The sequence below is a fragment of the Hyperolius riggenbachi genome, chromosome 1, assembly GCF_040937935.1.
Source record: "Hyperolius riggenbachi isolate aHypRig1 chromosome 1, aHypRig1.pri, whole genome shotgun sequence".
Taxonomy (NCBI): domain Eukaryota; kingdom Metazoa; phylum Chordata; class Amphibia; order Anura; family Hyperoliidae; genus Hyperolius; species Hyperolius riggenbachi.
Genome location: NC_090646.1, coordinates 409,575,876 through 409,636,823, shown reverse-complemented (window position 1 = coordinate 409,636,823; position 60,948 = coordinate 409,575,876). Strand labels below are relative to the sequence as shown.

At 42.7% G+C, this 60,948-nt stretch overlaps 2 protein-coding genes across 2 annotated transcripts in view; one reads left to right on the top strand and one right to left on the bottom strand.

Moving 5' to 3' along the window:
• The first annotated feature begins 15,812 nt into the window (after positions 1–15,812).
• On the top strand, positions 15,813–33,475 carry KCNV2 (potassium voltage-gated channel modifier subfamily V member 2). Its single transcript, XM_068235763.1, has 2 exons — positions 15,813–17,356; positions 31,128–33,475. Exons 1-2 carry the CDS (start codon positions 15,962–15,964, stop codon positions 31,407–31,409), a joined length of 1,677 nt encoding a protein of 558 aa, XP_068091864.1. The 5' UTR covers positions 15,813–15,961; the 3' UTR covers positions 31,410–33,475.
• A 12,763-nt stretch (positions 33,476–46,238) lies between these two features.
• PUM3 (pumilio RNA binding family member 3) overlaps positions 46,239–60,948 on the bottom strand; it is a 124,384-nt gene continuing 109,674 nt past the window's right edge. The window contains exons 15-18 of the mRNA XM_068235746.1: positions 54,645–54,867; positions 53,766–53,853; positions 52,083–52,173; positions 46,239–46,502 (exon numbers count right to left, since the gene is read on the bottom strand). Coding sequence (XP_068091847.1) covers positions 46,370–46,502; positions 52,083–52,173; positions 53,766–53,853; positions 54,645–54,867 — 535 coding nt within the window. The 3' untranslated portion in view covers positions 46,239–46,369. The remainder of the gene's footprint in view (positions 46,503–52,082; positions 52,174–53,765; positions 53,854–54,644; positions 54,868–60,948) is intronic.

The window sequence follows — 60,948 nt, the reverse complement described above, 5'->3', positions numbered from 1 at the left end:
AACGTGCCTGCAGGCTTCAATATTTTAGGCCATGACTAACTTGTGCACCCACATCTGGCTGGTCTAACGTATGTTACTTACAATGAATAGCTAGTGTATGCTTTAGTACCAACTTAGACTCTGAAGTGAGTTTAAATTCCCATTTTTAACTAGCATTTATGTAAAGCACTATAGGTAATGCTAAACTTTTGCATCCCTGCGGCAAAACGAGGGGTTTATACCCCCAAATCCCCTCTGCTCTGTCCGGGGAGTGCTTCCTCATAGAGGCAGAGTTTATGGCTGTGGATCCGCCTCTTGGCGCGTCAATCCCCGCTGATCACCACCTCTCCTTCCACCCCTCTCAATCTTCCATCACTGAGAGGGGCGGGGGAGAGGTGGAGATCAGTGGTGGATTGACGCGAATGGAGGCAGAGCTGCAGCTCAAAGCTCTACCTCCATGAGCCGCAAAATCCACGACCAAGAAAGTCGTGGATTTTGCAGAGGGGATGCAGCGGTTTAGCATTACCTATAGTGCTTTACATGAATACTAGTTAAAAACGGGAATTTTAGACTCCCTTCAGAGTTTCTTTAACAACCATTATACATAGTGTACACAGCAGATGGAAATGGCAGTGCATTGTAAAACCTGGCCGCATCTGAGTGACTACCAGCCCAGGTGTGCCTTTTATAGGAAAACTGCACACCTTGCATTCCAAACAGATGCTACAAATTAAGACTAATGGAGGATTTTGGCTTCCAAAACAGTTTGCATGTAAAGTATTCCGTACTAGACCATTCCACCACAGTGAGGTCATCCTATCGGAAGGGACCCTAACCTCTAATTAAAATATCAAGCGAGCAGATGTATAACCTGAGAGCAGCTAGCCATAAAGTAAACATACATTTTTGTAGACAAGAGGCCCATATGCAATTAACGTTTTGTCCTGGGAGATATTTTTTCGTCTTATGTTTGAAATAATTTTTCAGCACTTTGCAATTGAAAAAGTAGCAAAAAGTAGGTGAAAATGTACTATCAAAATTATTTTGAGTATTTTCTTGCATTTTATTGACCATTTTAAAAATATCGCTTAGGAGAAAACTCAGTTAATTGCATTTGGGCCAGAGTCATTCAGATGTAGTCTGATCATTTCTATCAGCATGTGTGTAGAGCCTCTTACAGTCAAACTGCATCCAAAAACAGATGCTACAATTTGTAGCATCTGTCTTTGGATGCAATGGGTGCAGTTTCTCTATAAGAGGTTCTACACACACAAGCTGGTAGTCATTCAGATGTTACTTTGCCTAATCTACGATGTGCTGACATTTCTCCCTGTTGTCTACAAACGTCATACTTAATTTCTCTTGTTATACATTTACATTAATGCATACATATTTTTATTTGTGAATTTAATTTGCCATAAGGGGAGGATGCCCATACTTGGAGGTTCTTGGTGCAGTTCATGAGCAACAAATTCACTAATATCGTAGTAAGCATGGCGTTTGTTTGCCAATTTTGTACACAAGGCTCATAAACACCTAATGTCAAGCTGCACAGAGGTTTCATTTTTTGCAACAATTAAATGTAAGCCCAGAGTGGAGACCTTGGAACAGATTTTCTATTTCCTTCAATGTAGTTTCCTGAACCACACTCCACAATTTCCTTCTGTACTGTAAATTTAACAGATACTGATTAGAGAGATCCCTAGGGTCTGCTTCTGTGTAATAAGATCAAAAGAAACAGAACTACTGTGCAATATGTCACCTTTAGCAGTAGCAGCAGATTATGTCTCTGATCATTATAAAGACAGCATGCTGACTGCTGGTGCTACTGTCATAATGATTGAGTGCACAGACATTCATGTTTAGCTTTCAGAGAGATGAGCTTAAATAGGTAAAATAGATTTCTGGTCTGTCTTAACGTGGCCACACACCATACAATTTTCATGCAATCAAACCGTACAATTTTTATACAATCTTATCAACATCCATGTAGTATAAATTAACAGCACTTGGTGATTGATTGTACAGCCAGATTGCATGAAAATTGTATGGTGCGTGGCCACCTGTAGGCCTGGAACCCACTGAAATCCGCAAACGCAAAACGCAACCGCTAGCGTTTTGTCTGAGCGGTTGGCAAGTGGATTCATGCGTGTTTTCGGTCGCATTTTGCAACAGTGTATTTTTTTGCTCAGCGGTTGTGTAGCGTTTTGCGTTTTTATCCTGATTGGTCCTGTAAATTATTTTTAATTTTGTTAGTGTGCTGAACCGCAAAACGCTAGCAAAACCGCTCAGTTTAGGTTTTGCTGAGCGTTTCTGCTAGCGTTTCAATACTTTACATTGAAGCGCTAACGCTCCCAAAATGCTGCAGGTCCTGCGATTTGCGTTTCTGGGAAACGCAAACGCTCCTGTGGAAGTTGCCCCATCCATTAACATCAGCTGAGCGTTTTGGCAAAACGCTAGCGTTTCGCAGCGCTGCCAAAATGCTCAAAAAAACGCTCTTGTGGGTTCCAGCCCTTAGATCTTTTTGTTGTAAGAAGTTTAAGACTGGGTTTGCAGTGGGAGTTCCGTTGTGTTCCCTGTAACAGCAGGATTGGAACGGGGAATTAGTGCGCCCGTTACTTGTACATACCACACAGTTCATGAAAAGTATGCTTCACTGATAACACGTGTTTTGCGGTAACACTGCATGGTGCAAGCCACACTATGAACATCTGTCTCACAGGTGGTGTATTGCAGTGTGGCAAGCCCCATTAAAAAGCCCCCGCTATGCTGCAATGAAACACACCGTCAACATAGCCTAAAACACTTTAGGCTTTATTCACAGTGGGACGTTGTGGTTTGGTTTAATGCGACGTTATAGTCGCAACCGGTCTGCGTTAAGAGAACGCACTACAAGCAGTGAGTCAGCACAACGCAACATTTTTTTTTTAATGCAACTTTAATGTTGCACTGTGAACAGACCATAACGTCCCACTGTGAATGCGACCCTAAACTGTTTTTGGTTGTCTTCAATGTGCTTTTATACTACCGTATATGTCCAAATCCAGAGTTGTCTTAGGCTAGATTCACAGGGGTAAGTTGCATAATGCACGCGCGGCATTATAATGAATGGAACTGCAAGGGAGTCTGGACATAGGCTTTAATACAAAGCCTGTATGCAGTGAGTTAGAATAACGTGATCAGTTACAACACAGTACTGTAAATAGGCCCATAGAATTGTATGGGCAGTGAGTTGGCATGCAGAATTCTGCAATGCAACTGTGCACATTTGAACTAGGCCTAAAAGTAAATAATTTATCCACATTTCACCATGTTTAACACTGGACTCCATTCAGGGAATTTGTTTGTACATAGAATTTGTAAGTAGGGGGACCGTCTGGTGTGTAAATATTTAGTTTTAACCCTTATACTGGCATGCACTAACTTTGAAATTGCATCGGTTTTAGGACACTGCCAGCCGGTGCCAAGTATCTTTCAGGTACCCCACTCCTGCGCATAGTATAATCGATATGAAAGAAACACACGGCACACAAAGGGCTGCAAATACACTCTGCTCTCTGATATTGACCTCCTAGAGGTTCCCTTCTTCATACAACCATCATGGAAAGTGGCCACATGAAGGTGGTTGCTTTCTGTAGGTTTTGACAAGTATTTTGCTTAATTGCTTAATAGCTATGTTTTGACTATTATAGGGCATGTGTTTATATTGTGGCATACAGATGTTTCCCTTTTTTTTTTTTTTTTTTTTTGAATGGTAGACACTATTAATGTGGTTCCCCCTCCCCTTTTTAATTGGATTATGTAAATCTCGGTTCTGTTTGAATAGTGATTGAAATGATTTTTTCACTTCCTGGAGGTGGGCTAGTTAGTGCCACTGTGGAAAGTGGGCGGTACAGCAGAGGAAGGGCGTAGCCTGAAACCTGACTCCAATACAGCTTGTTGCAAAACATATTTGCTGATCCTCTGATGCTGATTTTGAGTCTGATCCTCTGATGCTGACATATTACTGGTAAACTCATGCATGAGTATACAATGCAAGTTCACTACAGTCTAGTTACCGCCTGGCTGATAGACAAACTAGTCATATCTGCATGCAAAAAAATGAATCCAATCTCCAAACCCATACCTTTTTGTGGCAACCCAGAGACGTCCTTTTTGGGGGGGGGGGGGGGGAGCAAGTGGGGCGATTGCCCAAGGCCTTGCACCTGAAAGGGGCCCCACAGTCATGCCCACTGCGCTCGCACTGAGAGCCCCGTTCTTCCTGGTCGGCTTATGCTCAGGTGCTGACCTGCGGATTTACGGCATGCACATAGCACTCCGGCCATGGGCATGCAAAATTCCACTGACCCAGTGCCGACCACTGCGGGTCTGTGACAATCAACCTCTCACAGGACTCCCGGAGCATCATATTTTAGAATTTGCTAAACTGGTAAAGACTCTACAATACCACCAACAGAATTGGAGTCAGCCAGCAAAGTCAGGCCAACAGACACAACACATATCACCCTGTCCCCTGATGGTGGTGCAGAAAAGGCATGGGAAGCTCCCTATTCAGCCTAGCACCCATTGCCAGCCAGTCTGGTACACATTCCTGGCTCCCCAGCCAGCCTGTATCTATCTATCCCAAGCCAGCCTGGTACCCATCTGTAATGCCCCAGAAAGCCTAGTGCCCATCCCCAGCTCCCCAGCCAGCTTAGTGCCCATCTCCAGTTTATTGGTTGGCTTAGTGGCCTTTAAAGTGAACCTCCGGACTAAAAATCGACTCGGCAGCACTGGAAAGGTTTTGTGTTTCTTTAACAGTTTCACAGCATCAGAACTTTGTTTCTCTTATACAAGCCTAATTTTTAGCTGCACAGAAGAAAACTGCCCGGGCTTTTTTCCCCTGATGCTGTGCAAAGCATGATGGGATTTCTGATTTTGTTGTTCTTGTTCTGCTGTTTTGGTGCAATTTTTTTTTTTTTTTTAGATTTTGAATTTGACATTTGAAGCCTAGCATGTGCAGCTGGGAGGGGTAATCAGGACACAGGATAGTTGGAACTGTGTCTCCTGCTCCTTGTCACCTCCTTTCAACCAAAAAGATGGCTGCCCCCATGACAAAGATGGCAGCCCCCATGAATCACAAACATTTGCCTGTTCTTTTAAAACAGGGTGGGTAAGAGATTATATTACCTATCTATTCTAATTAACATAACTAATGTAACTTAATGACAGTATGTTTGTTTAGGCTGAAGTTCCCCTTTAACAAACTTAATTGTTTTTAAATAATAATAAGGCATACTGCATTAGAAGTGGACAAGCCCGTGAGCATGGTGGTATGGCAGATGGCCTACACTTACGGCTCTAGGCCGCGCATATGACCCTCACCCCAGGCCTCACGTACTCTAAGGTTGCCACTGGGCAACCTATGGCTCCCACTCCTATGAGATTAGAGGGGTATAATTTGGCCAGTTGCCAGGCTATCCTGATTCTCTGCCTCTAATACTTTTAGCCATAGACTCTGAACATGCATTCAGCAGATCAGGTGTTTCTGACATTGTCAGCTCTTAACAAGATTACCTGCATGCTTGTTTCTGGTGTGTGATTTAGAGATTACTGTAGCCAAATATATTAGGAGGGTTGCCAGGCAACTGGTATTGTTTAAAGGGAAAGAAATATGGCAGCCTCCATATTACTCTCACTTCGGGCTCACTTTAATGAAGCATTATGGAAAAGCACTGTACACCTTTACGCAAAGCTGGTTGAATCTTACAATGGCAATGGATCAAGTATATGGTAGGAAAGTACAACAAGCAGTGGATCTGTTCTAAAATGTTTTATTGCCTTCCACCTCTTCTGGAGGTTTACTTGGAAAACCAAACTGGCAATTATGTTTTCAGTAACCATCCAAGACCTCCCACCCTATTTATTATAATCTACTGTAGATAATCTTTTTTTTATCTTCATATGATCCAATTACATGGTGCTTTTGCCTGCCATATACTGGCCGACAATGGATTTTGTTTCAATTCCAGTTCCAATTGCTGATATTTTCTTTTCCTGGGAGGAGGTGGATCTCATAGCTCCCACGTACTGGACGGAAACTGAAAATTATTATCGGGTAAGCCAACTCTTGGTTTCACTGCCCTTTTATGTAACACTTTTATAAAGGCAAAGGAGATGGTATAGAAAAGGTTAAAGTGGACCTCTACTCTTGCACAGGACAGAAGGAAAATGGAGAAATGCACCCTGTATGTATTTAGAGAGTTTAGCCAGTCTAATCCCCCCTCATTTGTGTCTAATCACACATTGTAATTGATCTCTCCCCTGTGTCACATGACTGCCATGGCAGATATGACAGATAATCTCATTTGAAAGCACAGGCTGTTAACTATGAATCAGAAAGTAGAAACAGTGCAGATTTATTTTAGGATTTGTATCAGCTGTAACCAAGAAATGTTTTTCTTTAAAGGCTATTATGCTGTTGCTTATCTTTTAGAACAGAGAGGAAGTTCTGAGTTCAGGTCCGTTAAAAAAAAATAAATTAAAAAAATCTGATCACGGATATGGACAAAAGGTTTCATATGGTGTCACATTCCACTCTGCAGATATTGCAGGATAATTAGCTAAGGTGGTCTGAGCTTGTAAGTGGTCTCAGTCTGGCTGAGGAAAACCTGGCAAAAACTGCTGACTTGACAGTTGTCAAGAAGAAAGTCACTGACCTCCACAAGGACTGTAAGCCACAAAAGGTCATTGCTAAAGAAGTTGGCTGTCCACAGGGTGCTGTATCCATGCATATTAAGGCCTTCTTCACATTATAAATCGCCAGCGCTATGGCAATTGGCAAGCGCTGGCGATTAACCACTTGAGGACCGTGGGCTTTACCCCCCTTAAGGACCAGGCACTTTTTTTCAATTCAGACCACTGCAGCTTTCACGGTTTATTGCTCGCTCATACAACCTACCACCTAAATGAATTTTGGCTCCTTTTCTTGTCACTAATAAAGCTTTCTTTTGGTGCTATTTGATTGCTGCTGCAATTTTTACTTTTTATTATATTCATCAAAAAAGACAAGAATTTTGTCAAAAAAATGATTTTTTTAACTTTCTGTGCTGGCATTTTTCAAATAAAGTAAAATTTCTGTATACATGCAGCACGAAAAATGTGGACAAACATGTTTTTGATTAAAAAAAAAACCCATTCAGCCTATATTTATTGGTTTGGGTAAAAGTTATAGCGTTTACAAACTCTGGTGCAAAAAGTGAATTTTCCCATTTTCCAGCATCTCTGACTTTTCTGACCACCTGACATGCTTCATGAGGGGCTATAATTCCAGGATAGTATAAATACCCCCCAAATGACCCCATTTTGGAAAGAAGATATCCCAAAGTATTCACTGAGAGGCATAGTGAGTTCATAGAAGATATTATTTTTTGTCACAAATAAGCGGAAAATGACACTTTGTGACAAAAAAAAACAAACAAAAAAACTTTCCATTTCTTCTAACTTGCGACAAAAAGAAATGAAATCTGCCACGGACTCACCATGCCCTTCTCTGAATACCTTGAAGTGTCTACTTTCCAAAATGGGGTCATTTGTGGGGTGTGTTTACTGTCCTGACATTTTGGGGGGTGCTAAATTGTAAGCACCCCTGTAAAGCCTAAAGGTACTCATTGGACTTTGGGCCCCTTAGCGCAGTTAGGCTGCAAAAAAGTGCCACACGTGGTATTGCCGTACTCCGGAGAAGTAGTATAATGTGTTTTGGGGTGTATTTTACACATACCCATGCTGGGTGGGAGAAATATCTCTGTAAATGACAATTGTTTGATTTTTTTTTTTACACACAATTGTCCATTTACAGAGATATTTCTCCCACTCAGCATGGGTATGTGTAAAAATACACCCCAAAACACATTATACTACTTCTCCTGAGTACGGCGATACCACATGTGTGGCACTTTTTTGCACCCTAACTGCGCTAAGGGGCCCAAAGTCCAATGAGCACCTTTAGGATTTCACAGGTCATTTTTGTTTCAAGACTACTTCTCACGGTTTAGGGCCCCTAAAATGCCAGGGCAGTATAGGAACCCCACTAATGACCCCATTTTAGAAAGAAGACACCCCAAGGTATTCCGTTAGGAATATGGTGAGTTCATAGAAGATTTTATTTTTTGTCACAAGTTAGCGGAAATTGATTTTAATTGTTTTTGTTCACAAAGTGTCATTTTCCGCTAACTTGTGACAAAAAATAAAATCTTCTATGAACTCACCATATTCCTAAGTTAGCGGAAATTGATTTTAATTGTTTTTGTTCACAAAGTGTCATTTTCCGCTAACTTGTGACAAAAAATAAAATCTTCTATGAACTCACCATACTCCTAACGGAATACTTTTGGGTGTCTTCTTTCTAGAATGGGGTCATTTGTGGGGTTCCTATACTGCCCTGGCATTTTAGGGGCCCTAAACCGTGAGGAGTAGTCTTGAAACCAAATGTCGCAAAATGACCTGTGAAATCCTAAAGGTACTCATTGGACTTTGGGCCCCTTAGCGTACTTAGGGTGTAAAAAAGTGCCACACATGTGGTACCGCCGTACTCAGGAGAAGTAGTATAATGTGTTTTGGGGTGTATTTTTACACATACCCATGCTGGGTGGGAGAAATATCTCTGTAAATGACAATTGTTTGATTTTTTTTTTTTACACACAATTGTCCATTTACAGAGAGATTTCTCCCACCCAGCATGGGTATGTGTAAAAATACACCCCAAAACACATTATACTACTTTTCCTGAGTACGGCGGTACCACATGTGACACTTTTTTGCAGCCTAGGTGCGCTAAGGGGCCCAACGTCCTATTCACAGGTCATTTTGAGGCATTTGATTTCTAGACTACTCCTCACGGTTTAGGGCCCCTAAAATGCCAGGGCAGTATAGGAACCCCACAAGTGACCCCATTTTAGAAAGAAGACACCCCAAGGTATTCCGTTAGGTGTATGGTGAGTTCATAGAAGATTTTATTTTTTGTCACAAGTTAGTGAAAAATGACACTTTGTGAAAAAACACCAATAAAAATCAATTTCCGCTAACTTTTGACAAATCATAAAATCTTCTATGAACTTGTCATACACCTAACAGAATACCTTGGGGTGTCTTTTTTTCTAAAATGGGGTCACTTGTGGGGTTCCTATACCGCCCTGGCATTTTACAGGCCCAAAACCGTGAGTAGTCTGGAAACCAAATGTCTCAAAATGACTGTTCAGGGGTATAAGCATCTGCAAATTTTGATGACAGGTGGTCTATGAGGGGGCGAATTTTGTGGAACCGGTCATAAGCAGGGTGGCCTTTTAGATGACAGGTTGTATTGGGCCTGATCTGATGGATAGGAGTGCTAGGGGGGTGACAGGAGGTGATTGATGGGTGTCTCAGGGGGTGGTTAGAGGGGAAAATAGATGCAATCAATGCACTGGGGAGGTGATCAGGGCTGGGGTCTGAGGGCGGTCTGAGGGGGATCTGAGGGTTTGACCGAGTGATCAGGAGCCCACAAGGGGGAAATTAGGGCCTGATCTGATGGGTAGGTGTGCTAGGGGGTGACAGGAGGTGACCAATGCTCCTCTGCGCACCAAATATCTTACTCCACACCATCATGCACAGTGGTTTGATAACGCTATAAAAGAGCTGAAAAGACAAGGCCGAAAACTTGAGAGACTGTGGCGCAAATCTCAGTCCCCAGAAGACAAACATGCCTTAATCCTCCACTTGAAGAGCTACCAAAAGGTAATCACGGGAAAAAAATCATCCTTTCTATCACAAGAGATTGCAAATGCAGTTAACAAACCAGCCCAACTGTTCCGCACAGTGGAAAAACTCTTCAACCCGGCATGTCAAAAACTTAACATCGAGTCTTCAAAGGACCTCTGTGACCAATTTGCCCATTTCTTCACAGACAAAGTCTCCGCTATAAGGTCCGCCATCCAACTTACAGCATCTGAGCCTAATATAGCGCCGAAGACCATTAGCAGAGACAATGTAACACCTTGGTCAAACTTCAAAGAAATTGATGAAGAAGTCACATCAAGCATCCTCCTTCACGTCCGCCTAACTACCTGTGACCTAGATCCTGGCCCAACACAGTTCATGTTGAACTGCCCTGACCTGTTCGTACCGGTATTCCTAAAAATTGTTAACTGTTCCTTAAAATCAGGGATATTTCCTGCTTTACTGAAGGAAGCAATCATCAGGCCTCTCCTCAAAAAACCCTCCCTGGACCCAGACGCAATGACCAGCTACAGACCTGTCTCTAACCTCCCCTTTCTGGGCAAGCTAATTGAAAAAGCTGTATACCTCCAGCTAGAAGCCAAAATCCTACAAAACAACAGTTATGACCCATTCCAGTCTGGCTTCAGGAAACACCACAGCACTGAAACTGCCCTCATCCAAATATGCAACCACCTGCTCATGGCAAGAGACAGAGGAGAGTGCTCCATCCTCATACTGCTAGACCTTTCTGCGGCCTTTGATACAGTTGACCATGACATCTTGATAAACAGGCTACAGGATTACTGCGGCATTGATGGCATAGTTCTTCAGTGGTTCCAATCCTTCTTGAATGGCAGAACCCACAACGTGTCTATGGGGCCCTTCCTGTCCACCCCTGTATCACTTAAGTATGGGGTGCCCCAGGGCTCAATCCTCTCTCCCCTGCTTTTCACGATTTACATGTTACCGCTGGGAAAACTAATCCAAAAACATGGCCTGACATACCACTGCTATGCAGACGACACCCAACTATATCTTTCCTTCAAGCCTGGTGTGACAGACCCAACTTTAACTATAAACGCCTGCTTACGTGAACTACAGCAATGGATGAATGACAACTGGCTGAAACTAAATGCAGACAAAACTGAAGTCCTTCTGATAGGAGGGCAGAGCATGATAACAAAACAACTTAACTTGCAGTCTTCACCACTGGGAATAGGAGGCACGGATCTGCGCAGCTCTGATCATGTGCGTAGCCTGGGAGTTCTAATTGATTGGGATTTAAACTTCAGAACTCAAATCTCTGCTGTGGTGAAATCATCCTATTTTCACCTGAAGAACATTGCAAAAATCAAGCACCTCATTCCCCCAGAAGATCTGCCAACCTTAGTCCACGCCTTCATCACATCCCGACTGGACTACTGCAATGCTCTCTACACTGGCCTTCCAAAAAAGGACTTGTACCGACTACAGCTGATACAGAATACTGCTGCCAGACTGCTAACCAACCAACCCCGTCACTGCCACATAACGCCAGTCCTGCACTCCCTTCACTGGCTACCTATAGAATGGAGGGTCCTATTCAAGATCGGCCTACTGACATTTAAATTCCTGAATAATTTAGGCCCTGGATACATGAAAGATATGTTGCAGCTGCGTAGCAATCCCCGCATTCTCAGATCAACAGGTTCTAATAATCTAGTCATACCCAGAGTGCACTTGGAAACTTTTGGTCCCAGAGCCTTCTGTCATGCTGCCCCTACGTTTTGGAACTCCTTACCTCAACAGATCAGGACAGCTCCATCCCTGGACATGTTTAAATCCAGACTGAAAACCCACCTGTTTAGTTTGGCATTTGCAGAAATATAACTTTTGTTGTGTGAATACTTCATCCTACTAATTACTGAATCTGAGAGAGCCTAAGCGCTTTGAGTCCTATGGGAGAAAAGCGCTATATAAATGTTATTGTATTGTATTGTATTGTATTGATGGGTGTCTCAAGGTGTGATTAGAGGGGGGAATAGATGCAAGCAATGCACTGGCGAGGTGATCAGGGCTGGGGTCTGAGGGCGTTCTGAGGGTGTGGGCGGGTGATTGAGTGCCCTAGGGGCAGGTAGGGGTCTAATCTGATAGGTAGCAGTGACAGGGGGTGATTGATGGGTAATTAGTGGGTGTTTAGGGTAGAGAACAGATGTAAACACTGCACTTGGGAGGTGATCTGACGTCGGATCTGCGGGCGATCTATTGGTGTGGGTGGGTGATCAGATTGCCCCGCAAGGGGCAGGTTAGGGGCTGATTGATGGGTGGCAGTGACAGGGGGTGATTGATGGGTGGCAGTGACAGGGGGTGATTGACAGGTGATCAGTGGGTTATTACAGGGAAGAACAGATGTAAATATTGCACTGGCGAATTGATAAGGGGGGGTCTGAGGGCAATCTGAGCGTGTAGGTGGGTGATTGGGTGCCCGCAAGGTGCAGATTAGGGTCTGATCTGATGGGTAACAGTGACAGGTGGTGATAGGGGGTGATTGATGGGTAATTAGTGGGTAATTAGTGGGTGTTTAGGGTAGAGAACAGATGTAAACACTGCACTTGGGAGGTGATCTGACGTCGGATCTGCGGGCGATCTATTGGTGTGGGTGGGTGATCAGATTGCCCGCAAGGGGCAGGTTAGGGGCTGATTGATGGGTGGCAGTGACAGGCGGTGATTGATGGGTGATTGATGGGTGATTGACAGGTGATTGACAGGTGATCAGGGGGATAGATGCATACAGTACACAGGGGGGGGGGGGTCTGGGGAGAATCTGAGGGGTGGGGGGTGATCAGGAGGTAGCAGGGGGCAGTTTAGGGAATACAAAAAAAAAATAGCGTTGACAGATAGTGACAGGGAGTGATTGATGGGTGATTAGGGGGTGATTGGGTGCAAACAGTGGTCTCGGGGGTGGGCGGGGGGGGGGGGGGTGCTGTGGGCGATCAGGGGGCAGGGGGGGGGAAATCACTGTGCTTGGGTGCAGCCTGCCCTGGTGGTCTCTCGGACACTGGGACCACCAGGGCAGGAGGCAGCCTGTATAATACACTTTGTATACATTACAAAGTGTATTATACACTTTGTATGCGGCGATCCGGGTGCTAGTAACCCGCCGGCGCTTCCGAACAGCCGGCGGGTTACAGAGCGAGGTGGGCGGAGCCAGTCCCCAGGGGCCGATCGCGTCACGAATGACGCGATCGCGCCGCCCATGGCCCTACAAGGACCGCCGCCTTTGGGCATGAGCTGGTCCTTGCGGCATCCACTTTCCGACCGCCCCTGTGCAGTGGGCGGTCGTTAAGTGGTTAATGGGGTTATTTTGAAAGCGCTTTTACAAGCTCTTTCAGAGCGATTTCGGCTTAGAAAAGCGCTTTTCTAAGCGTTTTTGCTGAGCGATTCGTCAGGAAGGGAAATTTTTTAACCCGGAAATTAATGAATACAATGTACGGTATTTATTCATCAAAGCGCTCGGGAGATCAATACAAAGCGCTTATTTCAAGCTCTTTGCGATCTCCCTATACCTTCCATTGAGCTAAAATGCTCAGAAAATGGTACATGTAGCACGTTTGCGATTCTAATAAAATCGAAGCGCTCACATGTGAACACTGTCATAGGAAATCATTGCACAAGTGCTTTTAGAGCGATTTCTAAAATCGCTAGCACTTAAAGAAAAAAAAAACCGCTCAGTGTGAATAAGCCCTTATAGAAGGTTCAGTTGAGGGAAAAGAAGCAGCAAAAAAAGGTGCGCGAGCAACAGGATTACTGCAGCCTTGAGTGAATTGTGGAGCACAGCCCATTCAAGAATTGGGGAGGAATTTACAAGGAGTGGACTGCAGTGGGAGTCAGTGCTTTAAAAGCCAACACACAGACATATCTGGGACATGGGCACACTTTAATATTTAGAGGCACACTGTCTGATTGTGATTTGGGGGCACACAACCTGATTGTGATTTGGGGGCACACAGCCTGATCATTTTTGGGGAGCACGCTGCTTAAAGGGGAACTACAGTGAAAAACTAAAATTTAAAATATGTGCAAACATATACAAATAAGAAGTACATTTTTTTCCAGAGTAAAATGAGCCATAAAGTACTTTTCTCCTATGTTGCTGTTACTTACAATAGGTTGTAGAAATCTGACAGAAGTGACAGGTTTTGGACTAGTCCATGTCTTTATAGGGGATTCTCAGGGATATATTTACTTTCAAAAGCACTTAGTAAATGGCAGTTGCTCTGTCCAACTGCTCAAAAACTGTGTAGTGAGCAGGGAAACTGGCCAGCATCATTGTTTAAATCCTTTTTAGGGAATATCTTTATAAAGAATAAAAGCCTTGCTGAGAATCCCCTATGAAGAGATGGACTAGTCCAAAACCTGTCACTTCTGTCAGATTTCTACTGCCTACTGTAAGTGACAGCGACATTGGAGAAAAGTAATTTATGGCTCATTTTACTCTGGAAGAAACCTATTTCTTATTTGTATATGTTTGCAGATATTTTAAATTTTACAGTTTTTCGCTGTAGTGCCCCTTTAATGTTTATAGAATACATTGCTTAATTGTGTTTTGGTGGCACGCTGCCTATTAATATTTTGAAAACGCATTGCTTGATTGTTTTTGGGGGTACACTGCCTAATTGTGATTTTGGAAGAACACTGCCCAATCAGGTTTTGGGGGCACATTGTTAATTATGTGAGGCCTATAAATTTTTTGAATCCTAAAGAGCACGTACTCCTCTTTATCTTTAGCAGCCATTTTAATCTCAACTTGCATGTATCTTTTAGATTTCCCTTCTAACTCAAGAGCTGCAAGCATGTATTCTAAATGTAAAATCCTGAAAATAGAAGAAAAAATGCAGAATATTCAAATATAGTTAAATAACACCCTACAACCTGGTAAGTCAGGAAGAGGCTATGAAGGAGCTAGGCTTTCCTTGTAAGCATGAAACAAAGCAGGTCATTGACTCAGCATATTCCCACTGAGAAAGGTTAAATGCTTTATTACACAATGAACAGGTTGAACTGCACAATGAACAGTACTAATGTTTTCTGGCCAGTACTACAGCTCAAAACCTGTTCAGTGCACAATTTAACCTTTCTCTTACTGTACCTAGTGTCTGTATAAAAAGGTTAATTAAAAAAAAGTTGCTTATGGCTGGCACAGCAGGGAGATGAAAGGTACACATGGCTCATATATACATGCTAGAGAAGGTGTGGGTAGAGATAAGATTTTTTTTTAATACAAGCATTCAATAGAAAGAAAATACTCTGCTAACCTGTAGCTGCAGTGCTGGCAACAAAGAATTATTCTCTCAGCAGCAGAGGAAGGGGGTGGACGAGATAAGGCGATCTGATCTGTGCTGGTTAAGCAACATCAATGCTCCGGTCTGCTGTCTGTTTTTTGAAGTAATCCGTTGGGGATATCACTGTCATTTTCAGAGGGAATTTTTATGGAATGGCTGTATCATATATGAAAACAGTGTGATTAATGGACAGTCTCATATCCAGGTTTACCGACAAAAACAACCCTAGGAGGGTAAACTATGAGTTTAAAAATGACTAATTTGTGAGCTTCTAAAATATAGATATAAAAATGCTCTGCTACTGAGTGCCTACATAGGACTAATGCTGGGTATACACAATTAGTTTTTTGGCACATTTACTTTACGATCATTTTTCTGATCGATTTCCATTCACTTCTATGAGAAATCGATCTGAAAAACAATCAAAATCATATCGGACCTTTTGGAAATTATCTATAGACCCATCTATCTGCTGAAAATGCTCACCGTGTATTTCCAGCATAAGACAAGTATGAAGATAAGGTAGTTGGCTGACTACATGATTATTGCAGTTGTGTGGCTCACAAACCCTAAAGTCTAAAAAAAATATTCTACAGTATCTATCTAGATTCATTATTTGTAGGATAACTGGTTATACTATACAACTGGGTATAGTACATGTTTACAGCATTTGTGAATGTTGGAAGTTGCACACTGAATGGGATAATAACATGAAAATCCCTTCTTAAGTATCTAAATCTTCTTTGTCAGCAGGACTTAAACCTGTCAGTAACACATACAACAGAAAATGCTTTGCTATTGTTTCCATCTGTGAGGAAATACAAGGGGATATAGAAAAATGCTATACATCTTTGGAAACATACCACTGCTTCTGGCATACGCGTGTGATTGTCTCGCTCTTGTCTGAGATGGTTGGGCCCTGACCAGACATGATGCAATACAAGCAGAGGGCCAGAGCCCCTCCATTGTCGTTTTTGAGGGAAGGATCTGGAAGACCCCGCTATGAGGATGACCGGTTTCGACTGACTAGAGATTCTTCTGCCTTCCAATGGAACTCACAGAGCAGTTACATTTATTACATTGATGATGACGATGATGATGTAGAGGAACTGAGGTGGGCAGAACGTGAAGAGAAAAGGTTGGATGGATGGAAAAAGCAATTTATTCCTGACCATGGACCCTGCGATGAAGATCAAGATATACGTTTACTTTCTCCCTCGTTTTTTGGAAATGTCCGCACTGGTTTACTGCATATTAATGTGGGTGGAACGGATTACTTTATATCTTATATGGTAGCAGCTAGTTATCCCAAAACTCGAATAGGACGATTGGCCACATATACTGACCGTCAGCGCAAATTAGATCTATGCGATGATTACAGCCCAGTAGAGGATATCTATTTCTTTGACCGTGATCCAGCAATATTCCACCACATCTACAACTTCTACCGTACTGGGGTGTTGTGGGTGAGGGATGAGTTGTGCCCCCGCAGCTTCCTGGAGGAAATCAACTACTGGGGGGTAAGAGTGAAGCATACTCCTCGGTGCTGCCGCATATCCTTTGAAGAGAGACAGGATGAGCTCAATGAGCAATTAAAGATCCAAAGAGAACTTAGAGCTGAAATGGAGACAGAAGAGAATGAGGAACTCTTTAGAGGAATGCTTTATGGACGGATGAAACGACATATCTGGAACCTGATGGAAAAACCCTTTTCTTCAGTTACAGCCAAGGCCATGGCTGTAGCATCTAGCTTCTTTGTCCTCATATCAGTTGTTGCTATGACACTTAACACAGTGGAAGATATGCAGTACAAAAATGCGGCTGGCCTTCCAAGTGGCAAACCATACCTGGAGCATGTGGAAACTCTTTGTATTGCTTTCTTCACTTTGGAGTACATACTGCGCCTTATTTCAACTCCAGACATACAGCGTTTTATGCGCAGTGTTCTTAATGCTGTAGACCTCATTGCGATATTGCCCCTCTATTTACAAATGCTTCTCGAGACGTTTTCTGGTGAAGATAAAAGTGGTAATAAGACCAGCCATGAGCAAGAAATAGAGGCTGTGGGTCGAGTAGGTAAGCTTGGACAAGTACTTAGAATAATGAGGCTAATGCGAATATTCCGGATCCTGAAGCTGGCACGTCATTCTACAGGACTCAGAGCATTTGGCTTCACCCTCCGCCAGTGCTACCAGCAGGTTGGATGTCTGCTGCTCTTCATTGCCATGGGAATCTTCTCTTTTTCAGCCATGGTATACACTGTTGAACATGATGTTTCTGGAACCAATTTCACAAGTATTCCTCATGCTTGGTGGTGGGCAGCAGTAAGTATGTAATTTAACTTTTATGTATGTGCATGTGAATAAGTTCTAAACTTGTAAATGGATATTAAACATATATGAGTTGCCAAATGATACTCATGCTACCCTACCCGGAAAACATGCATTGATGTTCTGAAGACTTCAGAACATAAAATAACATATTTTTCCACAAAGAGTAATTTCCATTTGCTGCTGCAGAGCATTAGCTGAAACAACAAATCATGATGCCAATGGGTGCTGAATTGAGTTAAGCTGTGTACACACTTGAAAGATCAATGAAAGATCACAGACCAATTTTACCACCTTCCATGTAGTATGAGAGCCATACCTACACAGTCTATTCTATTGAGCTGAACTCCCCATCTGATAAAAATCTTTGCAAAAGATCAGTATCTGTAAAATATCAGTTCCTGCAAAAGATTCATTCCTGCAAAATGCATTCATAGTCTATGATATTTGCAGATCTCATACACACCTTACGGACAATCATGTGCAGAGCAGATCCACCAGGATGGATCTTCATAGACTATGAATTTTGCAGGAATGGATCTTTTTGCAGATACTGATCTTTTGCATGTGTACAGCATCTTTGTGTGCAGCATCTTGCAAATATTTTTATCTGATGGGGAGTTCAGCTCCATAGAATAGACTGTGTAGGTATGACTCTCCTACTACATGGAAGGGGGTAAAATTGGTCTGTGATCTTTCATTAATCTTTCAAGTGTGTACAAAGCTTTAGGCTCCACTCCACTTTCTGGAGCTTAAACTGCTTTTAAGGGTCCCATACATTTGCCGACCAACCAACCAATCGACCATCCAATTCGATTATTATAATCGAATTGGATGAAAATTGGTGCTGCTAAGTGCATGCCCGACCGACAAAGCGACCTCCTAGGGGAGGGAGAGGGTGGGGGTGACTACATTCAAATCCTCCAATAGCCTATAAGCAGACTAGTTCCCCATCAGGTCCGCATTTGGCGGAGCAATGTGATTGGTGGTGAATTGGCAAATGCCATATCATTGGTCAGTCTGGGCTAGTACTGGGGAATATAAGAGTATGGTGTCATTTACACAGCATAGCTTGATAAAGGGGCGGCTGCCCTGAAACGTCGCATCTTATTGCTGTAATGCTGATCTATTGATAAATAATAGAGCTTAGTTAAACTTGGATGGTGCCGGTCTCTGTGGATTCCACAAATTTTTCTATGCAATTATTTGCAGCTTGAAAATGGGCTGAGCCAAGCATGGGGTGAAAGCCAAGGTGGGCTTTCATTTGTCTGTTTTCAAACTGCATCACCTCGGAAGTATTTGCATCTTTCATTGACCATCCCTAGTGGAGAGCTACTACACAGTTCAGCCTTGGCAACAGAACAGGGGTAACTGAAAGTGTAAAAAGGTAAGGCAGAGTTTACTCATGTCCCTAGGCAGTATTAAGAATACATAGGTGAGAGGCCCAAAACTTGAACTCCAGGGTCACATTGAAATGATCCACTCATGAGAGTGAAGGAGATATGATACACAGTGCAGGTGGTACAGAGCAGGAGGGGTAAGAAGAGAGAACAATGGGCTTGGCCAGCACTCGGATGAGATTATCTGGCAGCCCAGATTTCTCACCAATGTATTGGGGGGGGGGGGGGGGGCAGACACATACACACTAGATTCTCAACACATATATACATAAATGCAGCTGTGCCACACATTAACCAGTGTTAAAGAGACTCTGTAACAACATTTTCAGCCTCATTTCTTCTATCCTATAAGTTCCTATACCTGTTCTAATATGGTTTGTCTTACTGCAGCCTTTCCTAGTTGCACAGTGGCTGTATTATCTCTGTTATATAATCTAATCATTTGCTGCTCTTCTGTGATAGGATAGAAGCTATACACACCCTCTCCACACACCCTTCAGGCTCTGTGTGAATCATAGACAGAGCTTCTCAGAGCCTATCACAAGCTTTTAGCAGCCATGTCTTTTGTTTGTAAACACTGCATAAAAATTACAATTACAAGCCAGGATTGCAGCAGGGAGTGGCAGAAACAGCACAGAGGGGCACAGGAGAACATAATGAATAGAATGGTATGCTTTTTATTGTAAGAATTTCAGAGTACAGATTCTCTTTAAAGGAAACCTATGAGAAACAAAATTGGACCATATTGGTACTCACCTTGGAGGAGGTAAGCCTCTGCATCCTCCATAGTCTTACCCCGCCCTCCTTCACTGGGCACTGTCCCCACCACAAAACTGTCCACAAGGGCTTGTCGATGGCTCACGCATGCGCAGTAGCACAAACCCGCTTAGGCTATGGTGTAAAAAGGAGAGTCTGATTGGGTCTGTGCTCCTGCGCATGAGCGAGCCATCTGCACCTGTGCAGTAGCACAGTTCTGATCAAGCTTGGCTTTTTCTAATGAAGCTTGAGTGGGTCTGTTCTACTGCACGGATGCAGTGCAGCTGCACTTTGGGGGTCTTAGCGCTGGAACGGCCTGGTGGATTAGGACAGGGAGGCTTCTGTGGGACCCCTTCCCGAGGTAAGTATCTAAATGTGTGAATCACAAACCTCACAGGTTTGCTTTAACAGTGCCAACCATTATGTTTTGTTCACTGCATATGAGAACTGGCCCCAAGCAAATTACAGCCCTAAACCCTTCTACTGGTCTTTAAAGCACTAATAGCAGCATTTTTTCAAGGAATAGTAACTACTAAGGTTAATTCTCAGTAAAAGCAGAATTTTAGAATTTGAAAAACCTTGCTCATCTCTCACCCATGTTACTGGCTCTGAGGATAGTGGCAGATGGGGAGTCTGACTGAAGTGATACACCTGTCAAATTGTAGCGCAGGTGTCCTAAGGGGAGCTTAGGATGCTCATAGAATATGAAAGGACTGTGTGAAAACTTTTTTTTACTGTGATTTTTACCAGCAAGCTGAAAACTCCTGTAATGTTTGGAATGAAAGAGGCACTGTGAGAAAATATAATAAAAGGCAGTAAATTATCCAGAATATTCACTTTTACGTTAAGGGGAACCTGAATTGAGAGGGATATGGAAGCTGACATATTTATTTCCTTTTAGGCTGCTTTCACAGTGGGACGTTAAAGTCCCACGTTAGAGCAGCCAGTAACGCAGCCCAACTCACAGTAATGAAAAATCAATGTGCTGTTCAGAGTGCCCACCTTGCATTACATTGTAACGCTACACGTTGAATGAAAGTGCAACATGCTGTGCGTTATACTGGGCTTTAGCTGCGTTAGACTGCTTGCACATGCTCAGTGACTAGCCACATGGCTAATTAATATTCACTGCACTGGGGTGACCTAACCTGGATTCCTAGTGTTGTCCGGATCATGAATGAATCGTTCATTTGATCCGGATATTTTTATGTGAGTCGAATTATCCCGATCATCACAATGAACGATTCGGTTCACAGTGGATGTCTGTCTGGAAGAAACAAGAACATACAGAATGTACAGCGCAGGGAAAGTCGTGTCCTGCTAGTCATTTCACCCCCAGTCTGCTTCCCTAGTAAAATGATTCAAATGATTCGGTTCAAAGATCCAGATCTTTTCAATGATCCGATTCGAATCATCCGAATCCTTAAAAAGATCCGGACTTCCCATCACTATCCTGGAGCGGCTATTCTAGCGGTATGGATAGAACGAAACAGTGCACCAAGAGCCACATAACGCGGCTCAATCTGAAGTCCAACTTCAACACCACCATGCGTTGCATTAGGGGCACGTTATGCAACCTTAACGTCCCCTCTAACGCAACATCCAAGTGTGAAAGAGGCCTTAAACAATGCACATTTCCTGGCAGTCCTGCTGATCATCTGCCTCTAATATTTTTAGCCATAGACTCTGAACAAGTATGCAGATCAGGTGCTCTGACTGAAGTCTGACAGGATTAGTTGCATGCTTATTTCATTTGTGTGATTCAGACACTCCTGTACCCAAAGTGAATAGCAGGCAGTTGCCAGGCAACTGGAATTGTTTTAAAGAGACTCTGAAGTCTCCAGAAAATGAGGTTTTTACTTTAAAAACCTCATTAACATTAATGCCTCTCTTAAAATGCCGCAGAACCGCGACTGAAAACCCGTTCAATCACCCCAAACTCACAGGGTACATCGCGGGCTCCTTCCGCATAGAGGCAGCGCAGCTCTGCCTCTATGCGTGTCAATCAGCCTGGATCGCCGCCTCTCCCCAGCCCCTCTGTCTTCCTTCACTGAGAGGGGCGGGGGAAAGGCGGAGATACGCGCATAGAGGCGGCAGCAAAATCCACGACCAAGAAAGTCATGGATTTTGCCTGCACTGTACCCACGTGAGTTTGGGGTGATTGAGGGGGTTTTCAGCCTTGGTTCTGCAGCGTTTTAAGAGGGACAATAATGTTAATGAAGTTTTTAAAGTAAAAACCTCATTTTCTGGAGACTTCAAAGTCTCTTTAACCACTTAACGCCCACAGCGCTAACCCCCCCTAAAGACCAGGCGTTTTTATGCAGCACTGGGCTGTGCAGGCTTTTCAGCCTCCTGCACAGCCCAGGTTGGGAGCCCAGCGATCTGACTCGCCTCCTTTTTTTGTCCCTAAGGGGACATGCCGCCTGAGGGGTCCGATCGCTGCTGCTCGTTGTTTTTTTTTTTTTCTTTTGCCTCTACGAGGCTCTCTCTCCCTCCTCCCTCCTCCTCTCCTGGATCCTGAATTGAACAGGACGGCGATCCATCCTAATCCGCCTCTCATAGGCATCAGCCTATGAGAGGACGATGCTCCCCAGCCAATCAGAGGCCAGGGATCGCCGATCTCGTACAGCGCTGCGGCCCCCGGAAGCGTTGTACGCTTGTAAACAAAGGGGATTTCTTTCCCCTTACGTTTACAAGCAGCCTGCTAGCTGCGATCGGCTGCTTGCAGGCTATTCACGGAACTCCGTTCTGTGAAGCGGCAGGGAACGATCGCGCATGCGTGCGGCCGTTCCCTGGGAAATCAATTGGCGTTAGGCGGTCCTGGGGCTGCCGCCGCCTTCACGACCGTTGGCGTGAGGCGGTCTTTAAGTAGTTAAAGGAAATAATTATAGCAGCCCCTCACTTCAGGGGTCATATGCAATTCACTTTTTCTCCTGAGTTTTCTCCTAGGAGATAATTTTTCATCATCAATTTAAATTAACTTTTTAGCACTTTGCAATGAAACCAGTACCAAAAAGTAGCTGAAAAAGTACTGTCATAATGATTTGGAGTATGTGTTTGCTTGCTGGTGGTGGAAAAGGCATTTTATTTACAAGTTGTAAAAATCTCACCTAGGAGAAAAGTGGCATATGGCCCCAGGTGTTCTTTCATTTTCCTGGTTTCAGCATCAGAAACACATTTCGGCCCCACCCTGAGGCTAGAAACCCACTAGGAGAGCTTTTCTAAGCGCTTTGTGATTTGAAAAGCTCTTGCTAATGTAATGCTATGGGTGTGATCCCACTTGAGTGATGTGATTTTATAAAAATCCCCCATAGCATTACATTACCAAGAGCTTTTTCAAATCACTCACACTTACAATGCGCTCCCAGTGGGTTTCTGGCCTGAGAGATGATCACACTGATTGGGAGGGTGGGAAGAAAAAAAAAAAGAAACATTTTTATTTAAATTAATAATAATAAAAAAACACATTGCAGCAGCAATCAGATGCCACCAACAGAAAGCTCTGTTGGTGGCAAGAAAAGGAGGGCAGATTCATTTATGTGCTAAGTTGTATGGCTCTGCAGCGAGCTGTTAAAGCTGCAATGTGCTGAATTGTAAAAAATTGGCCTGGTCATTAGGGCAGTTAAGATTATCATTACACAATCTGATGCTTTCTTCTTCTGTGCTCATAAGACCGTTTAAATATATTGAATGCACACAAAAAAAAAATCAGTAATCACCACTGATTTTTTTAAAGTTACTGTATATCAGTAACCTTTTAGTTTCTTCTGCTATAACTATTCTTTTTTTTTTTTTTTTAATTCAATTTTTTTTAAGGGTATAAGGACAGTTATGCATAATAGACATGAACAAATTTGCATTGGGTAACTGACATATAACTAGGAAACTTTACATAGCACAGATTCCGGAAGGTCTAAGCGTACATGTATACAGTCCCATCGATCAATCGTATGAAATTATTTTTAGGTCGCCATACACTTATATAATTGCATCAGATTCGACCATCAGATAGATTTCTGTCACATGCCTATCAAGTCGAATCTGTCAGAAATGTATCTGATGTGTGCCACACACTAGGAACAGAATTCCAGTAGATTTCAGAATGAAATCTATTGAAATTCGATCAAAATGCAGTGTTGCACTGTTCGATCCAATGCAAACCTATGGACCATGGATCGGCTGCCAGTAGCCGATCGAGTCAGATTTTCCATCCGGACCGATCGATCAAATCGATCGGTCGGCGGATTTGAAAGAATCGATTTCCAAACAACTGATTCCATAGAATCGACCGGTCGATCGATGGCTGAAATTGACCAGTGTATGGGCCCCTTAAGATCTACTAGTCTAGAGGGAATAATTTTCTAGTACATTAAAAGTGAAATAAAGGGAAAGGAGTAAGAAAGGAGAGAAGGAAGGAGCCAGCCACGAGTTAGCACGTCAATCTTCCCATACTATTTGTATTTTTCTTAGGCCAAAAGGAAACCATACCCTAGACTTTATCAAAAATATGTTATCTATCCTGGAGTCTCTCAGCAAATATATAGCTATTCTAAACAAAACTCAGTGGTTTCTAAGGGCTAAGCTGTTTACATTTCAAAACATCACTTATTATTACCAGTGTTGTCCCTGTTTCTGCAGCTGAGAGAGCAGCTAATAAGCAACCTAACTGCTCTGTTCAGCCAGACAATGAGGGTAACTGACCTGCTCTGGTATTGCTTCACTGAAAGTCAGCTTGGAGCCTTGCTGTGTCTTTGCCTGCCTCCATCATTAACAACTATGACCTGCTGAGAAGAAGTGGCCACACACAGCTCCCGTCTTCTGAATCTTTCTGTCTGCACGTATTATAATTAGGCATATAGGGGCCTAGTGAACAGGGTTTTTTTTTTACAATCCTGTCTAGATTTCTTGCTGTCATATTATACACAAACAAGGTTAACTATGCTCATCCTGCTGGGACAAATAAGGAAAGAAAAAGATGCCGAGGGATTTGGTCAATTTACATACAGGCAATCATTAACACTCAAACCACATGCTCAAAACAAGGTGGAACGCTAACAGCAATAAGAGCAACTAAGTTTCTAAAACACATTGCAGTATCTTTTGCATTAAACCAGTTCGCCACATCATGGTTCCCTCTTGGGTTACCAGTCAGCAAGTATGCAAACACTTCATGCTCTAGAACCTGGCTTTCAAGCTGAAGGAAATTCTGGTTCCCTTATTTAAGTCCCAGCAGGATGAGCATAGCTATCCTTATTTGTATGTATGTTTTAGCAGCCATTATTATTATGATATTAGTATTCGCATCTCATTGACCATTACAATATAGAGGGAAGCACAACCAATAAGAAGGAAATAAACTACAGAAAGAACTATCATGTCAGATAACAAGAAATAGCATAAGGTAGAGGAGCTAAAAAAAAATCTATCCTCAGAAGAGACTGTCCATAAACTCTTCAACCACAGCTTCAAGTGCAGTTACATCAAACCTCTGTGCTTCCTAAGTATAACGAGGAAGCACAATATAAAAGGAAGACACCGAGAGCCCAATATAGTCTAGTATGTACAGGATAACGTGTAAATGATAAAACAGTGAGCTATATATATACTCAAACCAGGGTTACCACTCAGGCAACCACTGTAAATGCAGGTGAGGAGATTAGACCTGTCCTCACTCAGGATTAAGATGTCACTCACTGTAGATCGGAAAGGTAGGAGTAGGTAACCCCTTCACCAGGGGTGGACACAGTGTATTTGCTAGAGAACAGAGGCGCCAACAGGATAAAAAGTGACAAAAACTTTAAAATTGCTAGGGAGGTAGTGGTGGACTTACCTCCGGAAAGCAGACACGAACAACTGTCTGAATCAAACAACTGAATTTATTAAGAGTACCCCAAGAAATGCAACGTGTTTCGCAGGCACAGCCCGCTTCATCAGGCAATAGAGTAGGGGACAAAAAACAGTAGCTCGGTAGAAACACGAATAGTGCCTCTGTTCGTGTCTGCTTTCCGGAGGTAAGTCCACCACTGCCTCCCTAGCAATTTTAAAGTTTTTATCACTTTTTATCCTGTTGGCGCCTCTGTTCTCTAGCAAATAGGAAGCACGATATGTAACGCTGTGTCTCTTCACCTTATTATTATCTTACTAAGTCAGAAGAGAACAGATTAGCTGTGACGGATTGCGGAGAAACCGCCACGCGTTCTGACAGTGAGGCGGCGGAATCCGCGCACAGAGCGGCGGTTTCCCCGCAGCAACATGCTTCTGGTTTGTCTGGACCTAGTAGTGCACACAGATGGAGAGCTACGCGCGCGCGCCGCAAGACAGGCTCTTTATGCCAATAGGAGAAGGGTCAGCTGATCGAGGCGGTCAGCTGATCCCAGTTCAGCAGGTGATTGGTTGATGGGATCTGGGCGGCGCTGTGGAGCGCTTTACTATATATATCTCTTGCTGTTCAGTTGCTGGTTGTCTGGCGTTGCGAATACCTATGTGTTAGCACTCAGACCTTAGTCAGATCCTTTAGTGTGGTGGAACCAGGTGGACCTGGGAATCCACACTTAGCCAGTTTACTGTGTATCATCTGTGTTATTCTTTAGACCAGTTCCAGGGTGTAGAGACCACGGACCTCACACCCCAGACGAGGAATACTGTGTATCATCTGTGTTATTCCTTAGACCAGTTCCAGGGTGTAGAGACCACGGACCTCACACCCCAGACTAGGAATACTGTGTATCATCTGTGTTATTCCTTAGACCAGTTCCAGGGTGTAGAGACCATGGACCTCACACCCAGACTAGGGAACCCGTGTTATCATTCTGTTTTACATCAGACTAGTTCCAGGGTGTAGAGACCACGGACCTCACACCCAGACTAGGGAACCTGTGTTATCATTCTGTTATACATCAGACTAGTTCCAGAGTGTAGAGACCACGGACCTCACACCCAGACTAGGCAGTGTTTGATATCTGTTATGACTTATTGCTTTCCTGACTTTCCTTCTGCTTTCTGATTCGGTACCTTGCATTTCTGATTACCTGTTGCCAAACCCTGCTTGCCTTGGATACCGAATCAGCTTCCTGTCTTTGTACTGTCTGTGTGTTGCCGACCCATCCTGCCCGACCTTTCTGGCTGTCACCCACCCCTTGGGTGCTCAGCCTTCCTGCAGGGGCCCCCTGCTCCTCAGAGGGGGCACTGCTGCAAAATCAGCCAGGGTCTCCTTCTCCTAGAGTCCTTGACTGCAGTAGAGTCTGTCTCTACTCATTGGACCACCTGCTACCCCGGTGGTCCAATTACTACTGTTACACCAAACACTTACACGCTTCAGGTGTCCAGAGGTTAGCAATATATCTGTATTGTCGGGGATTCTGCAGATCATCAATAATCGGGTATATATCTGTATTCTTGGTGATACTGCAGATCACCAATAATCAGATTCTCTCTGCGTGCTGACACCAATCGTTACATTAGCCAAGTCAGAAGAGAGCCAGTCTAGTCTAGTCCCTGACAGTGAAAGTGAAACCAGGCAACCAGAAAGGAGGCAGCCATTAAATACTATTTATTGAAACACTGGTTTTTACTTTAGGGTCCACCTATTACCTGGACCTACAGCGTGTCTGTTTTTGTTTTACATGTACAATAAAGTCTGAATTGAGTAAGGAATAGTCTGCACTACTGGAGATCTATATATATATTTGTATGCAAACATTTCCTGTTTGGGGATCTTATATGCAGTGGGAGAAAATCACATTATTTACAGAGTGAGGAACTGTAACTACCATTTCTGGAGATAGGAGTGTGACGTTGTCTTGATTGGCGATTGTGCACTGTCTACACCTTATAAGTTGGGTTTCTTCTAACTTGGTAAAAGTGCCTATAATAATCAGAATCAGAATCAGAATAGTTTATTTCGCCAAGCATGAGCGATCATGCCCGGAATTATTCTTGGCACATACATATAGCTCGGGAAGAAGACAGAGAAGAATACATAGGGAAAGAGATAAGTTACATTACATAGCGCATAAAATTTACATCATACATGCTTCACAGTTCATTTAGAGGCCTAGAGATGACCAGCGTTTAGCCTTGTGAGGTGGTTACTTTAGTTGACTGACCGGGAGTGGCGCAACCCGCCCCTCCGCTAGTTTGGGCTTGTACTGATGGAAGTATGTGGAGGGAGTTCAAGTGGCTGACAGCCGATGGAAAGAAGGAGTTTCTATGTCTAGCAGTCTTTGTAGGGATGGTACGAAGTCTCCGGCCCAGAGGGAGCAAACTGAAGTAACGATGATAATAAGGTGAAGGGATACAGAGTTATGCTTAAAGGATACCCGCGGTGACATGTGACATGATGAGATAGACGTGTATGTACAGTGCCTAACACACCAATAACTATGTTGTGTTGCCTTTTTTTCTTTCTCTGCCTGAAAGAGTTAAACATCAGGTATGTAAGTGCAGGGCAGTTTCTATGCTAAATTGCACCAACGGCGAGGGTGTAAAGATAACCCCCCACCATGGAGAACAGGCATAGGTGCCCGCAGTATAGGTTAGATAGGTAGGTGCCCCCAGTATAGGTAGCCAGGCTTAGTTGCCCCAGTATAGGTTAGACAGGTAGGTGCCCCCAGTACAGGTTAGATAGGTAGGTGGCATAGTGGTTAGCATTCTCGCCTTGCAGCACTGGGTCCCCGGTTAGAATTCCAGCCAGGTAACATCTGGAAGGAGTTTGTACTTAAGGACTTAGACTTAAGGATACATGAGCAAAAATAAATAAATGCTGATCTACTTACCTGGGACTTCCTCCAACCCCAAGAAGTTTCTGTGTCTCTCGTTGCAGCTCCACTAGCAGCCACCCTTCTGAGGTCCCCTCCGTAGAGGCTTCTGTGGATGCAGATGTGCGCCTATGCATCTTGGGGCTGTACTCACATGGCCGGGAGCGTTCTGCGCAGACAGAAGAGTGGCTGCCAGCAGAGCTGCGACAAGGGACACAGAGACTTCTTGGGCCTGGAGGAAGTGCCAGGTAAGTAGATGAGCATTTATTTCTTTTTGCTCATGTATCCTTAAAAGTCAAATTTTGCAAAAGGGTTCCCAGGGCAGGAATAGAGGGGCTTTGGAAGACTGGAGAAGCCTCTGGACCATCCAGAGGCTTCTCCCTACTGAGGTAATCACTAAAGGTACCCATACATCTAGTGATATATGGGCAGATCAACCAAGAAATACATCTCTGATCGAATATGAGAGAGATTTGTTGCCTGACCATACACCGCAAACCAATTCCTGGTAAAGTTCAGCATGAAATCCATCAGGAATAGTCCTAATGACACTGACTGCCTGGCCCCCCACATAAAAAGGAATCCCTGTCTCCCCACCCAGTTCCAGCGATGGGACAGGTGAAATTTTACACTGCACAGGCACTGGGGAGAACATTTCAAATTCAGGGTGGCCAGGCAGGTGGTGTTTGTCGGGCGTTGTGATATCAAATGCAGGGCCGGATTTGTACTTTCCAGTGCCCTAGGCCTGCTGTCACCAAGCGCCCCCCCCCCCCCCCCCAAAAAAAAGAAATTTTGTCCAACACTCTGACTAGCGATCACTGATTTGAATGGGCTCATTTCAGTTGTGCTGCTCTGCCCCCCCCCCCCCCCCCTTCAACAAATAATTCCTGTAATTTGTGCTCCTGCCCGAATGTGCCCAGCAGCCGATAGTGTTCTGGGCATGCATACTTGAGAAATGACGTTGATATATGACCGGTACTTGTCAAGATTGCATTGCACTGTACCGGCCTCGGTTGCTGTGCACATCTGGGCAGGAGCGAGAAATTACAGGCAGCGTGAGTGGCCAGAGCATGCGCTGCTTCTTTGTCCTCTGTGCGACTGGCTGCAGTCGGAGCCACAAACAGGTGGCAGGGAACTGCAATGGAGAGAAGACCATCCAAAACAGAGAACAGGTAAGTAGCAAACATCCTGTCAAGACCCACTTTGGATGTTCTGTTGTAATTAGAGCAGACCTGAACTCAGAACTTCCTCTCTGCTCTACAAGATATGCAACAACATAACCTTTAAATAAAAACATTTCTTTGTTACAGCTGATACAAATCCTGCAATAAATCTGCAGTGTGTCTACTTCGTGCTTTTATGGAAGCAGCCATATTTTTAACATCCTGTGCTTTCAAATGAGCTTAGATGTTGTGGCAGTCAGGTGACACAGTATAGAGATCAAATTACGACTTGTGATTAGACACAGAGGAGGGGGAATTAGACAGGCTCTCGAAATACATACATGGTACAGTTCTCTGTTTTCCTTCTGTCCTGTGCAAGAGTTCAGCTCCACTTTAAAGCATCTGAATGACATTTATTTATATTTGCTGAAAAAAATCTATGCATCTCTTTTGAATGCTGAATGTACATTTGGTGGTGTGCTCTAACATATTGACAGTATACGGGAACAACGTCTGAAGAAGGCTTATTAGCAGAAAGCTTACTCTTTTTCTTTTAAGCCAATAAATGGTATCATCCTGATTCAAAACTTTCTGCTTTCGCTGATGGCTAAGATGGTACAATTCTCTACTGCTACAGGAAAGTAGAAGAATACCAAACCATACACACTAGCATAGAAGTAGTAACAGCTCAGGTGTCCTTTAAAGTGACAGTTTAGCAATGAAAGGGAAGCAAATAGCATTTTTATTCCTGCAGTTCTCATAGATGGTAGGAGCTGAAGGACAGAAAATAAGTCAGGAAAGAGTTAACTGAAGCAGGGAAGAGTTCACTTCTAGCTAGGAGGAAAAAAAGAGAAAAAGACATAAATTAGGATTAGATAAGAAAGCAATTAGCTGCTGGGGTCAGTGTCAAAGCTGTAAAAGAGGTGAAGAAACTTGCAGAGCTCACTGATGTTTGTGAATGCCTGCATTAAAACTCAGCGGAACTTAGTTCTATCTGCTTTGTAATGTAAATCCCTGGTAATTCTCACATCGATCTGTATGTCCATCATACAGAAGAATGGATTATCAGGTGACAGTTATGATTGATCCTGATTGTTATAACACATCAGGAAATGTGAGAGAGAGAAGCAGGGATTGGGGAACTCTGGAATTCAGCAGAGCAGGGCGCTGGCTGGCTGCACTGCGGGACCAGAAGAGATGATTTACTTTGACATATGACCTCTTCTCTATCCAAGTCCTGGCACCATTCTTATCTTATCTGATTTATCGCCCTAGGCCGTGGTCTGTCTGGCCTTCCCAGAAATCCGGGCCTGATCAAATGAAGTTTCCACTGAGCACCCAAATTGACCAAGATTTTCCAGCATGCTCAATTGATACACTTGATCCAATTCAGCCCTAAATCAACTTAATCATCGATCAGGCACGCTTGTTGCAGCACCGATTTTCATCCGATTTCATAAACTAATCGGATGGTCACACGGGTGACAAAATCTCTAGATGTATGGCCGGCTTAACTTTTTTTTATTATTGTGACTTCAGGTTTACTTTAAGATAAACAATGTAATACATGAGAGGTTTCTTGTTAAATATAAACACTTGTAGTAGTTGGAATGTAGGCAGCCATTGTTACATAAAAACTGAGCCCATGTGGAAAGGATAACACATTAACAATGATGTTATTTGCTTGCAGGTCAGTATCTCTACAGTGGGATATGGAGACACCTACCCAGAAACTCACCTTGGGCGTTTATTTGCTTTTCTTTGTATCGCGTTTGGGATTATCCTAAATGGAATGCCAATTTCCATTCTCTACAATAAGTTTTCTGATTACTACAGCAAGCTGAAGTCATATGAATATACAACCATCCGAAAGAAGAGAGGAAACGTTAATTTTACTGGCCGAGCCATGCAAAAAATAACAGAATGCTGCACTCCAGTTCCAAGGCAGCATCTCCCAGGACATCACTACTAGTGACAGGTGGAGGATTTTACTTCAAACATGACTGTATAGAATTCATAGATCTGGAAGAATGCAATTCCAAGTCTGCAACTTTATCACATCAGTCAAGCAACCCTGTTCAATTCATGTGTTTATGTATGTCACATATGTGTTTTAGGGTCTCACTTAGGAAAAGCCCCAGAGTTGGGTGACTGGGCTTTTAGGCCTGGAACCTACTAGCAGTGCATTACTAAGTGCTTGTGATTTAAAAAAGCTCTAGCTGGCATAATGCTATAGGTGTGATCCCACTAGAGCATACATGTCAAACTCCGGCCCACGGGCCAAATCTGGCCCTCAGAGCCATTACATTTGGCCCTCAAGTGGTTTCCCCACTTTGGATTATGTTTGGCCCACTGTAGACCACCAGGTAAGCTATATTTTAGGTGAAGCCCTAGAATACCAGGGAAGTCCTATGGGGGAGGGAGGGGAGCGCACTAAACACTAAGGAACTGTATAGGGGTTGGAGGGGGGCCATTAGACACCTGAGAACTTTATAATGGAGGATGGTGGCCAGTAGACTTTGAGGTTGGCCCTCGACTTGGTCCCAGTGTACAATTTCGTCCCACTTTGTATTTGAGTTTGACACCCCTGCACTAGGGATATGATTTTATAAAAATCCCCCATAGCATTGCATTAGCAAGAGCTTCACTGGCCCTTAGAAAAGGCTGCTAGTATGATTTCAGCCCTTGTAGCAGCACAGAGGACATTGACAACATGACTGGGGATGAATTCAACTGTTAACTGTGAGAAAACCAGAACAGTAAACAAGTGGGTTGAACACGGCCATCATGAAACAGGCAGGAGTCATACTATATACAAATCAGAGACTTACATATCTATCGCCTGACCAAACTGATCACATGCTTCTCCATGAGTTCTCCTAGACATGACCATCATTACCTACTGGAGAGCTCTAAAACTGCTGCCAAAGTCATCAAAAGGGAGGGAAATTGGAACAGAAAGGTCAGCTATGTGTAGTGCCAACAGCAGATAGAGTAGGGTAATTTCAGTGTAACAACGTGTGTGTATGTGTGAGAGCTCAGATAGGGCTGTTTGGGAGGCATCAAACTCACCAAACTCATGTATAAGGGAAACTGAGACAATTCCTCATAAGTGGTTTTCTGCACCATATGTGCGTTTGTCTGTGATTGAACGCAGGTGTTTGTACTGCATTAAGCAATACAAACTTTGCAGTGGCAGGATTGCTGGTAACGTCTAGTCCACCATTTTGGGGTGCAAGGTGATAGGTATAATTTTGGGGTGCAAGGTATAATTTTAAATGCAATTTCTTAAACAACCTTTCTATGAAATGCAGTTATAAAGAATAAACAAACAAGAAGTATGGCTTTCATGTCTATTTCACCGTGGTCAATTGCATTGCAGCATAATTTTGCATGTCACCTCACTGTCCATACAATTCTATGGGCCTGGTCACAGTACTGAGATGTAACTGATTGAATTATTCTAACTCGAGGCATGCAGGCTTTGTATTAAAGTCTATGCCCAGTCTCTGGCATTTCACACACATTTTAACGCATGCGTTATGCAACTGACCACTGTAAACCTAGAGTCAGTATTTACATACACCCATTACATGGGGAACTGTCCATTGTAGCAGTTAGGTTGTGTTGACACTATATCTTCCTGCACACTGTGTTGCTGCATGTAAATGCATACTGCCCTTACATTTGCTCACATCTCTTCAGTTTTCTCCTAATAGATAATTGTTTTTATCTCCCTGTTAAAATAACTTTTCAGCACTCTGCAATTGAAAAAGTACCAAAAAAGTAGGTGAAAAAGTACTAGCAAAATTTTTCTGAATATTTTTTTTGCTTGCTGTGGTTTAAAAGGTATTTTATTAAAAAGTTGTAAAAATATCCCCTAGGAGAAAACTCAGGAGAAAAAGTGTCTAGTCTGAAGGCTTAGGGCTAGCTTATCTTATTTTTGTAATCCACATCTGTTTTTAATTTATTGTACAGTCCTTTGTAATATACTGTTGCTTTATAAATACAACATAATAAAGTAACTAAAAAATAAAATTTCATGAGCATCATGTAGCTGAAATTTGACATACTTTTATTGCATTGCTTGGCATACCGGTAGGCAGGACGCAATTTTCGCAATAGGTTAACTACTATATAGTTAATAGGGATTGGCAATGAGATCCAAATAATTTGAATTGATGCAGATTTTATTGTAATTTTAATGCAAATGTATACAAATGCAATGAAGCCACTGCAGACATTAGTCCATTTTCAAGCTGCATAAACTTGCATTAAAAATTTGCATAAAATCTGCATCCAATCAGAATTATTTGCATTTCTTTGACCGTCTCTAATAGTTAACACAGTCACACTTGTCTGCCAATCAAGATTTTTCACTTGCTGTTTTTAAATGTTATTCTAAGCAGATTTCCCCAGCCCTGTCCTCGTGGTCCACCTACAGTACTTGTTTTACAGGAAACCACAAACATTCACAGGTGAGGTAATTAGTGTCTCAGTGGAGCTACTAACTACCTCTGCCGATTTCCACCAAACATTTACTGTTGCTGGGCCTTGAGGACTGGGTTGGGGAACCCCGATATATACAAGTATATGTAACATTTTCAGATATTGTTTTGGTTACACAATATTTGACAAATTACTGAAAATCTATTAAGCTTTTCACTCTAATGGTGGACACTAATGATAGTCTTTTTGTCCAATTTTACCAAGAGTATGTAGTAGAAGGGTAAATGGAATGAATATACTTGGAATGGATATTTTGGGTAGTCTCTCATATTGCGTGGTAAGATTGGACCAAAAAAAAAAAAAGATTGCATCATTAGTGGGCACCTTTAGGCCTCTTTTTTCCACGGATTTCTGAACTACTCGTTTGTTAAGCAGTTCAATGTCCCATTTGCAGTCCACGACTGCCTTTCGGGTGCATTTTAAAATGGCGGCATTACCATGTGTCAAAAAAAACGTTGGTTAGCCAATAATTGGTCAATTTTACCACCTCCATATAGTATGAGGGCCATCAGATTTTGGTAGATCATACTACATGGAAGTGGTAAAATTGGTCAGCCAAAGATGGATGTTTGAGCCAGGCTTAACTGACCTATTGTCACACCTCATGCTTACTGCCTATCCATCACTTCAGACCTTTGTAAGGCCTGGAACACAAATCGCAAAGCGCTATCGCAATCACTAGCGGTTTTAATTAGCCTTTTGTAAGCTATTTCACAAGCGTTTTCTGGCAATTTTAGTAGCGATTTTAAAAAGTGTAAGCTTTTTGCCAGCGATTGTGATAGCGATTTGCAATTAGCGATTTTAACCTCTTGAGGACCGCAGTGCTAAACCCCCCTAGTGACCAGGCCATTTTTAGTAAAAAAGGCCACTGCAGCTTTAAGGCCAAGCTGCAGGGCCACTCAACAAAGCACACAAGTGATTCCCTCTCCTTTTCTCCCCACCAACAGAGCTCTCTGTTGGTGGGGTCTGATCGCTCCCCCATGTTTATTTATTTTTTATAAATTTTATTGTTCCCTTTTTTTTTTTTTTAAAACCTGTTTCTTTAAAAAGGTTCCCTCCCTCCCCCCCCCTCCCCACAGCCAGCCAATTATGACGATCGGCTCTCATAGGCTTCTGCCTATGAGAGCCGATCGCTCTCTTGTCCCCCAGGGGGACAGCTGTGTGACACGACTGTCCCCAGTACAGCGCTGCTGCCAATCGCAGCGCTGTACATGCAAATAGACGGCGATCACGCCGTCTAACAGTCTATTGCCGCTCGGAGACTGAAGGCGGGGCGGAGCTCTGCCCCCCAAGCAGGAGATGCGCACGCAGCCTGCGCGCGATCTCCTGCACAACAGAGCCCCAGGACTATACGCCAAACGGCATTAGGCGGTCCTGGGCTGCTGCTGCGGCCACGCCCATCGGCGTGACGCGGTCGGCAAGAGGTTAATTCTGATTGGTTGTTTCAAATTATTATAGTTTTTTTTTTACCGTTTGCAGTAATTTAAAATTGCACATGTGTAGAGATTCATGAGCGATTTGCCAGCCCTTATATACTTTATATTGAAGCGCAAACGCTCCCAAATTGCTCCATGTCCTGTGATTGCGATTTTGCTAATCACAATCACTACTGTGGAATTTGTTACAATTATTTACAGTTGTGTTCAAAATTATTCAACCCCCACTGAAATTGAGTGTTTTGGCCAGTTTGACATTGATTTTGATCATTTCAGTCATCTTGTTTACTATTAAATCAAAGAGGCACTTGTAAGTCAGACAAATATAACAAAATTTATAATGAAATAACCACAAATGTCTTTTCTGTGCTCACATCATTATCAGTTTTATTCAACCCCCAAGTGACATTCATTCTTAGTACTACATCCTTTTACAGTTATAACAGCTTTTGAACATAAAGCATAGCTTGACACAAGTGTCTTGCAGCGACCTATGGGTATCTTAGCCCATTCTTCATGGGCAAAAGCCTCCAGTTCAGTCATATTCTTTAGGCTTGCACGCTGCAACTGCTTCCTTTAACCTCCCTGGTGTTCTATTAAAGATCGCCAGGGGGCAGCGCAGCGCTATTTTTTAAATATTTTTTTTTCTCAATCATGTAGCTGGGAGGCCCTTACGCAACGATCGTGTTTAAAAAAAATTATGAAAATCGGCCTGGGGCCTGAGCGGCGTCCTCTGGCGGTAATGGACGTAATAACTCGTCCATACCGCTAAGGAGGTTAAGTCCCACCAGAGGTTCTCAATCGGCCCTTACGCAACGATCGTCTACAACACACGCAGCAAGCAACGTGCTTGCTGCGTGTTTAAAAAAAATTATGAAAATCGGCCTGGGGCCTGAGCGGCGTCCTCTGGCGGTAATGGACGTAATAACTCGTCCATACCGCTAAGGAGGTTAAGTCCCACCAGAGGTTCTCAATCGGATTTAAGTCTGGTGACTGCGATGGCCACTCCAAAATGTTCCAGCCTTAAATCTGCAACTATGCTCTAGTGGACTTGGGAGGTATGCTTGGGATCATTGTCCTGTTGAAATGTCCAACGTCTCCCAAGCCTCAGGTTTGTGATGGACTGCATCACATTTTCATCCAATATCTCCTGGTACTGAAGAGAATTCATGGTACCTTGCACACGCTGAAGCTTCCCTGTACCTGCAGAAGCAAAACTGCCCCAAAGCATGATTGACCCCGCGCCATGCTTCACAGTAGGCAAGGTGTTCTTTTCTTCATAGGCCTTGTTCTTCCTCCTCCAAACATAGCGTTCATCCATGGGCCCAAACAGTTCTAATTTTGTTTCATCAGTCCACAGAACACTATCCCAAAACTTTTGTGGTTTGTCCACATGACTTTTGGCATACTGCAGTTGACTCTTCTTATTCTTTGGTGACAGCAAGGGGGTGGCCTGGGAGTTCTGGCATGGAGGCCTTTATTACGCAGTGTGCGCCTTATTGTCTGAGCTGAAACTTCAGTACCCACATCTGACAAATCTTTTTTCAGTTCCTCAGCAGTCACACAGGGACTTTTCTCCACTGTGTGGCTGATATTGTGGTGAAACCCCTCCCACAGTGAGATGTCAGGACCTACGTCCTGACAGTTTCCAGTCTGTGAACCTTGTTGCATTGTGGGAAATAACGGCTGTTTCCAACTGCCAAGCAATCGGCATCTCCCTCTGTGCATATATATATCTATAAAAAAACAACAACGTTTTAGCCTTTCACAATGTTAGGGGCTGTTTTCCTTGTTTTATTTTGCTGCCTGAAGAAGTTAATTTTCAGGCATGCAATTTACAGCTTCTGTCTTGTCTGTAACTTGTCAGGAATATACTAGACCTCACTGATAATCAAATTAAAGCCATAAAAGTTTTCCTGGCAAAATACAACTTCTGAGGGCGGTGAAGAGTTAGATAAAGGTCAATATTTAATGTATTTTAACTCTAGGACCCCCTGATATACTGTCTCCCATGTGCTAGGTAGGGCTGGCAAGTAAGCACCTGCCACATGGTTATTTTCACTGTATACAGTTATACACCTCCTATACAACTAAATAAAACCCCTTCACCCCTCCTATTTCAGGGCTTTGTCAGGGGTGCAAATTGTAAAAAAAGACACGTGTCCTCATGACAGAAAAAAGTGGGATTGTGCCCAATGTTTAAGAAGCTTTGACTAATTGTTATATGGAGGGGCTGTCTACCTGTTATTTTGGGCCACTGTACCGGTTATTATTGAGGCATGCTGTATACATGTTGTTTTAGGGGACAGTCTGTATGTTGTTTTTGGAGACATGCTACATAATTTTTAAATGAGGGAAGGGACTCAGCCTTGTTTTTTGGGTCAGGGGCATTCTGCATGTTTTTTATTTGGGAAGCACTGGGAATATTGTGTGTGGGAGGAACTCAGCCGATTGTTAAGTTTTAGGACTCCTGTGCTAGAGAATGTTGCATTTTCAAGTTTGTGACAATAGATTGGAGAGGGCTCTTTTCTGTTTCAGCATTTACCTTGTCCCTTGTAGTGAGGCCAATAAAGTTCAGTGGGTCTACTGTGTAACAACATGAGTGGCCTGCTCAGATACCAAACCCAAGAGCAGGATGATGAACTGGAACTACAAGTCATGCCCCATCATCACACACCATCAGTGCCTGACCTTCCTCATGCTTTTATGACTGGATGGAGTCAAATCATCACAGTTACGTGCCAAAACCTAGTGGTACCATGTTTCCCCTAAAGTAATGCTGGGGATACACGGTAGACGATCGACCTGTCTATGACCAGCATCAGACATCCTCTGAGAATAAGCCCTAGCAGGAATTCCTAGCATGCTTGAAATATGACATCCCCCGAATGTAAGCCCTAGGAGGAAGTGGAATTCCATTTTAACTAGATGACAGCTATTCTTTTTTTATGCAACAAATCAGCTGCACAGCAGGAGCTATAGAACACCGATGCCTTCTTGGAAGAAAGTACAAACACAAATAATCCAGTGCTATTTTGGAATGCTTATTTCACTTAAGATGTGCCAAAAGTCTTTAGCAAGCTATTACATAAACTCAGGTGCTTCCTTACATTTGTGAGATCACCAACGACTGCATTTCCGATAGTGAATTGTTTTCGTGGTTAGAAAATTCCTTATGGAAATAGCTGCGTGGGCTGAAATAATAGCAGGAAATGAGTATTTGCCTTGTAAAGGAGTATCCATAGGTGTGGGAGAGACAACAGAGCCCTTTATAGCTTTTTTGTGTTCATGGGTATCATCTTGGTATGCTGTAAAGGGGCTACATTTAGGCTAGTACCTAGCCTAAATGTAGCACCTTTACAGCATACCTAGATGATACCCATAAAGCTAGATGGCATTTGGCTGAGATGGGTGTTCAGAACAGGCTCAGCTAAAAACATAGAACGTACAGATGTCCCCCGATGTTACGTAGAGATTCAGCAAGCCAGACATTCAGTGACAGCAATACTTAACTGATACCTCAGCCTATTTATTAATTTGTCTCCTCATCCCCCAGAAACTGCTCCATAGTCTGCAGTCGTCTCACCTCCTCCTCCAAAACAACAACATGTCACTAGCCTGTAGGGTGGCGATGCATCTGTATAGAACTCAGCCCCTGATCGACTTAGCCACGGTCCTGGCGAGTGACAGTAAGTGTGTGTGCTATAGTCATTATTATTATTATTATTGATTGATAAAGTGCCAATATATTCCATGGCGCTGTACAGAGTAACGAAAAAAAAAACCAAGGGGAATATAATAATAATACAGACAATGGTGTATACACAATATACATACTGGTAAATAGTACAAAATTGTATTATGTACTGTATAATACAATAGTATTATTACAATAACAATAGTAATTACAATAACAAATAGAACATGATGATCAAAATGTTAAGCAATTTCGAAAACACGAAAGGGTGGAAGAACCCGACCCTTGCAAGCTTACAACCACTTAACCTTCCTGGCGGTAAGCCCGAGCTGAGCTCGGGCTATGCCGCCGGAAGGCACCGCTCAGGCCCCGCTGGGCCGATTTGCATAATTTTTTTTTCCTGCACGCAGCTAGCACTTTGTTAGCTGCGTGCAGTGCCCGATCGCCGCCGCTACCCGCCGATCCGCCGCTATCCGTCGCGCCGCAGCCGCCCCCCCCCCCAGACCCCGTGCGCTGCCTGGCCAATCAGTGCCAGGCAGCTCTATGGGGTGGATCGGAATCCCCTATGACGTCACGACGTCGGTGACGTCATCCCGCCCCGTCGCCATGGCGACGGGGGAAGCCCTCCAGGAGATCCCGTTCTTTGAACGGGATCTCCTGATCGCCGATCGCCGGCGGCGATCGGAGGGGCTGGGGGGATGCCGCTGAGCAGCGGCTATCATGTAGCGAGACTTTGTCTCGCTACATGAAAAAAAAAAAAAAATAAAAAAAAAAGATTTGCTGCCCCCTGGCGATTTTTTAGCAAACCGCCAGGAGGGTTAAAGCAGACCCAAACCAAACATTTTTTTTAATTAAAAATATTTAGTTGCACCACTCTAACACATACAAAGATAAACAAACACTCCTTCAAGTCTATGAGTATTTCAGTGCATACCTTTCACCCTTCTCTTTCCATAACTAGGGTTATACAGGTGGCAGCCATTAGCAATTCCTCCATTGCTACTCCACCAGTTTGCCGGATTTTGTCCTAGCAATTTGAAAGGAAGGGAGGGGTTCCTCCAATAAATGTAAAATATTTTATATGTGTCATCATGCAACTGAAAAAAGGCTGCTATTTATTATTATAATTTAGAAAATAGATCTTATTTCTGAAATCTTGTATTTTTAATTTGGGTCCACTTTAACTCAACAAGACCTGTAGAAGTGCTCTGTGCAATATCTGGCACTAGGGATGGTCAATGAGATGCAAATAATTTTCAGTTGATGCAGGATTATGCACATTTTGTATGTAAATTTATGCAGCCTGAAAATGGACCAATCAAATTTTACCTCAGCAGGATTGGTTTATTTTCAAGCTGCATAAATTTATATACAAATTTTGAATAATGCTGCATTAGACTAGGTTACCTTGTTAAGGAGATAAAGCACTCATGTTATCTAAAACAAAATGTGTTTATTTTTTGTAGACCAGGTCACGTTCTTTCATTGCTCCATGTTTCAACTGTAAAGCTCACTTACCCACTGTAGGTACTTTTGGCAATTAACAGGAGTCAGTATGGCAGATCTGCGGATGCACAACCCCATACCCAGCTAGCTGTGCTGTGGTGTGGTGTTCTGACGTCTTTCTTGGTCAGCATTAAGTTTTCTGCAGCTTGTACTAGAGTAGTGAGATCTGTAGGGTTGGGATTAGATAAGACAAAACTAACATTTTTACTGCACTTTTCTCCTGGCGGACTCAAAGAGCTTGAGCTGCAGCCACTAGGCGCACTCAGTAGGCAGTAGCAGTGGGAGACTTGCCCAAGGTCTCCTACTGAATAGGTGCAGGATTACTGAGCAGGAAGAGCCAAGCTTTGGTCTCCTGTGTCAGAGGCAGAACACTTACCCAGTACACTATCCAGCCATGCATTAGCACTTCAATGACCATCTCTACAATCTAATAGCCACCAATATATATTAATTAAAAAAACAAAAACTCCAGGCCAGATCTGGTGGATAACTTCTGTTCTCTGGTGTTGTCTACTGCTATCTGACCTTAATAAATCCTTGCTGGCAAAAGTTTGTCACTTAAACCAAACCCGAGACGCACCTAATGCAAAAAATGATATAAGTACCTGAAGAGGGAAGCCTCTGGAGGCTTCCTGTGTCCAGAGACCACCGCCGCTGCCTGGCACCCGCTTGAAGTTCATGTCTGCTCTCCCCACTGTGCACAATCGTAGCTGTGCCTGCACTCTAGTTACTGCACAGGCTCAGCCATACTTGCACAGGTGCAGTATGGCCACACTCATACACATGCAAGAATGTGGTCACAGTAACATATCCGACAAGCTTGTCTGATATGTTCCGAAGGGTCCGTGTGCGGCAATCATAGGTAAGTATCTCATGTCTGCATAAGGTGTGCCTTCATGTACACTTTCATAGCATTATTTCTGCTGTAGCTTGAAAAGAAGTGCAGTTGAAAATGGTCATAACAGTGACTTTGGTATATACCTGGCTACTTTCTCTCTCTGACTTTTAAACTGCTTTTACAGTCTATGCCTTTTAGTGGTTAATACCACAAGCGAATTTGCCTTCAGGCTTTGCCACCTAGTGGGTGTTCATAGAAAGGATTATGTTTTATCTTCAAACTATTCTATCACTTAATAAACTTCCTCCAGATTGCAGGACAATCGCAGTGATAGTGTCTCATTAAATCAATCGCAGTCTGCCTCATTATTGTCATTAGAATGTGCACATTCTAGTACATACTGAGTGGGACCGCTCCAAGTCAGCTCTCAGTGAAGCGGTTGTATGTGCCCATATTGTGCCACTTCTGCTGCCACCGCTCCAAATTCTGGAGGTTTTTGCCTAGTACACACAGCAAATTTTGATTGGCTAATCACTGACCAATTTTACCACCGCCATGTAATACAAGAGTTTACCTATACAATTTGCTCATAGTGTTCCATATCTGTTGACCCTCACACTGCATGGAGACGGTAAAATTGTCCAACTGAAATTAATGGTGTGTACCAGGCTTTAAACTTGCACCACCATATGTGTGGCAAATCCTGGAAGCAAATTCATTTCCAGAATTTTGTTGGACTTTGAGAAATACCAGTAGTGACAGAGATATTGAAGCTGCCATTTGTTGGCTTTAAAATGCTGCTTGCCTGAATGTTTTACCTCGTGCTTTCTGTATGACCGAGTTCAGGAGTTCTGACTCCACTCATTGCACGCTTCTTCCTGGCAATACAACAACAATTAGACTATTGGGTTTATTGGAGGGGAATAAAGATGGCAGCATCTCAATTCCTGTCAATTATAATACAAAAAGTGTATGCAGCTTACCAGAGCCAGTACAAGGTCCACCAGCACCCAAGGCTGAGACACCAAACTGCGCCCCTCCATCCCTCCCACCCCAGCCGTCACACACTGATTGCTATTAGACTAAGAGGCGCCCCAGGGCCCCCAACACCTTAATCTCTAGTTATCTGGCTTGCAGTCACTGTCATGTATCCACTTCTCTTATTTCTCTCTGCTTCAAACACAATATAAAAATGATAGCTGAGTTGAGTGCACCCCTTCCTACAAAGCGCCCTGAGGCTGGAGCCTCTCTTGCCTCTGCCTCGGCCCGGCAGCTTACAACAGGGCCAATCATGTGCACATTGTTCTAATGTTGGCCAAATTCCAACCTGCATAAAAGCAGGAATTCGAGCTGGTTCACACTAGGGCTAAAAACACTACGATTTATCAGGTCGGAAGACCATAAGTAAACGGCTCCTATGTTAAGCATAGGGTACAATTCACACTTGCAGCTTAAAACAGAATGGGGAGGGGGTTTCTGACAAGATTTTTCTGGACACTGATGCTGCTGTGGAGGCCCACCGAATCAGTGCAAGCCCATGAGGAAAGGACCATTATCACTAGGCTGCTTTCCCCCTCTGTTCTTTCCCTTCTCATGTGTCTTCCATCACCATTGGAGTCCTCCACCACTGACTGGGCTTGGGGACAAGCACTAGTATATAGCTATCAGAGTCCCCTCAGAAGCATAGGGCTCCCATTAGTTTGCAAAAGACCAATAGTAATCCTCCCTAGCCCAAGGTAGGGTTTTCATTGGATCACTCAGTGGTGGAACAATGAGAATCCCCATTGTTGCTAGGAAAGTTTCCCATTGGTCTTTTGCAATCCAATGAAAGCCTGCTTCTGGCATTACCCTGATCTATGTACCAGTGCTTGTCCCCTGAGCCCAGCAGGGGAGGACCCGAATGGCACCAGCAGACCAGATGCACAATGGTGAGTATTGTGAAAATCTTACTAGACACTGCAGCGTATCCACTTAGACCATGCTGTGAAAGCACAGTTGTGCATCAGGCAAAGTGTGGACCTCTGCACCTTGTTGCTCATATGCTGCAGTTACCATAGTCATCCAGAGGTCTAGTCTAATACAATTCATTTTTAAGGCAAAGGCTGGATTCACACTGTGTGCCTTGCATAATGCATGCTTTATAATGCATATGAACTGCAATGGATGCTGGGTGTGTTATTACATGCACTTTAATTCAAACCCTGTACACAGCAAACTAAAATAATGTGATCAATTACAATGCTGTACTGTGGACAGGCCCCATAGATTAGATAGGTGAGCAGTGAGGTGACATGCAGAATTATTGTGCCATGCAACTGATGCACTGTGAATGCACCCTAAAACATAACCGCTGCAAAATAAACTAAATGAGGTAGTAAATCTGAAGCACATTTGTGAGCAAGAGATGATCACTAAAGACTAGTATGTGCTTTCAGTATATAGGACAAGTTAGTGTATGCATCACAGATTACAGAATATCATCAGCCTCGTTTGTTTCTATGCTACTAAAAAGTGCAGGAATTAAAACCCAATTTGAATAGCAGAAGTACAGCATTCTGATGGGTAGCATAGGCGACCTAGTGATTGTAATGAAATCCTCTGCCAGCGCTGTAGCTAGAACTAAGGCCAAGAGCTCTGTCACTGTCAGAAGGAGCTGCGGTCTGGGAACGCATAATTGTTTTTGCCATTTTGTAACCACGTTCCTTTGCTGCAGGCTGGATGCTCTCATGTCTCCATTTGCAATCAGCCTTCCTGTATAATGCCCTTAGCTAGATGCAAATAAAAAACACAGTGCCATCTTACCACATATGAATCAAGCCATGGTAACATGTACAATACAACCACAGATGATGCAGCAGTTGTTTCTCTAAGCATGACACAGATCTGTATTCTAGGTCTCAAAATAAAACTTCTCTAAAAAAATAAAAAGGTAGATGGTCACTTACTAAAGCTATGCTGCGCTTCTCATTTGCATTAAATTGAATTTCCAGTCAGAAACTGTATTGTGCTGTTTTCCATGTTGCCTGTCTATGACCCAATAACCTGTTATAACAGTTTTTATTTTATGCATTCTAATGTACATAGCAATAATAATAAAATACATTAGTGGTTTTCGCTCATTCTGCCTGCTTGTGATTCATTTATTCCTAGCTGCTTTCTGGATGAAGCCACAAGAATGCCTACTAGAGTCACTCTTATCTCTTCTCTAAGCAATTCTCCATAAGGGCTAGTTCACAAAGCTTAGTTGCATTGCAGAATAATTCTGCATGTCACCTCACTGCCCATACAGTTCTATGGGCCTGTTCACAGTACTGAGTTGTAACTTATTGTATTATTCTAACTCGCTGCATGCAGGCTTTGTGTCTATGTCCAGTCTCCATTGCAGTACACATACATAATCGCATGCGTTATGCAACAGACCACTGTGAATCCAGCATAAAGCCTTGCATCCTCGCTAGATGGGGTTTCAGCGAAAGCCTCTGCCAAGAATCTAGTGCATGTACTGTGACTTCTGATTACCCCGTGCCTCAGCCAGCTATCTGCCTGGCGGATTATCTCAGTTGTCTGCTGACTGAGGGCATTGTTTTCTTACCAAGCCTGCTTTGTGCTGCTCTGTTGGTCCTCCTTCCTTCTCCACAAAAAACGTTCTTGGCCTAGAGGCTCAGATTCCCGATCCCTGCCAGATGACAGTCCTTATACGGGTGTACGAGGCTTTAGCTGGGTATATGCTTGCAAGACACAGATGGTAAAATACTGTATGGGAGGGGTCTTACCACAATCAGCCACAGTGTGATGTGAGGGCCCTGACAGCTTGCGGCCTGTAAATCTTGTTGCATTGTGGGAAATGACGGCGGTTTCCAAATGCCAAGCAAGCAGCATTTCCCTCTGCGGGCAGAAATATATATTAAAAAAAAAATATTTTAGCCTATCACATTGTTAATGGGTGTGTTTATAGATGATGGCAGTTGGTGCTGCTTGCTATTTTCCTCGTCTGCCACCAGTAAAGAAGTTTACCTGCAGGCTCAAACAACATGAACAGATTACACAGTAAATATCAATCATTCTTTAATCTATCTTCTATTTTTTAACTTCTCATTTTGCAATGTATTGATTTATTTGTCTCCTACTACTATAGTGCAGTAAAGTTCCTCTTTAACATAAGAAAGCATTCTTTTAAAGGGAACCTTAACTGAGAAGGGATATGGATGTTTCCTTTTAAACCATACCAGTTCTTGGCAGTCCTGGCTGCAGTAGTGGCTGAATCACACCTGAAACAAGCATGCAGCTAATCCAGTCTGACTTCAGTCAGAGCACCTGATCTGCATGCTTGTTCAGGGGCTGTGGCTAAAAGTATTAGAGACACAGGATCGGCAGGAGAGTCAGGCAACTGGTATTATTTTTAAAGGAAAAATCCAAATCATTCTCAGTTTAGGTTCCCTTTAAGTAATGTGTAGCTTGACTGGTTCTCACACTGAAGTGCAATGAAAGGCAATATTAACACACACAAAAGAAGCAGGTTATTTCCAAAGCCCAGAGTACTCACTGGCTCAATACATCATGCCATAAATAGATTGAAATGACATTTATGTGAGCTAGCGATAAAGGAGATGTGCTGGGCAATACATTCAGCACAATTGTTTCATGTTACTAAACACAGTATTTTCCCTCAGAGATGTCTGTAGAATAGCACACCAATATTATGTAATATACAACATATAAATCAGTGGAACAATGGATGTTTGTGACATTGTCCATACAACGGACACTGTTTTGCTGCAAACTCGTGGACTATATGACAAATAAGACACATTGGACTACATAGGTAAAGGAGGTTTATTTATAAATATAAAACATTCCTACAGCTCTCTCCATGGGCAACTATAATTCCTGTTTACAGTTTTTATACAGGCAGTTATTAGACTGCAGACAAGAAAGAAATATCATGGTTAGGGAGAATTTAAGATCTCGATTAGGGCCTCGATTGCTTTGGAGGTTTTGGAATCTTTTGGTGGCGTTACAAGACCCTTGAGTCCATTTTTTACTTCAGCTGCAACTTCCTCGTCTGAACTCTGAAGTAGGCTAAAAGGAAGGGGGGGAAAAAAAAAACAACATTAAAGGGAAATTCTAGTTTTATTATAAAATTGCCATACGCACAGATGTAAACATACACATTTCTTTGCGGTTTCATCTTATTTAGAATATTTCTAATTTCAAGCTGCAACTAGCAAAGGTTTTCCAAAACTGACAGTAAGCTCTTCAATGCCACCATGCTTACAGTACTCTGTGCTCTGCAAGTTGTACTGTTGCTAGGAGACAATCCCACCTTGTTGAGTGAGTAATTAGCTGCAAGAGGCTTTTCCACTCAAGTTCAACACCTGGACTAATAACACTAACTGACTTCAAACATTGGCACAGCTATCTGCCAAGTTTTTGTCACAGTGGTCCTCAAGTACAGAACTACCAACAGTGCATGTTTTGTGGAAATTCACCAGAGGTAGTTAAATCAGCTCTTCGGAGACACTAATTACTGTATATAATCGCTTATAGGCCGAATTTTTCAGCACAAAAAATGTGCTGAAAAGACACCCCCTTGGCCTATACACGAGTCACCTGCCTGTGTCTGTGGTGGGGGTGTGCGGACTGATGATTGGGGTCAGCGGTGATGCTGAGCAGGCTTGCAGCACGACATGCCTCCAGCTGATAGGGGCCGAAGGGGAGCACACAGAGGACAGCTGATGATAGGGAACGATTGCGGTTGGATACCCGGGGAGAGCAGATCCGCAGCAGTGATTCTGAGCGGGTCTGCAGCACGACATGCTTCCAGCTGATCGGGGCTGAAGGGGAGCGCACAGACAACAGCTGATGACAGGGAACAATTGCATGTCCGGGGGAGAGCAGATCAGCAGCGGTTGGTTACCCAGGGAGAGCAGAGCAGGAGCGATGATTGGCCACCCAGAATCACAGCAGGAGTGCTCCTCCATGTACATAATCTTGCGCTTCCTGCTGTCTCTGCACCTTGCAAGCCCATTGGCTGGGTAAATAGCGGTTCCCTGCAGCAGTCACTTTCTCCTTCACCGGTCGCCATCCACTGCGCCTGCGCAGCCCTGGCCGCATGCGTCCTCGTCCGCTAGAGATTTTCTCGTACTGCGCATGATGCTCCCGGCAACGCGATCGCAAATGAGGACGCGTGTAGACAAGGCCGCGCAGGCGCAGTGGACATCAACTTGTAAGTCGGGGAAAGAGAAAGAGAGTCTCTGCAGGGGACCGGAGGATCGTTCTAGGATGGCGTGGGCAGAGGCCGGCTGCAGGTCTTCAGGTTCCCTTTAAAGAGAAACTCCGATCAAGAATTGAACTTTATCCCAATCAGTAGCGGATACCCCTTTTACATAAGAAATCTATTTCTTTTCACAAACAGACCATCAGGGCGCTGTATGGATGATATTGTGGTGAAACCCCTCCCACAAAGAAATTCTGAGTACGTACTCTTGGCAGTTTCCGGTCTGTGAACCTTGCTGCATTGTGGGAAATAGCTGTTTACAGCTGTTTCCAACTGCAAAAAAAGCAAGCAGCAGCTACATCACCTGCCAGCAGTAAAAATGGCACCATGTAATAAATGTCAGAATGTAAATCAGCAGCTCCACAGATTGTGAATCGGTTTCATAGTGAAATCGATTTAAAATCTGTTTGCAGAGTAGGCAGCCAATAGATCCCTCTTTAATCAGATTTGATCACAGAGGGATCTATCTGCTGGTCGATCTGGTCGCAATCGACCAGTGTATGGCAACATTTAGGGTAGAAACCCAGTGACCCCGGTGTTTTTCAGCAGCTAGGCACAATTTGTCAGTTAACCAGGTGAGAGTAAAGGCTGCCATACACTGGTCGATTGCCACCAGATCGACCAGCAGATAGATCCCTCTATGATCGAATCTGGTGTATATCAGTGGGAAATCGTGTAAGTGTATGGGCCCCTTAAGTAATAACATAATATAGACCTGCATCATCATTGCAATCAAGTAACGGGCAGAAGACCAGGGCAAATTTCTATTGCCAGATAGCTCAGTACAAATGATAGGCAAACAACATGGGATATATTATGCCATATAAAGGCAAGGCTCCTGATAAAAATATAATTAAAATCAGGTTGATTGGAAGGAGGAAAAAAGAAATCAGGCCACCTTGTTCCATTGCCCTATGGTCCAGCTCTAATGCTCACATGCCAGTCCACTAGCCATCACAACTTGGCCCTTGTCAAACGCACTTAAATCCTTATGCTAGCTTTTTTTTCCCTGCTGCAATCACATTACCTTCACGATCTTAGAGCTAAAACCATGATAAGAAAATATATTAAATAACAGAAATATCTGAAAATATAACAGTATGATGTCACTCATTTCATAGTTATCGTTCCATTACGCATATTTATACTGACACTGACATGTGTCAGTGATGTGTAAGTGGTAAATTATCTCCTTGAGATGCATTCCTGAAATGCTGGATTTATGTTCTGAAGAAAAAAATAAACCATTGATTCCAAGAAAAAAAAAAATGCTGACTACCACTGAGCTGTTTACAGTACAATATGTGAAAATATCCCATCAATAGGTCATGCAGGGATTCGTACTAAGAATACAGCATTCTAACTTTCCTAAAGGAAACTCCCGCTTGTCAGCCACAAGGCATAATCCTTGCCACTTCAGCTGAAGACAATAAAAACACATTGAATAGGTGGGCTGCCACTATCGGATTTTAAGTCTTCATTCACGATTGTTCTGAGAGCTGTCCAGGTCAGTGAAGCAAAAACTGCCCCCTATGTGCGTTTTACAGATATTTTTGAAAACAATCAATGTGAACCTAGATGAAAATGATGTATGCCATGTTCTGCATTACAGTATATCTAAAGTAGAAGAAAATAGCAATTGCATTTTAAAGACAGGGCTCTCCCACGGCAAGCACTGACGCATAAACCATTGGTTTCCCAATTTACAGAGATTTCTGAGGTAGCCATACAGAAAAACTAGCAGCTTTACACAGTTCTTGGGATTTGCTGTAACCAGGAAACAATGAGCTAAAGCCAGTGGGGGAAGAACTAATGACTTGATGGAATAAGAGGGGTAGGTGATTAGACTGAATGAATCACTGAACAATGACCATTGCAGTCCTGCCAGGATATGGTTCATTACAAGTCAAGCTGCTGGGCTTCCTAACTGCAGTAGGAGAGCAAGATAGCTTTCTCCTAAGAGTCATTCACCTTGCAAATCAGCAGCCAGTCATTCTTAATGAGGATTAAAAAAAGTGAAGAGTGCAATCTAAAGAGATGGAATTAGCAGAGCTTGTGTCCATGATCATAACACGAGATGAAAGCAGATGCATGGGTTAAATAACCTCTAGCTGAAAAAGACGGAAGTCGACTACAAATTAACCATTTACCGCCATCCTAACGTATTAAAACGTCATGCTTACCGCTATTAACAGCAACATGACGTTTTAATACGTCGCGCATTCCCGCCGCTGCTACCGCCGTGTGTCCGCCGCTACCGCCGCCATTACCGTCGGGATCCCGTGCTGGGCGATTGGGGAAGAGGACTGAACAGTCCTCTACCCAATCGCAGTGCCTGGAGTGAATGGACGTGACCGCGAACAGCGGCTACGTCCATTCACATAAACAGGAAATGTAACAGTTTAATAAAGTGTGTAAAAAAAAAAAAAAAAAAAAGTGAACACGTCCTATGAGTGTTCACCAGCGCCATCTTGTGGCCAAAAAGTATATTACACTTACAAAATACATAACATTTTCAAGTATATACACATCATTAATAAAATTACACTTCCAACCCTCCCCCCCAAAAAAAAACACTTGTAAAAAAAAAAAATCAGCTTAAAAAAAAAAAAATAAATAGTTGCCTTAGGGACTCAGCTTTTTTTATTCTATATTTTATGGGGGAAAATTAATTTTAATTTATTACATAGGGGCTTGTAATTATGGCCAGAACAAACAGAAAAATAACCACTTATATTTCAAAATAATATACTGTCGCCATACATTGTGGTAGGGACATAATCTAAACGGTTTAATTATCGGGACCACTGGGCAAATAAAACGTGTTTGTTTTATCCACAGGAGAATGTTTAATTTTAAAACTATAAAGGCTGAACACTGAGAAATAATGATTTTTTTTCTTCTTTTTTTCTGTTTTTCTCATTAAAATGCATTTAGAATAAAAAAATTCTTAGCAAAATGTACTATCCACAGAAAGCCTAATTGGTGGCGAAAAAAACGAGGTATAGATCATTTTCTTGTGATAAGTAGTAATAAAGTTATTAGGGAATAAAAGGGAGGAGCGCTGACAACTGAAAATTGCTCTGGTCCGTTAGGATAAAAACCCTTGGGGGTGAACTGGTTAAAGACACTTCATTTTAAAACAATAAAAGAAAACAAATAAGGAGTGTCCAAAGATACACACCTTTATTGCTGTATTTAATTTTAGTTAGTGCAACAGCTAATGACAACAAACTGTAAAATCAGACATTAAGCACATTTTCTTTAAACCTACAGTGATGTGAAAAACTATTTGCCCCCTTCCTGATTTTTTATTCTTTTGCATGTTTGTCACACGTAAATGTTTTTGCTCATCAAAAACTGTTAACTATTAGTCAAAGATAACATAATTGAACACAAAATGCAGTTTTAAATGATGGTTTTTATTATTTAGTGAGAAAAAAAACTCCAAATCTACATGGTTCAATCTCAATGATTGCCAAGACTTTTTGGAAAATACCTTGTGGACCGACGAGACAAAAGTTGAACTTTTTGGAAGGTGCGTGTCCCATTACATCTGGCGTAGAGGTAACACAGCATTTCAGCAAAAGAACATCATACCAACAGTAAAATATGGTGGTGGTAGTGTGATGGTCTGGGGTTGTTTTGCTGCTTCAGGACCTGGAAGGCTTGCTGTGATAGATGGAAACATGAATTCTACTGTCTACCAAAAAATCCTGAAGGAGAATGTCCGGCCATCTGTTCGTCAACTCAAACTGAAGCGATCTTGGGTGCTGCAGGACAATGACCCAAAAAACACCAGCAAATCCATCTCTGAATTGCTGAAGAAAAACAAAATGGAGACTTTGGAGTGGCCTAGTCAAAGTCCTGACCTGAATCCTATTGAGATGTTGTGGCATGACCTTAAAAAGGCGGTTCATGCTAGAAAACCCTCAAATAAAGCTGAATTACAACAATTCTGCAAAGATGAGTGGGCCAAAATTCCTCCAGAGCGCTGTAAAAGACTCGTTGCAAGTTATTGCAAACGCTTGATTGCAGTTATTGCTGCTAAGGGTGGCCCAACCAGTTATTAGGTTCAGGGGGCAATTTCTTTTTCACACAGGGCCATGTAGGTTTTGAGTTTTTTTTCTCACTAAATAATAAAAACCATCATTTAAAACTTCATTTTGTGTTCAATTATGTTATCTTTGACTAATAGTTAATGGTTTTTGATGAGCAGAAACATTTCAGTGTGACAAACATGCAAAAGAATAAGAAATCAGGAAGGGGGCAAATAGTTTTTCACATCACTGTATGTATAATTTCTAATAACAAAAATACTTGCAACAAAGAAATGTTAATAATGTAGGATTACTACACACAATAAGTCAAGTTTTCCTTACCAGCAAAGGACTATGGCCCCTCTGTTAACTTGTGCCCAACTACTGAGGTTTTTGATGGTCACATGATCTACTAATGTTCTAGCAAAGCACGCTGTGGGGAAGAAAGAAAACGTAGATCAGCAGTGGCAAATTACTTCATTTAGTAATAGCACAGTGTTCTCCACAGAATTTTTTTTCCAGCCAGGTGGCATGAAAAAATAGCCAGGTGGGGCAAGATGAGAGAATGCAGGGCTGGCGCTTCTCTGCTTACAGCAGATTAGAAGGTGAGCAGATAACAGCCAGGTGCTCACCAAAAGTAGCCGGGTGGAGCACACAGCTAAAAGAACCTGGGGGAGAACACTGTAGCACCTAGAATCATCTGATAAGAGAGGTTCGTAAATATAATGTATGTATTTACTGGCTGCAAAATAAACAATCCTAAAATCCAACTTTTATTGCAGTCTGGGATTCAATTTGGCAGAATTTCCCTTCATGTCCTGAAAACTGGGACAGAGATATCGTATACACCCTTTTTTGTAGAAGACGTAGAACCTCTCTCTAGCTTATACTGTTTCCCCTCATTTCCTGTCCTTGGGACCTCTAGGCTTCACACTAAAACTGCTGAAATCCATGAAGTTTAGAAAAGGTATATGTGAGGGAAAATCTTCCCAACAAGGATGCAGACTGCATTGACCACCCAACAGAATCTGTAATTGTTACATTCGCTCTCCAAAACCAGCAACAATGTGTGGGCTGAGATGGAAAATATAAGGAAAGTGTGCCTTTAAGAAGAGATGCCATGTACAGTCAGTTACAAATACAAAAGTGGATGGAATATGTTCTTGTACCTTCCCTCCTTGATGCCAAGGTTGTTTTGAAGAAACAAAAGATAATCAGATTGTTATGGAACACATCAAGGGTATTATTAATTAAAAGAAACTTTGTTAAATTGCCTTCAATATGCTAAATAAATCAAGGACAATGTTAACGGTTTATAATCTTAAAGCGGAAATTGCAGTGCAATTTAAAGTTAGCTTCAGGGACGCTAGTTCTCTATGTTTTAATGAATTACTATAGAAGCAATTCTATTTCCTCACCCACTCTGCCCACACTACGCTATATACAAAGAAGGCCACACACCCATTAAGGAATAATGGCTGGATGGTTTTTTCTGTAGGCTGGATTACCTCCTCCATAGCCCCGCCTCCAGCTCTGTGGCTGTAGAGTAATCACACAAAATTCCCTCTCTCCTCAAAGAGGAGTGTCGTGCAATGTCATACATCTAGTACCTTATTTGAACCCCATTTTGAAGGGCATTATACCCTTGTCCAAGGAGTTCAAAAACTCTTCTTTTAACCTCTGTTGCACAGGTCAAATGACCGCTATTGTGACGTTAAACAATCAGTGCTGTATTATTCTACTCAACGTTGCTCTATCTTCACAAAGAAAATTCCACATCTTGTTGGAAGCACATATTCAGCAGGTGACATTTTTCAAAAGAAGCTGAACAGCATAAAAGGCACACACTTGATATGGTAACACAGGAGAAAGCCATCCTCAAAGCAGACAAATACAATTTCATTGAGAACTCAAACAGTAGATCAGAGAATGGAGAGCAATGTTTCCAATGTGCCCCTGGAAGTCTAATGCAGTCTCTTTATAATCTGTGTAGCAAAAGGCAGTGTTCTACATACATCCGCTTACCTTCTTTGCCACATTCTTTTAAGTCTTTGTCTTGCTTCAACAGCCATTTCAGCACGAGGTGGCCAGCAGGGTGCTCTACTATGTGAAGCTTCAAAGAATCGCAATGAAAAACATTACACTCAGTTTCAAGTGGAATAACTAGTCCACATCAAACACCAATTTATTGTCAGGAATACCAAACTGTGCATTACGGAGACTGCAGCATTTCTTTCAATATTAATATCCATCATCAATGTATACCTAATCATATAAAAAAAAATACTCAAGGGGATCATGGAACATAAAAACTACAGTTGCCTGTAATGCTAAAATTACTGGAAACATTACTGTGTAGTCCCAGATTATAGGCTGTGAGCCATTAAATAAGTATTAATCTTGTATTACATCCATTTCTATACAAAGAAAGGAGAATAGCATTCTTGTATTTTTATTACTTATTCTGTACGGTATTCTGCTACAGCTAGAGGCTTGTACAAGTATACTAGAAATTGTAACACGGGGGAATAGGTAGCGGGTTCTTTTTACCTTATGAGACAGGCACAGCACAAAGCAAGTCTGGAATTAGCCTTTGTGATTCACCAACACCAGAGTGTATTTGTGCTCTACATACTACAGTGGTTTGCAAAAGTATTCGGCCCCCTTGAAGTTTTCCACATTTTCTCATATTACTGCCACAAACATGAATTAATTTTATTGGAATTCCACGTGAAAGACCAATACAAAGTGGTGTACACATGAGAAGTGGAACGAAAATCATACACGATTCCAAACATTTAAAAAAAATAAATAACTATAAATATTGGGAAGGTGTTACTTTAGGAAAGAGCCTTGCCTTTCATGCTTTCTTCTTAGATGACAAACACAAATGAAAGCACATACCTCTCCATCTTGGCCTCCAGGTACAAAGTCCTCTGCTGCAATGGAGGCAATAGTAGACATGGCGGGCTGTGGGTCTCCCAGTGCACACAGTAAAATGTTAGTAATGAGAGGACACATGGCGTTCTGGAAAACCAAGTCTTTAATGTTTTCTTCTAGGTACTTTAGCAGGGGTCCAGAAACCGCTTCGAGCAGCTCACGCTGACGCACCGACGAGTCCTTTTTGCTGCATGAGACAAATACAGGATTAATCTGATCTGGCTGTTCACATGCCAAAATAGTAGACAATTCAGAATAATTTATGAAAAAGAAACACAGCCGGTGTGCAATGCTAGAAGCTCTGCACATTTTGGTGTCTAGTCATGAAATTCAGTGCTTATCCACATATCACTGACATCATATTATGAAGCTCATGTAATAGTAAGTAAAAAAGAAGGGCCAACACAGTGAGTATGACGTCAAGCTCACTGTGTTCTTAATACAGATACTCCTAAAAATGTTTGTCTGAGGAAGCAGGTGTGTCCTGCAAAATGCGCTGCAAGTGGAGTTTTTCGTTGAAATTAAGCTTTTTGGTTTTTAAATAGACCACTTTTTCTTTTGTAAGGTAAAGTAAACCACTACCTCCAGTTCAAACAGTTTTTATTGTCTTTTAATCTGGTTGGCGCCTCTGTTTTAAGGTGCGTACACACGCACTACAGAAGCCCATGACGGGTCCGTCAGCCCCTCCCGCTGGGCGGACTTTCAGCAGACAGTAGTGCGTATGTACGCACTGTCGGCGGACTGATAAGGCTGTTCCTGAACGATCCGCTGGGCGGAAGGGTCTGACAGACCTGCCGTTTGCTTCTGTAGTGCGTGTGTATGCACCTTTACGTACCATTACACTACCTATTGTCCATCCTTAGTGGAAGGGAGTCACCCCTTGTTTTCAAACACTACAGAGAGCAACATCTTAACCCGAGTGGGGTTGGGTTTGTTCTCCCCACACCCTTTACAATGATTGCCTTTGGAGCAATCCATGTTTGTGAGAATGACTGTATTTAAATTGAAATAATAAATTATGAGTACATACTACACCATAGCCGGATCTTGGTTTCCTCACACATGGATATCATGGCCCATGTGAATGAATATTATTATTTAGTATTTATATAGCGCCAACATATTACGCAGCGCTGTACAGTGTATATATATCTTGTCACTAACTGTCCCTCAAAGGAGCTCACAATCTAATCCCTACCATTGCCATTTGTCTATATTATGTAGTGTAAGTACTGTAGTCTAGGGCCAATTTTTTTAGGGGGAGCCAATTAACTTATCCGTATGGTTTTTTTTGGAATGTGGGAGGAAACCGGAGTGCCCGGAGGAAACCCACGCAGACACAGAGAGAACATACAAACTCTTTGCAGATAGTGCCCTGGCTGGGATTCGAACCAGGGACTCAGCGCTGCAAGGCGAGAGAGCTAACCACTACGCCACCGTGCTGCCCACTATGCCACCAGAACCAATTTGACAGTTCAGGCTTACAGACCTAGCAACTGTATATAGATCAGCTATCTTTACATTTTGTAAACAGCAGGCACCAGGCATCTGCAATGATTTGTGGAAAACAAGAAACTATCAAGTCCTCTTTACTAGACTATGACCACAACAAAACCATATAATTTATTCTGTACAGACATAAATGATCACCCTCTGAGTCAATTATGTATGATCAGGTGAAGCAACAACTTTATTTCTGTACAGCTGTCACCATTCAATTTTTATAAAAACTGATCATAAAAATCTGCCACTCCTGATTGACTTACTGGTATATGTTGATACAGTTACATACTGCTACAGTTACAGATTGGAAATTCAATCAGATTTCTTGCTCAAAAGAAAACTTACGCTTTTTCTGTACAACTGTAAGCATCACTTATAAAGTGGTGTGATTTAATTATGCGCAAGTACATTAAAATTAAATATTCATAATAGTTTAGAATTAATTTGCCCAATTTAGCTCAGTAAGAAATAATACAGTAAGTGAGATTAAGCAGGCCAGCACAAGGGAAGCAGCAGGTGCTCAAAACAGATGCACCTCTTTTACATGTTCTTCACAGAGCACTATTCATGCCCATACATCAACACATGTACAACGGGGGTTAAACTTATGTCATGTTCAGTTGCCAAGCAATAGGATCAGTTATTCAATGTCTGCATTCGCACATGGCAGAGAGTCACATAAAAGAAAACCAGGTAATGATATCTGTGAAAGGTGTATAGCTGCTGTCTCCTGTATGAAAGATCATTAATCTTCCTGCTTTGATATCTGAAACGTGTGGTAAGATGAAACAGATCAAGTATAGGGTTAGTTGGGGAAATAAAACATTTAAAGTTTGGACAGAACTTATGAAACGCTTGGCACAGTTTAAATGGTGCAGGGGTGGGAGGTGGGGCATCAGGGGGCCTCACACATAAGAGGAAGTGTGAGGGATAAAGTGGACCTGAACGACAAAAAAAATGCACCCTGTATGTACTTAGAGAGTTTAGCCTGTCTAATTCCCCCTCATCTGTGACGAAGCACAAGTTATAAAATGATCTCTCAGAGTCAGAGTCAAGTTTAATGGCCAAGTACAGGGGTTTGTACATGGAATTGTTTTTAGCACAGACAAGCTCAAAGTAGTACACAAGATAAGATATACAGTAATGTAGACTAACATACATGCAATAGTAGTACAAGAAGACAATAGAGTACTTAGTAGATCAAGACCACCTAAGGATATGTGCCGTCGGCGGGAGTCTACCCAGGTGTGAACGCTGGAGCAAGGGAGTGTGATTGGGAGGGAAGGTTGAGGAGATCAATAGCTTGGGGGAAGAAGGTGTTTCTGTGTCTAGTGAAACGCTTGGCACAGTTTAAATGGTGCAGGGGTGGAAGGTGGGGCATCAGGGGGCCTCACATATAAGAGGAAGCTGTGTCAGCTGACTGCTATGGCAGAGAGGTAATCAGTAAACACAGGATGGTGACAATTTGTCATGAAATCAGGAAGTAGACACACTGCAGATTTAACACTACTGCACCTTTTGAGCTGGGACACCTTGGCCAGCACTGCCAGATGTCAGCAATCGGGATCCTCAGCAGCGTCAGCCATCACCGCAGGTTTCTATGGAGAATTGGGCCATCACTGCTGAACCTTCACCTCCCTCTGCCCTCCCCCCCCCCCATGTCTCCTTAGGGATGACAGATATTTGGCAAGTGTGACTGGTGGCGCCGTAGTATAGTAGCCGCGGCTGTTGACTTTAAGACATTATTCCCCCATCCTTCCAGAACCTGTATGAGCCAAAACCAATCCCGGGTACAAACCCCCATTTCTACTTGGCAAAATAAATTATTCTGATTCTGTTTTGTTCAAATAAACTGGAAAATAGACAGTTTTAATTGTACAGTGCATGGGCACCATTAGCCTCACTGTCACAAGCACTTACGGTAATCCACATGCCCACTGCCAGACATGTAAAAAACACATCCACTAAACTGTTCTTCAGCCCCAAGGTGGAACCCATCCTTCCATTAAAATACACCTATACGCCCACTAACTTTACATACAAAATCTTACAGCCACTCCCACTGGAACGCCATTATACTGCTGGGCGGTGCCCACATCACCGCCTTCACATGCATAACTTTCTGTGCATGCCTCATGAAAGCACCAAGTAAATTCATCTTAGGTGCCATGTTAGGAAATATTCTACCTCTGTTGTACCTGTCACATTTCACTGTAATGTTTCCTTTCCTGGAAATGAATATGCCCGAGTCCTACACAAGCAGCTCCTGCATATTACCCTACAATGTGCAGACATGAGTAATATGTTCTCCACATCTCACCAATGCATTGTGCTTCCTGGTGCTGCTGCTCAGCTCTGATACACATATGCACAGTGTACGCACTAACCGCTATTCTTGCTACTCAACATGCTCTCCCTTACATGCTTTGTCATTTTCTGCTGCCCGTTATGAAAAGCAAGAGCAGTGCTCTTACACAGGACAAAGCAGACAGCTTTCATATATTTTCATGCCTCACAACTGTTTATTAATTGTTTAAAAACAACTTCTACAAGATTACTTTCAGAACATTCAACAAAAAATGCCTTCCTGAAGTGTACTTTACAACAACATGCAGCAGGAAAACACATGTCACAGCTCCACCCTCTGGTGTAGAACAGCACAACACTTACTCAGGCTGCACACACTGACAAAAGCTGAAGCTTCTACCATACAGCATCTAAGATGTAAACAGCATGCATCCACCATGCCCAAGGGGCACCAATCTGCTAGTAATGCTACAGGCAACAGGGGGTATACATGAAAAGACTGACAAGAACTGTAGTCTAGTCTGTTATAATCATCTCATTATATTAGTCTATGCATTTAGATTAAAAAGCGATTCAGGTTAATGTACAGTTTGTTCAATACACCATGTTATTAATTCATAGTTTAGACACAAATCTAAAATTTTAACTACAGTCTAAGAAAAAAAAATTCATAATTATGTTACCAGTCAGTCTGGCGGTCAGTCAAAGATTGCCTTTATGGTCTGTTTAAAACATGCCTTATTGTAACATGGCAGCAAACCAGGGCACAAATAAACAGTCCACATAATGTTCTTTATACCAATGATGCAGAAGGCAGGGCACTCTGGGAATGTGGGGACTCTTACACCCTTAACACTTGCAAGTTAAAATGTTATTTTATGCTGTCACTTCTTAAAGGAGTTATGGTACATTTGCATATATTACATTATTTACATTTATACATTTACAGTAGTAGCCTGGCCACCACCCCTCAGATAAATAGCAATTTTAAACAAACAGGATACAAATGATTAAGGGTTTGAGGTCCCGTGGGTATTAATACAGTGGTTATAAAGCATAACTTTTAATTATAATATTTAGCATTAAGAGTAGGTATGCGACTCTTCCAACACCAATCCACTCTAGTTACACATATATAATCAATTAAATTTAGATATTACCCTGACTTGAAAGTAATCAGCACAGAACTGTAAATGAACAATTCTCACATTGCTTATATTATACTATGCCGGACGTATGTACGCATAAGACAAGCGCTCAAAAAATGATGCATGAACGCATCAAAAAATAGGCTATTTTTTGATGCGTTCATGCATCATTTTTCGAGCGCTTGTCTTATGCGTACATACGTCCGGCATAGATGCGTATTTTTGGTCATTAGTAGTTTAGATAGAGGATGTGCATTATTACGTCATCTGTACGCGTATGCGGATATGGCGTCGCGCCTTATTGACGCGTCATTTCCATGTGATATTTGATGTTTTGTTTTCTTTAACAAAATGTTATTTTTTGGATGTTTTTCTTTTAATCAGCACATTCCACCATGGTGTTCTGGTTGATATACTATCAATACATCTTAGAGGCATGCCTGATCTTTTATTCAGCCATTATTTATTGTCATTTTTTGAATTTTTGAATGTTTGGATCTTGCTTGGATCCACCAATGGGGGAGTTGGAGGCGTGACTAGATATTTAAATAGGCTCTTTCCAAACAGGTCCTCTAATTAGTATATACTCAGTGATTGGTTGTTTCTCTGTATATATGTTGGTGTTTTTGTATGTTACTTCAGAACTAGGCAGCATGAAGATGGGCAGGAGCCCGAAACAGTGGACTGTCCTGCCTTAAAGTTCTTTTTAAACTTGTGTATGTCTTTTTCCAATAAAATAGATTAAGTTTTTCTGAAGGTGGTGCGGATCTTTCTCTTCATTTGCTACAGTTTGAGTCCCATGGTGTCCGGGACTATTGAATCTGCACACCTGACCATCTGAGATTGATGGAAGCCAAGTAAGTGCGACTCCACACTCAAAATTACAGTCCCAATGTGAGGCAACCTTGTAGGCCCCAACAACATGATGGATAAAGGCAGGCTTACATGTCCTTATAAGAGTAGGCTCCGGCCTCCATGTGCTTGTGTGCGGAGAGTCCCTTCGTATGCGATGGACGTTAGAAGTGCCAAGGTGGTGATAATAGATCTCCCATAAAGAATAGGGATTCCAACAGCTGCCCGGACCTTGTCTACTGGTTTCACCAAATGATTCGGCTCATCAGGACAAAGACCTCCAGGTAATATTTTTATTTAAGCTGTGGTCATGACTCATTATGACATATTTGGGTGCAGATGGGTTCTACTTTACTTCTTTGCTAATATTTAGCATTAAACAACCAGTATGTCCACTGAGATGTTAGGTTCAGGCTAAATAGCCTGCAGGGTATACATGCAGGGTATGGCATCCGTCA

Bases quoted from the DNA above. Each gene is read 5' to 3' on its own strand.
- KCNV2 (XM_068235763.1), top strand. From the start codon at position 15,962: ATGATGCAATACAAGCAGAGGGCCAGAGCCCCTCCATTGTCGTTTTTG. The intron at 17,357-31,127 runs GTAAGTATGTAA...ATTTGCTTGCAG, and splicing joins ATGCTTGGTGGTGGGCAGCA to GTCAGTATCTCTACAGTGGG.